Below are 72089 nucleotides of genomic sequence, written 5' to 3' on the forward strand. Positions count from 1 at the left end.
GGGAAAACCCAATTAAATACTTCACTCACCCCAATGTGGAGGGCCACTACAAGGGGCCTCTTAGTAAAGTTCTCCTAGTGGCCCAAAATGGGTTAATCACTGGCAGTACAAATTTAGAAAGTCCTTCATTGGCCAGACAGTGATGGTTTGGTTAGCCGGACCAATGTCATCACTACCGCATACCCCGCAAATGTGCACACAATGGCCTCCCTATGGACAGACCATGGGCGTGTGGGCTTGGGATAACCCAATTAAATACTTTACTGACCCCAATATTGGGGACTGCAATAAGGGGCCTCTTAGTAAAGTTCTTCTAGGACCCCAAAATGACTAGAAGTACAAGTTCAGTAAGCTGCTCACTGGCCCAATGTCAACTTGTTTGCTGGAATTCTTTTCAATACCTTCTTGTCTATCATGGCATGGCTATTTGTTGCATGTTCATGTAGATTTCACGGTTCTCTGTTCACCCGATGACAATCAGAAGCTACTGTGGCTCCACAGGCTCTGCCTTGTTACACAGTGTGATGGCCACTACCTGGCCAGGAAGCCAACAGAGTGGAAGGACAAGGAGAGGGGGCATTGGTGAGGCAATACCTCCCTAGGGACACTAGAGGGTGGCCCTCCTGGGCAGCTGTGGCACCATGGATTCCCGCAGGGCATGTTGGGAGCTGGAGTTTGGTGAACCCTGTTGGGTTCTGTGGGGGCCGCTATACAGGACCTCCAGCTCACCTGTGAATAATTCCAGGTAGTACTGATCGGTCACATGGAACACTCCCAGGACCTGAATAAGAGGAGCCGCCTCACTCCATTGAATGACCAGAGTTGGGAGGAAGAAGACAAAGCCGGAAGAGGAGTGGAGGCAGATGGAATGGCGGTAAGGAAGGTGTTGAAGTGTTGGTGTTATGTGCACACTTTAGTGTTAATAAACTGGGCGTTATGTGGAACTTGTGTCCTACCCATGTGGGCCTGGGTGGCTTCACAACAGACATTGACTAAACATGACCTTTCAGACATATTGGAATTACAGTATATGGCACTAAGTGTGATCTCACTGGCACCATTCCTCCATGGCAGAGCAGTGCACAATACCAAAAGCAGTGACGCTCCAGTTCCCCTTGAACCAATGGTGGGTGTAATTGGGCATTTTTGCACCGCTGTGGAGTCAGTAAATAGAAAATGCATTGGATGATCTACTTTAGCAGGTGAAGAGACAGAATGTGAACCATTACATTCGTTCTTTCACTAGTATTAAAGTAAAGATTTAGAATTCCCTGAAAAAAACATTTCATTTCTTATTTTCAGATGGCATGAGAAACACAGTGCCATTGCAGTCCTAAAGCCTGAGTGAGTGAAAGGAAGCCTAATAAAATCATGTGCTTCGTTTTAATGACTGCTGCCCAAAAACAAAGAGAGCCCACACAACAGCGTGACACACTTAACTGCAGCTAATTCCAACTCATTATGTCAAGCAATTAAGTTCACCAAGCTTCATGCGGCCTTCTTAAAAGCTGCTTTTAATCTCTTAAGCCACAAGTGATTAATGCATTTAGAGTTATTGAGATTTCACGTTTTCATAAAGGATCATCTCACATGAGACCAAAAATAAAAAACACATCTGTTTAATAAAGGGACATTTTGAAAATAAAGCATTGTTCTGAAGTTTAGGACACAACGTCGTCCTCTTCCAGCTTTAGAATGTAAATTTCAGAACATCACAGATTAGGAGTGCCTTCCTTAATAATTAAAAATGAGACATTAGATTAGTGGAAGCACAAAGATTACTGAGGTTCACAGCACGATGAGCCTGGCTTCAAATCTTCTGGTCTGTGTGGAGTTGTCACATTCTGCCCCATGTCTCAATGACCTTTCAGCTGATTCTCCACCTTATTTTATTCTCCCAGTAATGAGAGACATGCAGGTTTCCTTTCGATTGGAGACACCAATTTGTTCCTTATGGGTGAATCTGCCCTTCAATGCTCTGGCATGCCACCCAAGTTGACTACGTGCCTTGCACCCCACATCTCCTGGAATATCTGAAATAAATGGAAACAAATGGATAAGTGGAGAGGTTTACACACAGGAGTGACATCTTTGAATCATTCGTTGAATTGGCCTGTTAGAATGTCACAGTTCCAAAAGCATTCAACTACTTTCAGTATTAGCAGGCGTCACATGTAATATTAGGTTTCCATTAAATGAAAACTGGTAAAGGGTACCTCGGGGTGGAGGTTCATTTTGGTTACTTTTGGAAAAAGCTCTGGAATTGTTTTCAGGGTTAGGGGCAGCAATTCTTTAATTATAATAATACCAGACTGGACTAGTCAGCCTGCAGCGGGAGCCAAGGAAAAGTGTGGATAAATTGAAACACCTAAGTGGTACCCATAGGAATGAAAAATCAAAAATGAGATCTCCTTAATATCTTTTTGGTTTCTCCTAGACAACAACAACAACAATATTTATTTACATTGCACATTTTTTATACAAACTATGTAGCTCAAAGTGCTTTAGACAACAATGAGATCAGAACAAAATGAAACAGAGACATTTTCTTGTGTCTAATTTTGCTCCTGAGACAAAATACCCCGGTATTCTCATAAGTGTTTCAGCAGAGATCTCAGCAAAGTCACAGTGGGCTCAAATTTTCCAAGCAGTGTCCTCACAGTTTTCTTGCACTTTGAAAGTATTTTCATTGTACGCTCAGTAATTTATGGTGAAACGTATGGGCAGTTGATTGTGGTAATAAAACCCTTTACTATGAATATAAACTTGTGGTCCTTAGATCAGAATAATATTATAGTTGCTCTGACTTATATTATTGTGCTCCAGTAAGATCATACTCATTCCAGACGATAAGTCAGGCAGTTTGAAACAGTGGTTAAGGCTTTGGACTGCAAACCCTGAGGTTGTGGGTTCAAATCCCACTGCTGACCCCACTGTGTGACCACAAGAGAGTCGCTTAAGCTGTCTGTGCTCCAAATGGAAATGAAGAAGTGTAACCAATCAAAAGCTCAGTTGTTGGAAGTCACCTCAAATAAAGACACCAATCCAATAATGAGCAACAAATACAGTTATATGGAATAGTTTGGGAACCCCTCTTAATTCTTTGGATTTTTGTTTATCATTGTCTGAGCTTTCAAAGTAGCAACTTCCTTTTAATATATGACATGCCTTATGGAAACAGTAGTATTTCAGCAGTGACATTAAGTTTATTGGATTAACAGAAAATATGCAATATGCATCATAACAAAATTAGACAGGTGCATAAATTTGGGCACCCCAACAGAAATATGACATCAATACTTAGTTGAGTCTCCTTTTGCAAATATAACAGCCTCTAGATGCCTCCTATAGTCTTTGATGAGTTTCTGGATTCTGGATGGAGGTATTTTTGACCATTCTTCCATACAAAATCTCTCCAGTTCAGTTAAATTTAATGGCTGCCGAGCATGGACAGCCTGCTTCAAATCATCCCATAGATTTTCAATGATACTCAAGTCAGGGGACTGTGACAGCCATTCCAGAAGGTTGTACTTCTCCCTTTGCATGAATGCCTTTGTAGATTTCAAACTGTGTTTTGGGTCATTGTCTTGTTGGAATATCCAACCCCTGCGTAACTTTGTGACTGATGCTTGAACATTATCCTGAAGAATTTGTTGATATTGGGTTGAATTCATCCGACCCTCAACTTTAACAAGGACCTCAGTCCCTAAACTGGCCACACAGCCCAACAGCTTGATGGAACCTCCACCACATTTGACAGTAAGTAGCAGGTGCTTTTCTTGAAATGCGGTGTTCTTTTTGTTATGACCAAATAACTCAATGTTGGTCTCATCAGTCCAAAGCACTTTGTTCCAAAATGAATCTGGATTGTCTAAATGAGTATTTGCATACAACAAGCGACTCTGTTTGTGGGGTGAGTGCAGAAAGGGCTTCTTTCTCATCACCCTGCCATACAGATGTTCTTTGTGCAAATTGTGCTGAATTGTAGAATGCAGCAGCAAGATGTTCCTGCAGGTCTTTGGAGGTGATCTGTGGGTTGTCTGTAACCATTCTCATAATCCTGCGCATCTGCCGCTCCTGTATTTTTCTTGGCCTGCCAGACCTGCTGGGTTTAACAGCAACTGTGCCTGTGGCCTTCCATTTCTTGATTCCATTCCTTACAGTTGAAACTGACAGTTTAACCCTCTGAGATAGCTTTTTGTAGCCTTCTCCTAAACCATGAGACTGAACAATCTTTGTTTTCAGATCTTTTGAGAGGATCCTATGCTGTCACTCTTCAGAGGAGATTCAAAGGGAAGCACAACTTGCAATTGACCACCTTAAATACCTTTTCTCATGATTGGACACATCTGTCTATGAAGTTCAAGGCTTAACAAGCTAATCCAACCAATTTGGTGTTGCAAGTAATCAGTATTGAGCAGTGACATGCATTCAGATCAGCAAAATTACAAGGGGACTCAAATTTATGTACAGCCAGTTTTTTACATTTGATTTAATTTCATACAACTAAATACTGCTTCACTAAAAATGTTTGTTCGGAACACACCAGGAAATGTTCCTAGGAAATGAAAGACATACCACTGTTATCTTTTGTTGAAAGGAGAGTAAATTATTATGCAGGCTGAGAGGAGTTCCCAAACTTTTTCATATGACTGTTGTGACAGTAGGGGACAGTAGCGCTCCCTTGAACCCTCAGGTACCACACCAAACACCAGGTAAAAGTGCCACAATAACTCTTTTTATTATAATAATTACGTGCACTAAGCACCCTCCACTCCACACTACTCATAAATAACCACAGTACTCCAATAACAATAATCAATCCTCCACTCCCAGACGCGTTGCCCTCCTACCACTCAGCTCAGCTCTCCGTCTGGGAGCTCCCATAGTCCTTTTATATATCCTGACCCAGAAGTGTTCCCATCCCCAGTCCATGTGACTCTCAATCACTTCTGAGTCAGGTACAAGTCCTTTCTTTTCACTCCGGAAGCCCGTCGTTCCTCCTTTGACAAACTTCCGGGTTAAAGGGCACAAATAGGTCTTCGGTCCTCCCTGCAGCTTTCTCTTGCAGCCCCTGTGGTATCCAGCAGGGTCTTGTATAAAAACTACATGTCCCATGAGTCCCTGCTGGTCTTCCAGGCACCTCCATACTGCAGGGAGGGCTTCATCTAGTGCCCTGGGGTATTGGCCGGGATGACAAGCCGGCCACATCTCACACTGTAGATAGATAGATAGATAGATAGATAGATAGATAGATAGATAGATAGATAGATAGATAGATAGATAGATAGATAGATAGATAGATAGATAGATAGATAGATAGATAGATATTTGGTCACTTTTTAGTGGAGTAGAGTAAATTATTACGCAGGCTGAGAGGGGTTCCCAAACCTTTTCATATGACTGTATGAAGTCTGGAAAGAAATTGAAACAAGACTAGAAAGAGACCTCACATACTTTTCAAACTTAATTCTGACTCCTTTTTCCTTATGTCTCCTTTTTGTCTGAAGCTATTTCTTCAGAGGAATTTTAGGAGAAACAACTGTGACAAAGTTGATTCTTAAATGAAAAATAAATGAGAATGTCTTTAAAGTCTAACAAGCCCTCAAAGATCAACCACTGAGCAGTCACATTTTCCTGCGGGTAGGCCAAGATGGAAAACTGCATGCAGAGATAACCCATAGAGTGTAGTGTGGATGGAACAATTGGGAGATGGTATCGGGAGTGTGGTGTGATCGCAGAAATAAGGTGAAGGGTTTTTAAGACTGTGGTAAGACTTGAAATGATGTATGGAGCTGAGACATAGCCAGTAAAGGGAGCTCAGGAGAAGAAGTTAGATGTGGCAGAAATGAAAATGTTCAGCTGGATGTGTGGATTTACAAAAAAGGACAGAATAAGAAATAAGATAATCAGAGGAACAGCAAAACTGGGTGAGATAGCTAAGAACAGTACAGGAAAGTAGGTTGAAGTGGTGTGGACATGTGATGATGAGGAGAGACAAGGAATATGTGGGCTAAAGAGAGATGGGAATGGAAGTACAGGGGAAGAGAAAGCAAGGGAGGCTAATAATTAAAGTAAAAGAAGATCTGAAGGGTGAGGAGGTGCAGGACTGAACTGTATGGAGAGAAGACTGATCAAGCACTTCGGCCCTACATAGAAGTGGGAAAATAATAAAAATAATAAGATGATGATGATCAGACTAGATTGCTGTAGAGTAGCCCCTGCTGCCCTTTAGTTCTCAGCTCTGCATAGCTTTAAAAAAGCTAACCTCTCACGTTGTCTTCATGCTACTTTTTCTATTAAAAAATACGTTTGTCATTTTTGTGTACATAAACCTTCCTTATGAACATTTTGAAATAACTCCAGTCACTCCACCTGAAGGGAAAAAAAAAACACCAACCACCAGAGCTCTTGTTTGACGGATTGCAGAAGTTGTTGCAAAGACGTAATAAGGGTGTGGACATGTTGAGTAAATAAAACGTGTCAAATCCATAACTTGTTGTTTTCTTTAAAAAGCCAAAAACATTATCAGCTCCCTCTTACAGCATGCAAATTATAGGTAAGAACATTAACTTAAAAAGGTAAAAGAGGATGAGTGTAACGTTAATAATGGAAAGTATTCCAGTTGATGAGACTGAAGGAGGGCAGAGTCCACTTCCTACAGAAGTGTCTGCCTACTTTAAAGACCAGTATAAAGCGCCTTTGTTATATTGGGAATCTCATGGCATCCTTTTGAAGATAAGTTGAATACAGCTTCATCTCTAAGAAAGAACAATGTTAGCTTATTTAGCACAGTTAAAAAAGCCTTATGAGCCTAAGAGTCAAAGATGCTAAAGGGTAATTAAAAGATTTTCTCCCAGCATGATGTCCTAAGATATAAATCACCATTTAATACTACTGTTGTTTTCTTTTTAGAAAAATTTGTTGTAAATCGGGTCTCTGTTGACAGTTACCCGAGTGTGTTGCTCTTTTTAACATCCCTGGTCATGAGACTGACCACTGATGGTGGTGACCTTCATCGTAACACAATTAGGTCATTAGCCTCAGGGTAAGGGAGTAAAGTAGACAGGCCTATTGTAGTGAACTCCAAAAATATAACCCCTCACGGTTTGCTACTTGATTTGCATATTCAGTTGAATCAATTTAATATCAATTCAAGTCGAGTCAAGTCAAGTGGCTTTATTGTCATACCGTCCATACTCCATATTGCAGCATACCGTGGAATCGAATAACATTCACCAGGACTGCGGTGCAACATATTCATAAATGCAGGACAAGTTCAAGACAGATCAAGAACTAGAATATACTATAAATAAAAAATAAATGGTTAGGGAATCGATAGTAATAAATACAAGCTGAAATCCGTTGGACGGTATGAAAAATGAAAATAAAAAATAACCACAGTGATTCTGACATTTACTTTAACTTTTATTTCATTGCAGACAGCATGAACCCAAGATAGTTCATGTTTTGTCTGGTCAGCTTCATGTCATTCATTAATACACTGAACATCCATTCCAACATTTCAGGGCTGCAACACATTCTAAAAAAAGTTAGAACGGGGCGAATTAGGGCCAGTAATGAGGTCAAATAATTCAATAATGAAGTGATTTCAAGCCTAAGCTGAACACCCGTGATCTCCGATCCCTCAGACGGCACTGCATCAAGAAATGTCATTTATCACTAGCTGATATAAGCCCACGGGCAAAGCATTACTATGGCAAACCTTTGTCAAGCACCACACTACAGAGTTACATTCACAAATGCCATTTAACCTTTTCAAAATGTGACCCATGCTGAAGGGTTTCGCAACCATACTGCAGTACGCAACCCTCCAGCCCAAAGGGTTACATAGCTGGGAACCATATGGCAGCCCAGTATATGAGAGAGGTGTATACTAATACTGCTTGATGGTCCCTTGTTATTATTTATTATTCATTTATATTTGGTGATCCTCAACAAATGAGAACTGCGTTTGTTGGTCATGTGGTGTTGGATCCCTCCTTCATTCAGTAGCAAGTGTTGTTGATTGGCAGTCTGACTAAACTGAATGTGGCAACACGATGGCGATCGCAATGTGCTAAGTCGATGTTGTTTTTGTGGATAGCAATATTGAGGTAGAACACACAATGTTTGAAATATGGTGTGACAAAGGCATTATATAGGCATCGACCTGACACAGACTGACAACAGAGGCACGTGTAGAAATACATGAAAAGGTTTATTTTTCTTTCCGTGTCCCTCAGCCTAACACAGTCCCATAACAGCACGTGAAGTAAATGACCCCAAACCACACTCTTCTTCCTCCACTACTCCTCCCAGGAAGCTTCGTCCTCCTCCTCCCGACTCTTGCACTCTGAGTAGTGGCCCAAGGCTTTCTTTTCTCAAACTAAATAGAGAGAAAACAGAAATGTTAGTGATTGGCAATAAAGGATATAATGAGGTTATTAGAAATAAATTTGATGCATTAGGATTAAAAGTCAAGACGGATGTAAAGAATTTAGGGGTAACTATTGACTGACCTGAATTTTAACTCACATGTTAATCAGATTACCAGGACAGCATTTTCTCACTTAAGAAATATAGCAAAAGTTAGATCCCTTATAACTTTGCAAGATGCTGAAAAATTAGTTCACGCTTTTGTTTTTAACCGACTAGATTACTGTAACGCACTCCACTCAGGACCACCCAAACAACATGTGCAGAAAGCAGCTGCCAGAATCTTAACTAGGAAAAGAAACTCCGAGCACATCTCTCCAGTTTTGATGTCACTACACTGGTTATCCGTGTCATTTAGAATTGACTTTAAAGTACTGCTTATGGTTTACAAAGCCTTAAATAATCTCACTCCATCTTATATATCGGCATGTCTGACACCTTATATTCCAAATCGTAACCTTAGATCTTCAAATGAGGGTCTGCTTAGAATTCCAAGAGCTAAACTTAAAAGAAGTGGTGAGGCGGCCTTCTGCTGTTATGTACCTAAAATCTGGAATAGCCTGCCAATAGGAATTTACCAGGCTGATATGGTGGAGCTCTTTAAAAAACACTGCTGAGAACACATTACTTTAACATGGCTTTCTCATAACTTCATGTTAGTTAAATCCTGATGCTCTGTATATTCAATTAACCATCATTATTATTCATGGTGGCTCCAAAATCTGTACTGACCCCGACTTCCTCTTCTGTTCTTTTTCCGGTTTTCTGCGCCATCACCACCTGATCAAAGCACCATGATGTCCCCACATTGATGGATTAAAGGCCAGAAGTCCACATGACCGTCATCATCAAATTCTTCCATGTGAACCCTGAATACAATGAGGACTGATTGAGGTCATTTATGTTAGGTAGAATGCCTAGAGGGGGCTGGGTGGTTTCGTGGCCTTGGAACCCCTGCAGATTTTATTTTTTTCTCCAGCCGTCTGGAGTTGTTTTTGTTTTTTGTGCCCGCCGTGGCCTTTGGACCTTACTTTTATTCTATGTTAATTAGTGTTCCCTAATTGTAATTCTTATTTGTCTTTTTTCTCTTTCTTCATCATGTAAAGCTCTCTGAGCTAAATGTTGTTGTTGTTTACAGTTCACCCGGAAGTGCTCCAACCTAGATTAGGCTGCACTTCCGGGTGTGGTTGCGTTGCCTTGCAGCTCCCCCTGGTGGTGGCCATGGAGCCCAACAGGGATGAGCTCCGGTGTTCCAAGGTATTGGCCCAGATGCAACCCAGGGGGGCTGCCACCAAATGTTCCGGGGGATGTAGTGTGCATCCTATGGCTGCTCCCCCGGATCCAGTATCAAAGGGGCATCCCGGCCGGGTCTCAGCCATCCGCCACAATGGCTAAAAGGAGTACACGTATGACTGGAGCGGAGGTATTAGAACATATTTTTCAAGACTCTGAGAGCGATGATTCTGACATTGTAATGATGTGTAATTTGTTATAATGATAAGGACACTGTTCAAGTTTCTCAGCATGGTTGACCATTACATCAAGTAGTTTCTTATTTCGTTCACATTTGGGTATAAAACTTTCTAATATTGACTACATACTAATTATTCAGGCAAATAAAAGATTCAGGCCACTGATGACAATGAACTCTCATCAGAAACCGTAAGGACATATATATACTTGGCAGAAATGGCATATTGGAAAATTTCGTGTTGCCACCCACCTTCATACAAGCGGTGGGGGGTACTGGAGTAACGAAAGGGATTAAAACTTTACTGTGCAAAAATAAGCCTTATGTTAACCTTGTTCAGACGCGGCGTTGACTTCTCTGGGCTTGGAGGCATCTCAGGTGGACCTTCAGAAAGTAGAAACACGTATTGTGGTCAGACAAATCAGTATTCCAGATCTTTCTTGGAAGAAATAGACACTGTGTGCTCCGGACCAGAGACGAAGAGGACGATCCAGACTGTTATTAGCAATAAGTCTAAAAATCAGGGTCTGTAATGGTGTGGGGTTGTGTCAGTGCCCTTGGCAAAGATCACTTATATTTCTGCGATGGCAGCATTAATGCACAAAAGTACTTGGATATTTTAGAGCAACATATGCTGCCTTCAAGATGACATCTTTTCCAGGGACATCTATGCATTTTTCAACAATACAATGCAACAGCACATTACAAAGGCATGGCTGCAGATGAAGAAGAGGAGGGTATGGCTACTGGACTGGCCTGACTGCAGTCCTAATCTGTCCCCAGTAGAGAATGTGTGGAGAATTTTGAAATGAAAAATGTGACATACTATTGCACACATTAAGATGTGTTTGCAGGAAGAATGTGACTAAACACTTGAAACTCTTCATCGCTTGGCATCCTCAGTGCCAAAACATCTTAAGTGTTGTGTGAAGAAATGGCAACATTACAAAGTGGTGAATGCTTTACTGTACCAACTTTTTTTGGAATGTGTTGCAGGCCCGGAATGCGGGAATCCATGTATATCAGCAAATGAAATGACGTTGACCAGAAAGAACATGAAATATCTTGGATTCATACTGTGTGCAATGAAGTAAAAGTCAAAATAAATTTAAGAATCACTGTTTTTTTTTTTTTTAATTTAGATTTGCCAAATATCTGATTTGGGGTTGTAAATAAATAAATAATAATAACAACTAATAAATTAAACGCAACAGTAGTAACAAGTGTAATACAGTATATGCACTGTGTATAAATAAACAAGTTTAATAAATGTACCACATATGAATAAACTACGAGGTGTAGATCTGATGGCAGGAGGGCACCCCAGAGTTCAGCATCTTGTCAGCCAAGTTAGCAGTACTAGTTTGGACGTGACTGAACCATGGTAGAGGTAGTGTGATCCTTCACAAACTAAAATGTGTGCGACCATAAGGCTGGCATAAATTATGCTACTAACCCTTCTTCTCCTTCCCACGAGTATAATGCACCATTGTACACAAACACAATTTCCAAAACTAAAGAGTCGAGCACACGCCAGATGTACTGTGTATTCAGGTAGCCATTTCAAATGTCCATCTCTAGCTGGGTAGTGAAAGAGATCAGCTTTCTGAAGGTAATTAACAACACCGTTCTACCAGAACTGGAGTCAGAAATGATGGACAAACTTTGGATTGCCATTCCAGGAAGACATACATTCTGGCTTGGACACTCCTGTAGGTATCGGATGTGGTAGTGACTGTATAATCCATCCATCAATTGTCCTAACCTACTTATTCCTGGCAGTACAAACTCTTCTGTTAAATAGCTTTATGTAAAAAGACATCCTGGTACTCTGAACTCATAGCGTTACCCCCCCACCACCCCCCATCATCCATTTAAAGGTGCAGAGTTCTATTTTTCAAAACATATTAACTGCACAAACACAATGATGACATGCAATAAATAGAAAATAAAGACACGGAAACAACATTATGTTCCACTGTTATGTTAAATTTCTGTCACTATCCCTGGGGTCTACCATACAGGTTAACTAGGCAGTCGTCTGGGGCGATAAAGGTTTTGAGAGGGTGTCATTTCCTCAACTCTCATAGACGTGGCCAGTGGTATAAATCTGAAATACACCTACAATTCCTGAAAAAGTACAAGGGGACCCCCCCGCTCTTCAATGTGACATCTATGTACGACTCATGCAACACTCGTCTCCCAGCTTTACAATGTGACTGTCAGTGGTTTTGGAGCATCAGAGTTACTTTTGACTTAGTAAAAAGCACTGACTCTTCCTAACTCCTCCCTGTGTTCCATTTAAGCCAGTGTTTCTCAGCCAATAGGTGAGTTGCTGTCAGTGGGATGCCACTGCAGCAGCTAAACGCCTTATGCGACCCAACCTTGCTGTGTCTGTATGCTTGAAAACCAATGAGGATAAGCCCTTGTTCTTCGATAATAAATACATTTATCATTGCACTCGTTACACCCACCTTCAACAGAGCATGAGTTGGATATTGTCATCTCAGTTGCCAAAGACCATTGACTTTGTGGTGGAGTGGCTACAAAATGTATGGTGGGATGTGCCACACAATACTGCTCAGCTGTTGGCTAACATTCTGCAGTGGCAGAAACCTTCTTGCATCGCTAGCTTCAGGTGAATTTATCTAGTAGGAATGACTTCCTCCAATGCTCTCAATCTAGATCAGTGAATCATTCATTTTTTCTGGTTTTAGAATCATTTCTTCCTATGTCTCATCTGTTCTGCATGACAGTTTCAATGCCAGATTATCTATACTGAACCAGTTCTTGCTCTACAAAGTCGAACAGATGACATGTGAATGTTCTACTTAGGCACAGAGCCTTCCGGAACATACTGTAGATGGATGCATAGTTTCCATTGGATAAGTATATAACTCTTGGTCCAGGCTTTGGTCTTATCACATGATTCTGGACTACCGCATCTCACTGCTGGCAAGAGTACCAGCATGTGTCACCAAATCACTGCAGTGCAGAAGCCATTTGGTGTTCAACCAGCTGAGATGAGCACATGTCATTCCTCTTTTCAAATCATTACATTGGCTTCTTGTAGAAGCTTGAATTAGGTTCATATCCTTGATTTTTGCCTACAGAGTAGTCAAAGGGTCAACACTTATATGTATGGAGACACTTGCAAGGCCCTATGCACCTTTATGGCCACTCAGGCTTGCTAATGAATGGCGCCAGGAGATGCCACTTCTGGTGGGCATCAAATCTCAATCCATACTCCCCTTGTTTGTAGCTTCTAGCTGGTAGAATGAGTTGCCCATTGTAATAAATAAATCAGACTCAGGAAACATAAAGAATTGGGGAAATTACCCCATACAATGTCCGTTGGACGTGATGAAAATTGAATGAAATGCGATCAAAAACCAAAGCATTTCACAGAATACAGTGCTGAAATGAGGATTTATATACATAAAGATGGCAACAAGATGTGATTTGGCAGGAAGTGACATCAATACAGAAAGGCCAAAGTGATGTCATCATGGCAAAACCAGAAGTGATGTCATCAAGAGGTAGCAGGAGGTGGCGTCATCATGACGGGACCGGAAGTGACATCATCCATGAGAGCTGGAAGTGGCATCATCATGGTGGGGCCGGAAGTGACGTCATCATTAGTAGCCGGAAATGATGTCAACACAGTTGGACTGGAAAGTGATGTCGTCCATGAGAGACGAAAACAGGATTGGTGTGGAGTGGCCATTTTGAGAAACTGGAAGTACTGAAGGTAAGTGTGTAGGATTGTTATTTTTCTTCTTTGTGTCTGGTAAGAGAGAGAGAGAGAGGCATTAGTACTCAAAATCAACCCTTCATCTCATGGAAGATCATTCACCTTAAGGCTTATTGGCTGCCTCCTAAGCGCACGTGTGTGACACCATCTACATTTTAACTTCTTACTCCCTCAATGTGTTTAAGAAGCATTTGAAGACTCTCTCGTTTGGTGAATTTCTGTCTCACTCATATCGGCTGTTGGGTTTTGTAATCAAGGAATTTTGATTTTTTCCATTTTATTAAACTGTTGAAGAGTTTTCAGTTTGTTTTCTTTTTGTTACCCATTAGTAAAATGTTTTATAGATCAACTAGAAAAAACCTTACTTGAATATAAATGTAGAATTTGAGACATTAAGCTCAAAAAATTGTTTTATACTCTTTATACTTTCCCAAGGCATTGTAATTTATAGAAATGGCAAGAAAACAAATGTTCAGTTGCCAATTTGTATTCCACCTGTCCACAATTTTAAGTAAGTTATCTTCAGAGACTTTGTGTTTTACTGTTGTCACACACACATATGATGTGGGAGTGCGTTGGGAGGACTCCATGTACAGTAGGAGAACACAACGGGGATGGGTTATGCTGAAGTGTATGTGCTAATCTCTCTTTCTCTTCCAGTTTGAGAAAGGAGGAGGTGCTCTTGGAAGAATATCGACCTCACGCTGGAAGTCCGGTCCCTTCTGGTTCCATCTGTATAGAAACACCATGACGGCCAGAAGTTGTTATTCACTCTTCCACCTGCGACTGCTGGAGCAGCACTAGACTGCAGAAGCATCGCTTAGTAAAAGAGCAAAGACTGATGACTGAGTTTCACAATTGTTGGATTATTTTAATAGCAAGATAGGTGGATTATATCATTGTCAGGAGATGTATTTAAGTTAGAAAGTGGACTTTGAAGGTGCAGAGACATCAATCTGTGGACCAAATCAAGAGTCTATAATGCACAAGTAGTGTCGGTAGCCTTCTATGGAGTTGAAAGCCAAGCAATTAAGGGAAGATTGGATGTGTTTGATCGAAGATGCTTGAAACAGATTATAGGAACAAGATGGCCAAGAAGTATTAGTAACTAGGATGTGAGAGAAAAGATGGCATGTAAATGGAGTTGAGTGAAATAGGCGTATCGAGAATGAAAAGATGGGCAGGACACGTATGGTACATGGATGACTCAAGGACAGGTAGAAGAGTTGAAAGATGGTTTCAAGAGCAGGAAGGCCAAGAAAGAGTTTAAAAGATATGGTGACAGAGGAGCAAGGGGGAAAAAACCTGGAAGAACTGGCACAGGACAAAGAGAAATTTTATGACAGGTCCTGACAAAGATGACAGAAGTGAGCCTAACTAACTGTTTTACTAACAACAGGATGCAGAGCTAGCCATTGCACAACACCCCCTGGAGCAATTTTCAGGTTGAGGACCCAATGGAGTAGAATCCCTTCAGGCAGTAATGGGATTTGAACCAGCAACCTTCTAGATATCAGCACATAGCCTTAACTACTGGGCCACCACTCCTACAAGCTTTGAAGGAAGGAGATCTCACACTATTCCTTTGTCCACAAGAATAATCTGCTAAATACAAATACTTTAAATTAAATAATAATTATCAATTTCTAATTTTCTTCCTTTTCAGTCATTCTGGTGTGAGTTCAGATCATAATCTATCTATCTATCTATCTATCTATCTATCTATCTATCTATCTATCTATCTATCTATCTATCTATCATAACCAAGTATATTTATGCCACTTTAAAAATTGGCTTGCTAAAAATTGATACAAAATATTCAGATATATATATAGAAACCATTAGAAATTCATGAGACCCATTGTCATAGAATTTTAAGTTCAATCCTACCTTTTAATTTATGAGCATTGCAGGCATAGCTCCACCAGATGGCAGTGTTGCAACAAGGTTAATGCCCCTCTCTGAGGTATGTCTCCCACTTGCCTTCATTTTCAACACGTTTATGGTGTACTTGTAACTGGAGGAGGGTGACATGTAGGTGTAGAGGGGGCATAAACACATGTAAGTTATGTTAACTGGTTATTTTTAATTGTTCTAGTAGCATGCTTGAGTGGACCTTGTGATAGAAATGCATCTTATCTAGACCAGGATGGGTCCAAGCCCCTTAAACATTTGGCTGCAGCACAGTTTACAACTAAAATTAAAACAATGCAAAGCTGTAAAATAAATGTTATCAAAGCATACCATACCCAATGTTCTGTGTCAGTCCAGGTGCTCCTACTCAAGTGTGCACTCTTATCAATACAAATCCCATTGCTGAAGCAGTGCTAAAACTCTCCATTAAGCAGCTCTGCCACCAAGTCGAAAAAAAATAGACTGCAAAGCAAGGCACATCCCAACCCTTTGAAGTCAAAACTAACTCAGCAGTGGGACAGTTCGGTCTCTGTGACATTTTGAGAGAGTGAGACTGGTTTAAAGCCAGTTCAAAGGCAACGTTCAGAGCACAGCTGGGTTTCACTGCAGGGGAAAATGGTTTGCCAGCTGAGGATCTTTTAGATGATTCAGTTTGTACATAAGGTTACATTTTTTCTGTTCACCTTTTATTTTACTTTTAATTTATTGTGTGTGGGTTTTATGGAGACCAAAAAAGCAGTATTGCTGGGTTTATTTCAGTAGACCCTTGAATTTACAATCATGGATGAGCTGTGACTCATTAGCTAAGCCAACTTGGCTTGTGTTGTAAGTAAGGCACTGCTGGTCAGGTCTAGGGTGGTCACTAAAATAAAGGGCATGATTAGGAACAATGGTGGGGTCAAGTCAAGTCAAGTCAAATTGGGGAGCATGCACTGGTACAATGCGTTGCCGCACCCACTACACAACGAAACAACTCGGGAATCCGGTTGGCAACCTCCCAGGCAGACAAGTGGTCCAGTACCACCCTCCGGAAATGACCTTCCATCTGCCGCAGCCAGGTGTTACATGGGCGACCCCTTGGCCTGGTCCAGCCACTCGGGTCTCCAACAATGAGGATATTACAAGCTGGATCACCATTTGGGAAACGTGCCACATAGCCATATTGTCATAACCGACGCTCCCTCGCAATGCAGGTAATGTGCCTCATTCAGGACTCCATGAGCAACCGCTCATTCGACATAAAGTCAAACCAATGGAACCCAAGGATTTTCTGGAGAGACACAGTAACAAAGGAGTCCAGTCTTCATCTCAGGTCACTGAATAGCGTCCATGTCTTGCAACCATATAGCAAGACAGGAAGCACCAGAACTCTAAAGACTTGGACCTTCGTCCTTTTGCATAGATATCGGGAGCACCACACACCCCTTTCCAGCGACCTCATGACCCCCAATGCTCTCCCAATCCATTAATTGACTTCACAGGAAGAGTCACCAGAGACATGAATTTCACTGCCAAGGTAAGTAAAACTTTTGACAAGGTTGACACCCTCTCCGCAGACAGACACACTGCTGATGGCTGTGCCCAAGAGGTCATTAAAGTTCTGGATCTTGGTTTTTATTGAGGACATTCGCAAGCCCAGATACTCAGACTACTCACTCAGTCTCTTGAGCACCCTGATCAGAGCCACCATTGACTTCGTGAAGATGACAGCATCGTCAGCAAACTCAAGATCCGTGAATATTTCTTCACCTACAGATGCCCCACAGCCGCTGGACCCCATGACTTTGCCCAACACCCAGTCCATACAAGCATTGAACAGAATAGGAGCAAGAACACACCCCTGACGAACCCCAGAATCAACTGAGAAAACTGCAGAGGTTCTGCCTCCACTCTGCACAGCACTCACAGTAACAGTGTACAGGCCGGCCATGATATCCAGCAACCTCGGGGGGATCCCGCAAACCCTCAGGATGTCCCACAGGGCAGCTTGATCAACTTATTCAAATGCTTTACGAAAATTGACAAAGGCAGCAAAGAAACTCTGCCGATATTCACGTTTGCGCTCCACAAGAACCAACAGTGCCAGGATGCGTTTGATGGTAGACTGCTTAGGCGTAAAGCCAGAATGTTCTGGTTGCTGGTAGGTGAGCAAGTGATCACGGATCCTATTGAGGACAACCCTAGTAAGGACCTTCCCCGGCACCGTGAGCAGTGTTATCCCCCTGTAGTTGCTGCAATCCAGGCAATCACCTTTCCCTTTCCAGATTGGGACAAGTCCTGTTTTCCAGTCAGTTGGGATGATGCCAGTCTCCCAAATGGAAGCAAAGATTGCTTGCAATGCCAGGAGGACAGCCTTACCAGCAGCCTGGAGAAGTTCACCCCAGATACCACAAATCTCTGCAGGCTTTCTTCCCCTCAGCTGGTGAATCACCTGTGTAATTTCAATGAGATTGGGTGGTTCACAGCTAATTGGAGGATAAGCCTCATGAACCTTGGACCCAGAGATATCCAACGTGCTAACCGGAGGATCAGCTTTGAACAACTTGCTCAAAGTAGCCAGCTCAGCGGGTCATAACTGCAGTGTCATCCCAAAGGACCGTTCCATCAGCTGCCCTGAATGCGACTCTCCGAGGAACAGATTCAGATGTGCGTAATGCTTTGATTCCTCTGTAAGCAAGGCGTGGGTCACTAGACCGCTGATGGTGTGTCACTTGCTCACCGATTCCTCTAACAAATGCCTCTTTATCTGCCCTCAGAGCCCTCACAGCCGTCCTTCTCAGTTCCCGGTAGAGACCAGAGTTGCTATTGAGCTGTGCTCTGTGACTTCTCTCGATGATATCCAGGGTGCCCTGCGAGATGAAACACCTCCTTCTGGGAACACCGGTAACGCCAACACAACACCCAGCAACCTTCAGGGTCTTGTCATGGAAGGTCTCCAACATCACTTTAGGATCAGCAGTTGTACCCAAATCTGAAAGTTCCTCACACAAACTGCGTGCAAACTCTTTAGAAACAGCCTGGTCTTGAAGTCTGGCCAAGTCCAGGCTCATTTTCCTAGAAAGTGGTAACCTACTGGACCTAAAATGGATACTAAGAGTAGCAACAAGAAGTCTGTGGTCAAAATTCACAAACTGGGCACTTCTGTAGACCCTGCAGTTTTGCAAAAGCCTCCAGTGTCTGCCCACGAGGATGTGATCGATCTCCTTCACCACACCACCACCAATATTGGAGTGCCAAGTCAAATGATGCGATTCTGGGCGCTGGAACCAGAATCGAGCGATTCACAGCCCCTGACCTTTTGCAAAGTCAAGGAACATGGAGCCACTTTCACCATGGCCACCAGACCCAATGGGACTAAGACAATCTTCATAGCAAGCCCTGTCGGTGCCAGTGGCTTCATTGAAATCACCCATGATCAGAGGAGTGTCACCTCATGGGCACCCATCAACTACCGAGTGAAGCTGCGAATAAAATTTCTCCCTCGGAATCCAACTGCGGTACATTTATTGATTATCGATTAATGATTGATTAATAATTAATCAGCTGTAGTATTTGTCCTGTGAGTCTGTCTTCTTCTTCTTCAATCCCAAAAAACCTGTAAACAATCTCAAAACTCTTTTTAGTGAGTTTTGCATTTCACAATTGTGAAATTGCCTTTAAAAAAATTTTAGTGAATGTTTTGCGAAACTGCGTGCAATCTGAAACTTGTCAGTTTCGCTAATCATTACTAATTACAATAAGCATGAAACAGGAACCTTCCTTGGATGGGATGCTAGTACATCTTAGGGCATTCTCACATGCAAGGCGTTAATTTAGGGTCACTAGTTAAACTATCATCACATCTGTATTCTGTCAGAGGAATTCTGGGAGAAACGTTACAAAAAAGCAACCCCAGCTGAAAGAACCTTTAAGGAGACTCCAGAGAGAAAGAGAGAGAGAGAGAGATAGATAGATAGATAGCTAGATAGATAGATAGATAGATAGATAGATAGATAGATAGTGTGGTACCCGGATGGGGGTGGTACCCAGCTGGGATGCCCAGGAGGACCGGAGGAGGGCTTGTGCCTTCCCCAGACCATGTGGGGGCGACCACCTTGGTACCTTTGGAGGCCACGGGTACAGAGCTTTGAAGCTCCACCCTGTAGGGGCCCGTGGTCACCGCCAAGGGGCAGCCCTATGCCTTTGGAGCCTTGGACCTCAGCACTTCCACCACACATGGAAGTGCTGGGGGGAAGAAGAGAGGGGACACCCGGAGTGCTTCCGGAGATGTAGCCGGCACTTCCGCCACACTGGGGCGTGTCGGTGGAAGATTGCCAGAACCTACCTGGAGCACACCGGGTGCTATGAAAGGGGCCACCTCCCCTCATTGAATGGCTGGAGTTGAGAGTGTAGTGGATGAGGTCTCTGGAGGAGGCAGGAGAAGGCCTGAAGAGAGTGAGGCATTGGGAAAAGGCCAGGACTTTGGGGACTTGCGGGGTTTGTGAGCACTTGAACTGTGTATATAATGTATAATAAACGTGTGTTGGGTGACATTGGCGTGACTGCCTGTCTGTGTCCGGGCCAGCTGCCACAATAGATAGATAGATAGATAGATAGATAGTGAAAGGCTGTCTGTCATCCATTCCTCTTGCAGCATCAACCTGGATGATGTGACAGCAGCCATTTTTGCAACAGTACACATTAGCTGTTAGATGGTGAAATGGTGAGAGAGACAGCCAATTAGAGACGGGATAATTAGAGGGCCAGAATGGTTAGGCCATGGTGGGCAATTTAGCCTGGACATCGGGATGCACCCTACTGTTTACAAAGTATGTCCAGGTATTTTTTATGACCACAGAGTGTCAGGACCTGTTTTATGTCTCATCTGAAGGATGGCTCCATTTGTACAGCACAGTGTCCACGCCACTGCACTGGGTATTGGAATCCATTAACAGACCAGAGGGTAAGCAGCCCCTGCTGGACTCATCAACACCTCTTCCAGCAGAGACCCAAGCCTTTCCTGGTTGGTCTCCCATCCAAGTACTGGCTGGTCCCAAACATGCCTTAGCTTCAGGCTGATGACCTCTTCTGAAGTGCAGGTGGTATGCAGTTGCTGTTCCTACTCCACTACCTTTGCTGCAATAATTATTTTCATTGAATGATGCTCTTTCGCTGACACCATTATTTTGTTTTTTGTAACCTCATTAGTTGTCACTAGTTTGATTTACTCATCTACTAGTTTTTATTCATTAGATTCTAAGGAAGCAATCAGCTTAATGTTATTCACATATCTCAAATTATTAATGATTCATCCTCCAGTTTTGAGTTCTTCCTCGTATTCTTTTGACACCTCTCTCATTACCATTTCTGTATATAGATGAAGAAGTTAAGAGGAGACAATACACCTGGTATCACACCACCAATCACTTTGTCTAGCTAATATTCTGATCATTCATTTCCTCATGTATTTGTTATAACTGAGAAACCAGTTTAATAATATTTGCAAGGACACCCATCTCTAATATTGTAATCCAAAGTTGATTTTGTGGCACTGTATCAAAGGCCTTCTTACGGTCAACTAGAAAACATGCAGACCTTCGGTCCTCCCAAGATCGATGTCCCAGCTCAGCAGTTTTCAAGTACTACCAGGCTGCCCCATTGCATGTGCTTGACATGCAGAGGATACCTTGGCTGTCATTCTTCTTCTTCTTATCCTGTAACCATCTATGGGAATTTGGTTCATTCTCAGCAGATGTTGCAGCTCTTGTTATTCTTTCTTCCATGTAACCTTCTCGATCATTTTGCCTGTGCAGTTTGTTGTAAGAAAGACAAGAATCTTTATAATTTCATGGAGGTTGTCGGTGGCCACTTTGTTTGGGTCACTTGCACGTATCACATAATAAGCTTTCGATTAAGACTAAGATCAAGGGTTTAGCTCCAGTAGCCAGCAAGTAATTGTGTGACAACAGACACAACCCTTAGCATTTTCATATACACCCACTGGCCACTTTATTAGGTACACCTTGCTAGTACCGGGTTGGGCCCCCTGTTGCCTTCAGAATTGTTGTAATTCTTTGTAGCACAGATTCAACAAGGTGCTGGAAACATTCCTCAGGGATTTTGGATCATATTGACATGATAGCATCATGCAGTTGTTGCACATTTGTCAGCTGCACATCCATGATGTGAATCTCCTGTTCCATTACATCCCAAAGATGCTCTATTGGTTGAGATCTGGTGACTGTGGAGGCCACTTGAGTATGGTGAACTCATTGTCATATTCAAGAAGCCAGATTGAGATGATTTGAGCTTTGTGACTTGAAGCATTATCCTGATGAAAGCAACAATCAAAAGACAGGTACACTACTGTTATAAAAGAATGGACAAGGTCAGCAACAAAATGCAGATAGGTTGTGACCTTTAAATGATGCTTACGTGGTCCAAAGTGTGACAAGAAAATACCCCCCACACCAATACACCACCACCACCAACCTTAACCAATTATACAAGGCAGGATCAATCCATGCTTCCATGTTGTTGACACCAAATTCTGACCCTACCATCCGAACGTTGTAGCAGAAATCGAGACTAATCTGACCAGGCAACATTTTTCCAGTGTCAAATTTTGGTGAGTGTGTGTGAAAAGTAGGCTCAGATGCCTGTTCTTATCTGACAAGAGTGGCACCTGGTGTGGTCTCCTGCTGCTGTAGCCCATCTACTTTAAGATTCTATGTGTTGTGTGCTCAGAGCTGCTCTTCTGCATACCTCAGTTGTAACATTAGAACATTAGAACACTCTAGACGAGAATAGGCCATTCTGCCCTACAAAGCTTGCCAGTCCTTTCCACTTATTTCTTCCTAAAAAACATCAAGTCGAGTTTTGAAAGTTCCTAAAGTCTTACTGTCTACCACACTGCTTGGTGGCTTATTCCAAGTGTCTATCGATCTTCGTGTAAAGAAAAGCTTCCTAATGTTTGTGTGAAATTTACCCTTAACAAGTTCTAGCTGTGTCCCTGTGTTCTGGATGAACTCATTTTAAAATAACAGTCTCAATCTACTGAACTAATTCCCTTCATACTTTTAAACATTTCAATCAGGTCTCCTCTTAATCTTCTTTTCCTTAAACTGTAAAGGCTCAACTCTTTTAACCTTTCCTCATAACCCATCCCGTGTAGACCTGGAATCAGCCTAGTTTCTCTTCTCTGGACCTTTTCTAGTGCTGCTATGTCCTTTTTGTAGCCTGGAGACCAAAACTGCACACAGTACTCAAGATGAGGCCTCACCAGTGCATTATAAAGGTTGAGCATAACCTCCTTGGACTTGTACTCCACACACCGTGCTATATAACCTAACATTCTGTTTGCCTTCTTAATGACTTCTGAACACTGTCTGGAAGTTGATAGCTTAGAGTCCACAATGACTCCTAAATCCTTCTCATAAGGTGTACTCTCGATTTTCCGACCGCTCATTGTGTATTCAAACCTAATATTTTTACTTCCTATGTGTAATACTTTACATTTACTGACATTAAATTTCATTTGCCACAAATCTGCCCAAGCCTGTATGCTATCCAAGTCCTTCTGTAATGATATATCGGATTCCAAATTATCTGCTAATCCACCTATCTTGGTATCATCTGCAAACTTAACCAGCTTGTTACTTATATTCCTATCCAAATCATTTATATATTAAAAACAGCAGCGGCCCTAGCACTGACCCCTGTGGAACACCACTCTTAACATCGGCCAGTTCTGATGAGGTTCCTCGCACCATCACCCTCTGCTTCCTGTGTTTGAGCCAATTCTGCACCCATCTAAAAACATCACCCTGAACTCCCACTTCTTTTAGTTTGATGCCCAATCTCTCATGTGGCACCTTATCAAACGATTGGTTATTGGAGTTACTGTTGTGTTTCTATCACCTCAAACCAGTCTGGCCATTCTTCTCTGACCTCTGGCATCAACAAGGCATTTTTGCCCAGAGAACTGCCAATCACTGGATATTTTCCCTTTTTTGGACCATTCTCTGTAAACCCTAGAGATGGTTGCGTATGAAAATCCCAGTAGATCAGCAGTTTCTGAAATACTCAGACCAGCCCATCTGGTACCAACAGCCATGCCGCGTTCAAAGTCACTTAAATCCTCTTTCTTCCCCATTCTGATGCTCGGTATAAACTTCAGCAGGTCTTGACAATGTCTACATGCCATGTGATCGGCTGATTAGATATTTGCGTTAACAAGCAGTTGAACAGGTGAACCTAATAAAGTGGCCGGTGAAGTTCGACAGAAGTTCAATGGACTACAATGATACAAAATAGATAGATAAATAAAACCAATTAGAGAACCCAAGGTAATTAAGAAAAGAATATCAATTTCAGAGTTAACCTCTAGCACATGCATTGCTCCATTATGTTCTTTCTTTGACTACATCAGTGTCTTGAGTTTGCTGGATGTCATTCCCTGATCCTTGGAATTTTGTACATCTATAAAGAATTGTGGTGTTCATCACACTGGAGCTAACATGACTAAAACTACAAATGGAAATGGTTCAGGCCTGATAGTATAGCGGTGACATGATACAAGACACCGGAAAATGAAATGCTAGGCTTAAATACATGAAACGCTCTTGGCAGCTCTATTTCTTGACTGTGTCTAATTCAGTTTATGACTCTGACAAATTAAAGTTATTTTTGGTGACACTTGGGGCCATAGAAGCTCTTTTTCCATTCACGTTTACGCTTGATTAGTGTCTTTCATTATTTTCAGCTGCTGTGTCATTCAGTTAAAGAATGTAAAATAACGGTTTACAGAGTTTGTTTAGCAGTAAAGGCTGATGTGATGGAGCCCACAAAGCCAAAGAGCAGAATGTGTGGGGTTGGCTTTGCTGGTGACACATGATGATGCTGTTTACAGAAAAAAAAAAAATCTTCCAACAAATGTCTCCACTGACGCCATTTAATGAAACCCCGGAAAAGCCACAAATTTACAAACTTTCTGGAAGGCCACTCGATGCCAAAGTAGCTTCTGCATAACTTATAATCACTAATTGTCTGCAGGCTAGACACTTAAAAAAGGAGAATTGCATGACTTTTTTTCATGAGTTGGATGTAATGAAGCCCTCCAGACCATTCGTGATTAAAACTAAATGCTTGCATGTAGAATGCAGGAATCCTTTCCTAAGTTTATGTTCCTAGTATTCAAGAAGGAAATTATTTAATTTCCCCACCCATTTGACATACATATGATACTTGTAGCTATCAACCAGGCATTTAATAGTGATAATAATGTGAAAGACGAGAATGAAGTTGACTTTCCTCTCAGGAACATAGTGGCCCCTCAAAGACATGAATGCTGGTTTAAGTGGTAATTCTAAATTGGCCCACATGCATGTGAGTGTCCCCCTGCAATGGACTAGCTCTCTGTCCAGGGCTGCTACATTTCTTTTGCCCAGTTACAGTGCCTTCAGAAACTATTCAGATCCAGAGCTGCCCAAGGCATAAGCAAACTAATCCGGCTACAAAGGGCCCCATGGCCACCAAGGGGCTCCCAACTGCTTAACCTGTCATGAAAAATACAAAAAATTGCATTCAACACTCCAAAGGGCACCCTCCACCTGCTCTTTGATTGCACCATTCCCCCTAAGGGTGAGCCCCTCATATTCAACACTCTAAAGGGGACCCCCACGACTGTTCAAACGTGCTGATTCCTCCTTTCCTAGTAATGCACTTGTCTTACTGAGACCTTCTAAAAAATGGTAAATGGCCTGTATTTGATATAGCGCCTAACTAGAGTTCAAGAACCCCCCTAGGCGCTTTACAACACAACAGTCATTCACACGCTGGTGATGATAAGCTACTATGTAGCCACAGCTGCCCTGGGGCACACTGACAGAAGTGAGGCTGCTGAACACTGGCGCCACCAATCCTTCCAAGCACCACCAGCAGGCAAGGTAGGTTAAGTGTCTTGCCCAAGGACACAACAGCTGCATTCTCATGCCGGGAGCCAGGATCGAACCTGCGACCCTCCGATTGCTGGACAACCCGTTCTACCAACTGAGCTACTGCTGCCCATGTGTAACCTTTTAATGAAGGGTTTTCAAGCTTTATTTAGTTTAGGGTCTGACCAAGTATACATCTGACACTGTTCAGCCTGGTCCTAGGGTGCCGCTAAAGGGTGCTGATGGGGTCAGGCTCCCCTATCTTGGAGAGGTTCTCCCTGACCTGGAAATGCTCCCAGGTCTAGGTTGAAAAGAAGCTGATCCACTTTCCCCAGGGGTCAAATTCGGGATAGGAGGAGTACAAAGCTCACTAGTCAAGGAGTTAAGGAATGACAAGTAAAGGAAAGGAATTGTACTTGTGGTTTGTGATGATCCCCTGAGAAGGTACTCTTATCAAATAAAAAATAAGTACTTTTAAATCCACGACCTGTGTGGTGCAATTGGTGTAGTCAGCAGGATTTTACCTGGCTGTTGGTAGAACCTGCACTTTAATCTTCATTATTGTGGCACCTCTTAAGACACAACTACCTGCAGTATTGTAAAATATGACTGTTATCATGGAAAATGGGAAAGAAATGTGGCAAAAATAGTGAAACCCCTCAGGGAGCAGAAACTCTTTTGGTGTTACATGCCTATTTTTCTGCCATGAGGATTATGGGGAAGAGGTTTCTCTGAGGATCACCTCCTTAAGATTTCTAAAGATGACGCTGAAGAAGACTACCTGTGAGTACTTGTCACAATGGATCAAATAGCGAGGTATGTGCTGTCATCAGGCTGAACAAGTTGGGGGACTCCTGGGTCTGGGATAAAAAGGAGCTGCTCTACCACCCCAGGGGTTGGAGTTGGAGAGGAAAAGGAGGAGACAGCTTTCCTGAAGTGGAATAAGTGGAAGAGTGACAAGAAAAGAAAAACAATTGTACTTATGGTTTGTGAAGAACCTGTGAGGAGTTACTCTTATTGAGTAAAGAATAAGTACTTTTAAATCCAGAAATGGTGGGGTGTTACGGGTTTGAAGCTGTGTGATGCCCCCTAGTGGCCACACCCATTTTGTTAAAGAGGACATATTGATAAGCTTTAATATGCACACATTGGATATAATCCATCCAGTTTCTTTTAAACTGGCTTAATCCAGTCCAAGGTTGCAGGGAGGCAGCAATAATGCTGAATTTAATTGAATTATTTAGAGCATTTGAGATCGGCAAAGCAGTTTTATAATCTGAGCAACAGGCTAGAGAGGATTTATAATCCTGTCAAAGGGGGGCAGTGTAATCCTCTGTTAGCAATAGTTGATTTAACCCGTTTCATTAATGCTTATGTTCTACTGCAATTAATAAAGAACAAGTTAAGCAATCTGTGGAGCAGATGGCCCTTCTGTGCTGCCGTTGATGACCTTGGGATCATTGTGAGGTGAAGCACTACTTATCTTTATTAGGTACTGAAATTGTCTTTGGAGGCCAAATATGATGCCCTATCATTTACATTGTGCATATGCTTAACCTTTTGTTCTTTTTTAACATCATGATACATACACAAAGTCTCCATTCAGAGGAAATTTTTAACATGAGGTCACCCAAGCCAGGCAATAGATATAATTTCTTGTAGGGGGGCAAATGTTGAGGCAGGGCAAAAGCCAAATATTTACAGTGCCAACCAGGCAAAACCCCATTTTATTCCAACTAAAGATAAAGAAAAAACAAAGAAAAAGGATGTGCTTGTATGCGCTTCTTGAGAGAGACAATTCCCTTTAGCTGTCATTTGACACAACATTTTAGTCTTAGTCTCAATGTGATCATAGTAAACTCTGAAATGAAAAGCCACCTTTTGGGAGTGGCTTAATTTAATAATGGGTGGACTGGAATAGGCATGGCTTCCTTGGCTTTGTTGCACTTAAGGGGTGGTTTCTCAAGGCTGTGAGGGAAAAAGTAGACTAGTCTTGTGGTGGTACTCCTTACCCAAGGTGAGTCAGGATGGTGACCCTCTGGCACACATGCATGACACCCTCTAGCATGTCTTAGGTCTGCCACAGGCTCTCTGTCCTGTGGGACATGCCCAAAACAGCTTCCAGGGGAGCCACCTAGGGGGGCATTCTTACAGCATGCCCAAACCACTTTAATGGGCTCTTCTTGACCTGGTGGAGCATCAACTGTATTCTGAGGCTCTCCAGGATCATTGAGCTTTTCACCCTATCATGGAGTGTCAGTCCAGTGACCCTGTGAAGAAACCTTATCTCTGCTACTTGTACTTGTGGTTGTTACCCAGAATTCATGACCATAGGTGAGGACTGACATGTAGATTGAATGGCAAACCTGAGAGTTTTCTCTTTAGACTCAGCTCAACTGGTGTGGGGACATCTAGCTATTCTCTGGGAAGAACAGGAAACTACATAGAGGCCTGCTTGATATCTGGAAGGAGCTGGGTGAGACGTCCATCAGGATTGGTGGAAGGGATCCCAAGGACATATGAAAAGGGGAAGATGAGAGTCAGAGGTTGTCTTCATTTTGCAGTAGAGTGTGGAAGGTGCACCGCTGTTCTCCTCATCAGCCTGAGGGTGTTCATGTACTCTTTATTATTACCTAGAACACTTCCAAGTGGGGATAATGTGGCATCTTTTGGTAAATCTTTTTTATTTTTTTTGAAAGAAGTCTTTTTTCCCTGGAGCAGATTGAAAGAAGGTGAAGGGGAAAAGTACTGGGACTGTTCTTGTGTTACTGATTCCGAAAGTCCTTGGTGCTCCCTTCGAGCAGTCTGGATGAGGAACAAGGGAACACATTGAGTCGTGCACACAAGTTGTTGAGTTTTTGAATGTTGTCCTTTTAATTTTGTCACATTTACTCAAATATATGAATTGTGATTTTTGATAGACTTGCTAGTGTGTTCCCTTGACTTCAGCTTTTAATATTTGATGTTTTCATATTTGACCTGGTTTTTAATAATAAAGCATCTTGTCTATGTCTCTGTCTCTCACTTATCCTGGATTATTTTCAGCATGATCAGTCAATGCCCCATTGTGGAACCATTGCAAGATATGTATGGGGGGGTACATAGCATCACAGAATCACAGACATCCAGACTGCAGGAGATACTAGGGCAGGCGAGTTCCAGAGAGAGGCTAAATGCAACTTCACAGCAATGGTTGCAGTCATTAAAACCCACTGGTGATAGAGTGAAAAGGAAAGTAAGGAAAATGAAGAAAGGTCCAAGAGGAGAAGAGCGTGAGGGAAAATGGAAAGGGGTGAGAAAGAGTAGTGGAGATGGACTCAACCACATAAAGCCAGACAGCTGCAACTGTAAGAGTTTCATAGAATATGTGGAGGAAAGTGCCAAGGACTTTAAGAGGGCAAAGATGACATAGGGAATTCTAGCTCTAGTCCCATTAGATGATATCTCCAGGTGGTAGAGCACCGTCTTAAATTGTGTGTGCCAGTGATTAGCATTATTAGAGCAATTTTTGATACATAGAAAGATGGCATGCCAGCACAATGCAGAGGAAGAGGAGGAAAGGTCCGTTAGCCAATTAAGAGCATTGGGAGAGTTTTGAGAGAAGCTTTGTGGAGGAGGCAGTAGAGAGCAGACACAGGTTTGGACTTAAAGGAAATGTTAAAGCAAATGAGCACTTGGTATGACCACCAGGCAACACTACAGAACCTCAAACACCCAACACAATAGCACAGACACAAGCTTTAGTGTGTTTCAAAGGTCTTAATTCTTTCTCAAACTTTTACACAGGCTTCCAAACACAGTTCAACCATGCAGCAATCCTTTTGTCTCTGCTCTGCTCCTCTAGGAAAGCTTTATCATCATCCTCCTGATTTTGGCTCCCCGTACTGAAGCAGGCTGCTCCTCTTATATAAAACCTGTGAGCACTTCTTGTGTCCCGAGACTGTGGCTTGGGGGTATGCCTGAAGCCCGACAAAGTAAGGCTCTCTAATCCCTTCAGTGCCCCCTGGCAGTACCCACAGAACCCAACAGGGCTGGCCCAAAGAACTACAGTACCCATTATGTCTGGTGGGTATCCGTAACAGTACCGCAACCCAGGGTGGCTGCCATCTAGCATGTGAGAACAGACAATGACCCAAATACATTGTTTCCCCCTGTCCTTCTGTCACTCTAGCCTCCGGGCTGGGATGCCAGTCTCAGAGTGACGTCACTCACACTGAGGTGAATTGGAAGAGGGAAACAGAAGGATGAGGGCTGAAAATGTATTAAAAATCAAAAACTGAAACTTTCATTCATAGAAGTAATTACAGCTTTCAGTCTCCTTGGAAATAACTTCTTGACCACCATCAGACCTTGCTAGGGATACTGGAAACAGTAGGTAAATAGAAATTTAAGCTACATATGTTGGGGTGAAAATAAAGCCTAGTGACAAGGACATTGAACTGTTACCCATCATTTGTACCTAAGCAGGTCACTCAACTTACCAGGTTTCTGCTACCCAAAATGTAAGCAAATATGCCATTGTGATTTGCATATCACGCTAGATAAAATTAAATTAATAACTTAATTCTTAATGCATGAATCATATTGACATTAGCATTAATGATTAAACAGTTAATTAAAAATAAGTTATGTTCACTACTTGTGATATCTGCATAGTAACAGTCCTTCACAATGTAATATCCAATACTGTGGCAGCATTAGTGAGTACCCGGCAATTTATCTACTAGATTTGTACTTTGCACCCAAGTCTGATTCACTATGGCCCTGGTAGGCACATTCTCAGAAGACTACAAAGAGATCATTGTAGACATAATAAAAATTTCGTTCATTCTGTTTGTCTAAAAGTTGAATGAGCTTATGGGCAAACGTCAGGCGGAAGTTTTAGAGAAGGTATGTGTTGTGTTTTATCTTTCTTATTTCTCTTTAACTATCCATTCATTCATTTTCTAATTCACACTCCTGTAAAGGACCAGTTATGAGCTCAAATTAGCGCACACTTAAGATAACAGTGTTGCTGTCTGCATACCTTTGGAGTTCTGGGTTCAAATCCCAGCACAGCCATTGAGTGCGTTTACATAAACACACAAAATGTGACAAACCTGATTTCTTTTAAAACTCCATTGGTGTGCACAAGTACACTTCTGGAGTTCTCCTTTGGTAAAACGCTCTGATGTCATTAAATTGTGCAAAAACAAAAAAAGTTAAAGGTCATCATTGGTCATCATGAATCTGAAAACAAGCGTGGAGCCTCTGATCATTTACTTGTGTTTTATAAATAATAATAATAATTAATAAAAAACTCCTTACATTTATGTAGCACTTTTTTCAGTGAGTGGGGAGCTACTTAAACCATCAATAATGTGTTGCGTCTACCTGGACGATGTGACAGCCTCCATTTTTGCACCAGCATACTCACCACACATTAGCTGTTAGGTGGTGAAGTGGTGAGAGAGACAGCCAATTCGAGATGAGAATGACTGGGGGAGTCAAGAATTGACAAGGCCACGGTGGGCAATTTAGCCTGGGCATTGGGATACACCCTACTCTTTACAAAGATGCCACAAGCAGTCAGGACCTTGATTTTCTCATTCAAAGGAAAGCACCATTTTTGCAGCATAGCGTCCCTGTCACTGTAGTGATGCATTGAGATCCACATTTTGCACACAAGAAAAGTGCCCCCTGCTGTCTCACCAACATCTCTTCCAGCAGCAACCTAAGCTTTTCCTGGTTGGTCTCCCATCCAAGTACCGGCCAGGCCCAAACATGCTTAGCTTCAGGTGTATGACAAATTCTGAAGTGCAGGATGTATGGCAGTTGACAAGAACATTTAGTCCTTCATGTGCTGTGAAGTAAGTAACATCCAACCTCTTTTTAAATCATCAGCCTGAGTAAATGATTATTCCCAGTATGAATATTGGCCACTGTGCCACCTCAGCACACTTTTTCGACATATCTATAGCAAATTGGTGGATTAGAACTAAACTGACAATCTATTAATACATTTTTGCTACCAGATTGTACACAGCACACTCATCTACTGAGCCCTGCAAAGGACCGGCATACTGGTACGTGTGCTTCTTGGCTTACATGCAGAGCTGCTGGTAGTATATAACACAGGTAGTTTTACTTCAATAAAATAAGTATTCTGTTACTTTAAAAACAAATGTAATCTCTGATCCTCTGAGACTAGTCACCATCCAGGGAAGGATGTGAAAGATCCATATAAACAACAAACTGGACTGGTCTGACAACACAGTGGTGCTGTACAAGAAGGGCCAGAGCAGACTGGACTTGCTAAGGAGACTTGGGTCTTTTGACATGTGCAGCAAAGTTTGTCTGTATATTGTAGTATACATACTAATGCATTTCATCTTAAAAATGATATCAAGAGCTCCATGAAGATAGCATCTGGAAATCCAAAATGACTTCGAAGCCAGTCGTCATTACCTGTTAATATGATACAATGAGATTTGATATGCAAATCTTCCATTTTCCTATAAAATGAAAAAATAATAATAAAAATAATATGATAAAAACAATGAAAAATATACAATATGAAAGTATAAGTACAATATACATGTACATATAGTGCAGATAGTGCAAATGGTTCATAAAATGGCTCAGGTTGTACAATATTACAACTGTACTGCAAGTCTGCAGGGAGGTAATTGTACTCAGAAGTTCAAACAGTTCTACAAGGAACACTTGATGGACTGATTGGAGTGCATTTATAGATTTTGAGAACTGCTTTTGAACCTTGAGGTCCCTACAGGAAAGGCTCTGTAGCGTTTGCTGAATGGAAGAAATTCAAATAGACTGTGCACATGACTGATGCAGCATGTGCTAGAAGCTGTACCCCAATAATCCTCTGTGCTCTTGACTCAAACTGCCGTAGAGCTTTCCAATCAGCTGCTGGACAGCTGTTCACACACTCAGATACAATGGGTTAAAATACTCTGAGTGATGCACTGAGAGTAACAATGTTAAAGCAGCTATGGTATTTGAAATAGTTTGGCCATTCCATGGACCGTTATGTTGTTACAGGTTGATTACAATAAGATGCCTTAAATTTATAAATGATATGAGGTTAATTTCAGTGTATTTGATAAAGCCACATCAGGGATGTGAATCTAAAAAAGAAAGGGATGCCACACAGAAACAGGGTGGCGCCAGTTTGCATAACCGAGCAGAAAACGTTCATATGTAATGTGTTGTACTGCCGTGAGAATGTGTGTGGCTTTACGCCAAGTTTAGTTTTTATACATTGTGATTTGACCATGGAAACGGTCATTCACAACATTTTTATGTGTACTCACCGATTATACATGAGGCCTCTGGTCTGTAGAGAGAGGAAGAGATAAGATCTCAGCGCCCTCTTGTGTTCTGGTGGGAAATTACCACTATCTGAGCCTTTAAGCTGCCCCCAATGCGTACACTTAAGACACCGAGTTAAAATAATAATTGTCACAAACAATGATTGAATCAGGATCAAAACCCAGGATTCACTGTGCCAAATCCTGACTCAGTTACTGACAAGTGGATGGACCAAGAGATGAATGGGGATCAAAAACAAAGCCAAAGCTGAAGCTGGAAGACAATAAATCAAAGGAACGAAAGCCAGTACATAATGCTAACTTGCAGTTAAATATTCTGAAAGTGAAAAAGAGATTCAGAGAACCAGAAATCTACAAACAAAGTTGGATTTGAATTTCTTTCAGTGAGGTATCCGCAAACAATTAAGTGATTCCAGGAAATGAACTTTATACCCTGTGACCCCTGATGTTATTGCATTCATAATCTCTGAAGAAGCCTCTAGCAACCACCTAGCAACCAGTAAACAAAGACCATGCAAAGTGGTGATTCACCAGCAAAATAATATGGAAGAATGTGAACAAATGTATAAACACGTGAACCACAGAAACCATCTACAGTAGAGGGGCTTGGTGGGGGGATATTTGAGGTGGTGTCTGGGCACTGATGTACATGTTAAGCTGATTTGAACTACCTAAAAATACATTGTCACAGCCCCGCATACCCCTCTTCATTACAACAATATTCCCTGGTGGTATCTTTCAGCAGGATAATGAACATGGCCACACTGTACAAATTGTTCAGGAGTGCTCTGAGAAGCATGATGAAGAGTTCAAGGTGTTGTCCTGGCCTTCAGCTTCTTTAAATCTCAATCCAATCGGGTGTCGATGGGATGTGTTGAAACAACCTGTTCAATCTGCAACAACTCCATCTTGCAACTTACAGGAGCACTGGTAGCAGTGGAAGAAAACCACTGCCAGCAATATGTTATGAAAGCTACTTAAACGATTGTGTGTACTTGGTTATTAAATTCTGTAGACGTGAATGAATTTAAAAATTGAAGTTGGGAATGTATATTAGAATTAGAATGTGGGAGGGAACTTTGTGAGAAGTGCAGGTACAGTAAGTTCCCTACAAGCAAACTTGCAGGTTAAAATTTTCAAAGATGTGAACCTGTATGTCCAATAAATTAAAAATTGTTTAAATAAGTGAAAAATTAAAGATTGTACTGTAACTTCAAATTGTGAGACAGCGCTTAAGTTAGTTTACGTGTCTACCGCTAGGCAGAATGCAAAACCCACACTATTATTGCTTACATTCTCAGTCACATGCGTGCATCCTTTACAAGTGTTGTGTTTTTGGTTGTATCTCTGTTTATGTTGAGTTAACTTGCTTTATTACAATCCCAAGATGTCTGGAATTAAGCGTAAAAGCAGCAGTGATGTATTGCTAAGAAGTGTCAGGTGATAACGATGTAAACAAAAGTGAAAATAATGCGCATTATGTACACATTATGTGCTAGGTTATAACTGTTATAACTGCTGATGGCATGCGGCGAACAAAGAACTCAGTCGAGGGTTGGCGTAACACGTCGTATACAAAGCGGAATTACCGGCAGTCAGGCAGCCAGCAAGTCTAAATACGCTCAACTATCAAGACGTCTTGTTGCAATTCTTCCTACATATGCATGGCGTGATCTTAAGGACTATCTGCGTGCCGTGCTGATGGCATGCCGTGTCTCATAATATTGACTTCTAAAATAAATATTATTACATATGCTTTAAACTAGTAATTCATATTTAATGAAACTTTCGCAATTTTGTCTGCACGATTTTGTCGACGCGTTTTTGTGGGCGCTATTTTGTCGGCGCTCATATGTCTATCGCGCAAATGTCGGGTTACACAAAATCAATACAAAAACAGAGTGCATAAATAATATGCGGCTCACAGACTTGCACAATAGAGAAGGTGAATCCAGATTTCTTAAAAAAAGATCAGTTTTATTGTCATCTCAAAGTTACCAAAAAGGGAGCTGCCTCTTCAGCTCTCTCAGAAATCATGCAATCATGCTGTTGTCATCTTGCAGTTGCTCCCTTCTCAGAAGAATTGACTAGACTTCAGGCATAAGTGAGAAAACAGCAGGTGAACACACGGTCAAGTCAGCGGCCAGTTTTAAATGTTTACCTGCATCAACCAGAAGAATTTCAAAAACAAATTACATCACTTTCCACATAGTCACCTGAGTTTGCGATGCAATTTTTCCAACCTCTTACTAACTTTTTAATGCCCAATTATTACTCCTCTCGCCTTCAACGTTTCAAACAAAAATATAAAAGTGCGGAAACTTTTTGAATGTCCTTCATATATATTTATATATGGATGATTTTGTGATAGAAGGACCTGTAAAGAGAGCTACTACAGCGCAGTACCTTTCCTTGAATGGCAGAGGGCAGCCCCACCAGCTTGGTACAGTGCCATGGGCTTGAAGCTTGGAAGCTAAGCCCTGTCGGGGCCTTTGGTCACCACCAGGGGGTGCAAGTAGAACTGCTGAGACCTTTATTGGGTATTCTGGAAGTGCTGCCAGAAGAAGATCATGGGACACCTGGAGCACTTCCAGGTCTTCTATAAAAGGAGCCGCCTCACTCTATTCAAAGAGCCAGAGTTGGGAGGGAACGGACAACGTTTGTTTGTAGGAATGGAGGAAAAGAAGGTAAGAAGATAAAGTGCCATGTGCGTTATAATGTGTTTTATACTGTGCATTGGAGGGGATCAAAGGAAAAGCATTTCCCCCTTAAAAGTAAAGCCTGTGTGTTGCTGGACTTCTGCCTGTGTCTGTTTTGGTGGGTGTTTGGGGAACTGGAACACCCCCATATATATATATATATATATATATATATATATATATATATATATATATATATATATATATATATATATATATATATATATATATATGTATATATATACTGGAACAAGCCCCAGACACAGACAGGCAGACATGTTAAATTCACCACCACACGTTTATTCACAGTTCTATTTACAAAGCCAATAAAGTGCCGCACAACCCACTTTACCCCAAAGTCCAGGCCTCTCACACCCTTTGCCTCATTCTACAGACCGCCTCCACTCTCTTCTACAAGTTTAGTCCTCTCCTCACCCGACTCCAGCCTTGAATGAAGGGAGGCAGCCCCTTTTAAGCACTTTGAGCTACTGTTTGTATGAAAATGTGCTATATAAATAAATGTTGTTGTTGTTTTATAGTTACCCGGATGTGCTCCAGGTGCTTCCTGGCAATCTTCCAATGGCACTCCCCAGTGTGGCGGAAGTGCCGGCTGCACACCTGGAAGTACTCCGGGTGTCCCCGATCTTCTTTCCCCCCTGCAGTTCCGGGTGTGGCGGAAGTGCTGAGGTCCAGGGCTCTGTAGGCATTGGGGCACCCCCTGGCGGTGACCATGGGCCCCTACAGGGTTGAGCTTCCAAGCTCCCAACCCGTGGTTCCCAAAGCAACCAGGGCGGCACAAGCCCTCCTCTGGTCCTCTTGGGTGTCCTGGCTGGGTACCACCCCCAGGCACTCACCACAACATATATATACTGTATATATATAGAGAGAGATGTGTAAGTCTATTAAACCATGTCATACGGACAAAGGGAGAATGCACAAACTCCACACAGGGACCCAAAGTGTCATGTGAAATCAGAACTGTGAGGCTGCTGCACTAACCACCGTCCCACCGCTTAAGTAAATTCTCTAAACTGATTTAATTCTTGCCAGGCTAGTCATATAATACTACTTAACAAGCAACTAATTTCTGTAATGGTCTTTACTTTTAAAGACTTTTGATCACAGTGGTGTTCAAGATGAGGTAAAACTCTGATTTGAAAACCACAGAAGAAAGGACAAAACATTGATAGAAAGAGCATCATTTGTTTTGCCAAATACTATGTTAGAAATTACAACATGCACAACACATTAATTGGTTTACTGACCTGATCTGATGAAGTATGAGGTATTAAATCCTTTCTTAATATACTGTAAATGAGCAGGAATTGCAGATTTGCGTTGATGCTGCAGTCACTTTTTGAAATGCATGCAAGTTAAAAAAAGCAAGTGGACCACATCCTGTACTTTGGCATTTTCCCCTTAGATATGCTTACGTGTTTTCTATGAAAACAACACCCTCTCCTTGGCTGCTGTCGACAAACTTCATATCAGCCAAAAAAAAATCGATTTTGGCAAATGATTGTAATCACTTCTGGTAACTGGGTTCTTTTCTTTAAAAGCAGACAATGTTTGTTTCTGCCCAAGTATGCTCAGTTATTTCATAATTAAACATTTAAAAGCAAAGGACAAAACAGTAATTTTAGATGGTACATTCTATACAAAAAACTGCTGGAAACCTTCAATGTGCTGTTCATATTCAGTGCCATCTACTATGAACCATTTCCTTAGGCGGGTGGCACAGTGGCCCACTGATTTGTTTTCCTAGCTCTCAGGTGCAGTGACTTGGCTTTCATGCCCATCCTCTTACAGTGACTATACAAAATATTCAGTGTCTTGGATGTTTAACAGAAAATGTTAGAGAAAACAATATGGAACAAATGCCGAGCCTCTGGAAGGTATTCACCCCTTGCAAGTTCTCCCACTTTATTGTTACATAACATTGAATCATGTTGGATTTTATTTGGGTTTTTTGACACTGATGAATAAAAAAGACTCTTTAAGGTCAAAGTGAAAGCAGAGCTGTCTAAATTAATTATGAATACAAACCACAAAATAATCAATCAAGTATTCACCTCTTTAATAAGGCACCCCTAAATCCTCACTGGTGCAGCCAATTGGTTTTAGAATACACAGTTAGTTCAGTGGAGACCACCTATCTGGGGTTTCAGTATAAATGCACCTCATCAAAAGGGTCCATCTTGTGGTGAGGTAGTATGGTGGCTGTCACAAAAATGGCACAAAGTCATCAAATGGTTTGGGGCAGCCAGCTGTATAATGTGCTTTGGCTGCAAAAGGTTTAAATAATTGTGAGATGTTCACAAGTACGAGACCACAACAAAACTGACTTTGGTTGCTAAAGATGATGGCTTTATATGCCGAGACTGGAAGTGATGTCAGCATTGGTGCCAGAACTGGAAGTGATGTCATCAGTGGTGTCGGAGACCGGAAGTGACATCATCAATGGCACCGGAACCATGCAGATTTTCCGTGGATGGTCTGCAAGGGATTGAGAAAGAAAGTCAGTGTACCTCGCCACCCCCTGGTCTGGCATGGAATTACTATCATTCAGGCCCTTTAGCTGTTTCCCAATCACACGTGTGTGACATGGCCTAACCTACACAATGAAGACAAAAGCACGCTCAGAGCCACTCAGTGAGATGGTGATGGAGGTAAGAAAATATCCCAGTCATTGGATATCCAGGTTAAATCAATCATTAAGAAATGGAAAGAGCGTGGGCCAGCTGTAAAGCAGGCCATCCACAAAACGTGAGTGACTATGCAAGAAGACGATGACTGAGAGAAGTCACCGAGAGAGACCTTTGAGAATCCTAAAGGAGTTATAAGCTAAAGTGAGTGAAATTAAAGACACTGTGCAGACAACAACGGTTGCAGCTTGCAAAAGAGTGGCAAAGAGAAAAAATACACATGACATCTTGGCTAGACTTTGCCAGAAGGCACATGGTAGACTCTGAAGTCACCTGGAAGAAGGTTTAATATTCAGATGGGACCAAAATTGAGCTTTTTACCCATCAGACTAAACACCATGCTACTTTATCGAAAACACACCATTCCGCTGTAAAGCATGTCGGTGACAGCACTGTGTGTTTGGATGCTTCTCTGCAGCGAGTCCTTGAAGGTTTGTGAGGGCAAAATGAATGCAGCAACATGCATGGGAATCCTGGAGGAAAAACCTGATGTGGTCTGCAAGAAATCTGCAACTTGGGAGAAGATTTGTTTTCCCGCAAGACAATGACACCAGCATGAAGCCAAAGCTACCCAGGAATAGCTTAAAAACAATAATGTGAATGTCCTGGACTGAGTCTTTTAATTGAGACTCTTTGACTGGACTTGAAATTGGCTGTTCACTCACCATCTCCTAGCAACTTGACAGAGCCTGAGCAGTTTTGCAAAGAAGAATAGAGACAAATGGCAGTGTGGAGATGTTCAAAGCTGACAGAGGAAGAAACCTGTGCAAACAAACTCATGGCTGTCATGGCTGCCAAAGGGGCATCTACTCAAAATTGGTTCTATAATCTGATAATACTAAGAATGGAGCTTTTTGGCTATCAGACTAAACACCATGTTTGAACACCGTGCATTATAATAACAACACCATCCCCTATAGTGGTGTCAGAATCAGGCTGTGTGGATGCTTCTCTGCAGCAGGACCTGGAATGTTTCTGAGGGCAAAACAAATGCACAAAGATAAGGAACATCTTGGAGGAAAACCTGATTTATCTTTGTATCTGTATTATCTGTAGTAAACCTGAACCTTGAGAGAAGATTTGTTTTCCAGCAAGACAATAAACCCAAGCATAAAGCCAGAACTACACAGGAATGGCTTCCAAGCAACAATGTGAACTTCCTGGAGTGGCCGAGACAGAGTCCAGATCTCAGTCCAACTGAGAATTTGTGGCTGGTCTTGAAAAAGGCTGTTTATTCACAACCACCATGACACCTGAATGGGGAGAAAGTGTAGAGATGTGCAAAGCTAATAGACACAGATACCTGTGCATACACAGACTCATGGCTGTCATGATTTGCCAAGGTGCATCTACTAAAAACTGACATGAAGGGATGAATACTGCATATGACCTGTCGCTGTGAATGAACTTCTGCTGATGTCTCAGTCTGGATATTTCATCAGTGATGTTCCTGGGATCATCAAGTGTTTCAGATCTTTCAACATCATACACTCTCCACCAGGTGACCCCAACAGGGTTGATCAGACCCTAGCATATGTCCAGGCAGCTAGCTACTCTGACCCGATGTCTCCCTTATCCAGGTGCTTCAGATGGCTCTCTTATTCCTTTCTCCTTCAATGCCCAAACTGCTAAAAGCTTTAACCAAAGAATGGGCCGCAAATCCCCTGCACCCGACCTCCACTGGGAGACACCTAGCTCTCCATCCTGACTGCTGATAGATGCTGACCAGTTCTGCGTACTTGAAAAGCTTCCTTTTGTAGGTTTCATCCAAATGATCTTCCCACAGGACTGTAGCTCCAGACGTATGACTTGCTTGATGGATTCTATGGAACTATGTCTGGTCGCAGGGTGGTGGCTGCAATGTGGCTGGGGAAGTTCAGCTACTGTCTGAGGTCCACCAGTAACTACAGGTGATGATCTCTTTGTGGGATTTGGCTGCCGTCCAGCTCTGACAAATGTGATTGTCATCTTGGAGGGTCGGCAACGGTTCACCCACTCAAGTCCTGTGCTGATTGCATCAGTGATGGTCTTCAGGACCTGAGTGTTGCTTCAATGATACTTTCCCTCTCCAAATGCCCTTGTATAGCTGCTGAGGATGTGTTCTAAGGTTCCACGCTTGGAACATAATGGACATGCTGTCCAAGTCACTTTCCTCTCAACTTCATTTTCCATTCTAGTCCAAGCTCCCTGCTGCTTCATTCCAAAGCCTAGCAGGATATCATCTCCTCCACTGAAATTATTTTGTGTTTTATATTTGCAATTAATTTAGACCCCTTTACGGAGACCTGTTTTCACTTTCACATTAAATAGTCTCTATCTGTTGATCAGTGTCAAAACATTAACCTAAACCCACTGTTATTTAATGCTATATAACAATAAAATGTGAAAAGGTCAGGTCAGGTTTGGGAGCAGGCACTCGTACAGTGTGTTGCCGGGCCCACCACATGATGAAACAGCTAGGGATCATGATTTGCAACTACCCAGGCAGACACACGGTCCAGTCCCACCCTCCGGAAATGACCATTTATTTGCCACAGCCAGGTGTTACATCAGTGTCCCTTTGCCTTGGTCTAGCCGCTTTTGTCCTCAACAATGAGGATCCTGTGAGCCGGGCCACCCTCGGGGAATCCCGCCACATGGGTATAATGGCATAACTGAGAGTACAAAAACGGCTCAACCAATATTCATGAAAGTTTCCACGTAGAGTGCCGTTGGTCCAACTCAAAGTACAGGCTTTCTGGTATTTCAGAAATTTCATTGGAGAGGGGGATTGTAATGGGGGAAATCCAAAAACTGTGTATTATTCCAAAATAGCTGAGCTGATCTTAATGCTTGCCTACAATGCAGTCAATGGGTCAGCACCTTCTGTATATATACAGTATCACCTATATATTCAGTGTGCTCCATGATGTTTGGGACAAAAGCACATTTTTCTTGATTTACCCTTTTTGCTCCAAAGATTAAAATTACAAAGTAAACGCTTAAAACATGATTAAAGTACACATTGCAGACTTCCATTCAAGGGTACTTTGTTGCATATCCCCGGCATGCAATGACTGCTTGAAGTCTGTGATTCACAAACATCACCAGGTGCTGAGGGGCTTCAATAAATCCAACACATCTGATGTGATTCAAGGGCACATTGCAGACTTCAGTTTAAGGGGATCTTCATACATTTCAGGAACACCATGTACAAATGGTAACACTTTTTCTGCAGGGTTCATGTACCATTTCACAGCACCATAATGTATGGGACAATGGGCATCAAAGCTGTGTTTCATTAGTGCCAGCATAAGATACCTTGGCTTGCTTCTACCCTTTAGAGTCTATAGTAAGCATTATTCAACATGAGGACAAGAGCTGTGCCAAAGAAGGTCAAAGAAGCCATTATGAGGCTGAAAAACAAGAATCAAACCATTAGAGACATCGGTAAAATCTTAGGATGACGTCAATCAACTGTCTGGAATATCATGAAGAAGAGAGAACACACTGGTGGGCTCAGTAATCATAAAGGGCAGGCAGGCCAAGAAAGACCTCCACTGCTGATAACAGCAGAATCCTCACAATGGTAAAGAAAAAGCCCCAAACACCTGTCTGACAGACCAGAAACAGTCTTCAGGATGCAGGTGTGTGTGTGTGTCAGAGATGACTATCAGCAGAAGACTTCATTAACAGAAATACAGAGGCTACACTGTAAGATGACAACCTCTAGTTAGCCACGCAAACAGGTTGGCCAGATTACAATTTGTGAAAAACAGCCTGCAAAATTCTGGGAAAAGGCCTTGTGGACAAACAAGGCAAAGATGAACCTGATCAGAGTGACGGTAAGAGCAAAGTGTGGCGATGACAAGGAACTGCCTAAGACCCATGGGCATGTATGGCTGCCACAGGTCCTGACACACTTCTCTCCATTGATGATGGCTGAGGCACACTAATTCTTGAATGGCCAAGCCATTCATCCAGACCCAGACATTTTGAAATGGGGGGCCCTTGTAAAAAACTGTCATTTCTAAATGCTGTGACTAAAATATGTGCAAATCCTCTTACACCAGGGGTCTCCAACCTTTTTTCCCCAGAGAGCTACTTTTACAAAATGAAAATGGACGAGAGCTACTCATGTTTTCTAATGTTTATTCTCATAGCTTATATCAAGCCAAACAAACTGAATGAGCTTGTTTTGCCTGAACATTTACAAAATGTTGGTGTCCACAACTCACAATTTGCATTAAAACATCACAAAAAATATTTAGTTCACCTGCAAGTGCATTTTGTATGCATTTTCTAGTGTATTTCACACTATTGAATTAAAACATGAATGCTGTCAAAACATCCATCCATCCATCCATTTTCTAACCCGCTGAATCCGAATACAGGGTCACAGGGGTCTGCTGGAGCCAATCCCAGCCAACACAGGGCACAAGGCAGGAACCAATCCTGGGCAGGGTGCCAACCCACCGCAGGACACACACAAACACACACCAAGCACACACTAGGGCCAATTTAGAACCACCAATCCACCTAACCTGCACGTCTTTGGATTGTGGGAGGAAACCGGAGTGCCCGGAGGAAACCCACGCAGACACGGGGAGAACATGCAAACTCCACGCAGGGAGGACCTGGGAAGCGAACCCGGGTCTCCTAACTGCGAGGCAGCAGCGCTACCACTGCGCCACCATGCCGCCCGCTGTCAAAACAAAACAATGCAATTCCAAATACACAGATATGACTTATTCATTTGTCATTTTGTTCCATGTCACTGTTTCACTTTATTCACAGGTTCAGTTGCATGTGTGATGTGTTTTTTAGTTAGTGAGATGACTGGCACTGCATGGAGTCAACAAGAGAGGCAGGTGTTTGGTGGAGTGGAGCCACTTAGGTTCACTCTTATAGAGTCAATTAAATGTTCGTCTGTCAGTCTTGTTCTGAACTTTGATTTCATGACATTCATGTCAGAAAAGACAGACTCACAGAGGTCTGTAGATCCAAACAAAGCAGACATTTTCAGAGCTGCTTGGTGAAGATTCTTATAGCTACCTGGCTCTACTAAGCTCCAGAAATGCTGAGAATGCTGTTGAGACTTTAACTGCACATTATTTTGAAGGTTTACTAATATATAATATATAAAATTAAATGTCGCTCTGTCTGTATGTCTGTCTATTTGCTTTTCACGAGAGAACGACTTAACGGATTTAGATTGGGTTTTTTTCTATAATTTGCATGAACATTCCGGTTGATTTTGCGACTTCTCGCAGTTCGCTTGCAGTACTGATTTATTTGCGCCACGCAGATCCACGCAGAGGGCCTTCCTCACTCACTCTCCAGCTTCGAGGTGTGTTCCTTAACTCCGCTTAGCAAGTGAACCAGAGAACAATTGAATTCAACTTTGTTTGATGTTTAAAATAAAGTGTTAGTTAGGTCTTGATGAGTTTGAGTCCAGATATTCTCTTAAGTGTATGCCACATTGAAATGACAGATTGCAATTCAGATTGTGGATTGTGATTTTGTGTTAAAAGGATCATGATATGATTTTTTGGAAAGATCGCCCACTCCTAATTTAAGTAATTAAGTTTTTCTAGGATTCATTAACCCTTCGGCGAGCTACTTGGAAAGGGGTTGCGAGCTACTGGTAGCGAGGGAGCGACATGTTGGAAACCCCTGCCTGAAATTAAAGTCTGCAATGTGCACTTTTATTGCAATGTCTGAAGTGTTTGATTTGTAATTTTCAACTCTGGAGCAACTGTGGAGGAAAATTGTGTCATTGTCCCAGACATTATGGAATGCAGCATATATGGAGACACTTCTTTTTTTTTTTTATATATATATTTTTATTAATTTTATTGCAATCCATGCAAAGCAATCAAGTTTTTACAAAAAGAAAAATTGAGTTAAGAACAGATCGATCCCCACCCAAAAGAGAGAGAGCAAGGCAAACGGTGTGAAATTTCAGGCTTGTAAACATACCTAAATTAATAAATTCTCTGTGCTTTATGAGCTTATTTTAAAATATTACTGATTAGATCCTGCCATGCTTTGAAAAAAGTCTGTATGGATCCTCTAACTGAGTATTTGATTTTTTCCAATTTCAAATAATATAACACATCAGTTTCTCACTGACTTAAAAGAGGAGAGTTTGGGTTCTTCCAGTTTATCAGAATAAGTCTGCGTGCCAAAAGTGTAGTGAATGCAATCACAATTTGTTTGTCCTTCTCCACTTTAAGCCCCTCTGGAAGAACCCCAAACACAGCTGTTAATGGGTTAGGAGGGATTGTGAGTCCAAGGCTGTCTGAGAGGTAATTAAAAATTTTTATCCAGAATAATGTTAATTTGGTGCAGGCCCAGAATAAATGACCCAGTGAGGCTGGGACTTGATTGCAGCGTTCGCAGGTTGGATCATGCCCTGGAAACATTTTGGAGAGTTTAAGTCGAGACAGATGTGCTCGATATATCATTTTAAGTTGTATAATTGTATGCTTTGCACATATGGAGCTCGAGGATATGGAGACACTTCTGAGGTCCTGTGTTCCTTATCAACCATTCAGGTCTGCTAATTAAGGGCATCTGGTGATGCCATGTCTGCCTGGATTCACACTTCATTCCACTTCATGCGTAGCTCCAACCTGGTGGAACATGCTGCCCACCTCCACTCAAAATTCTGACTCTCTCAATGTGCTCTTGCTCTGTGAGTTTCTCTCTACCGATATTAGCTGTTAGGTTTTTCTAAACTAGGAATTGTAACTTGCTTGCATTTTGTTCTGAGCTCTTTACTTGTGATGATCAATTTTGTCACCTTGTCCTGTAACACTTATTCCCAAACAGACCCCAGACTGCTCTTTACTTCACTGTGTTGACCTCTTTTGCAAGCTGAGTGTGTTCTTGACAAAGTAAATTCATCATTAGATATGGGGGTCTTCCCAGAATGTCTTAAGACTGCTGTTGTTAAACCCCTGCTCAAGAAAAATAATCTTGACTCCTCTGTTCTTGAAAATTTTAGACCTATTTCTAACCTGCCTTTCTTAAGTAAAATTCTAGAGAAGGCAGTCATTATGTAGCTAAATGATCACCTGAATAAACATGCTATTCTTGACAAGTTTCAGTCAGGTTTTAGAACAAATCACAGCACAGAAACTGCGCCAGTTAAAGTAGTAAATGACTTACGGGTAAATGCAGACTGAGGCCGTTCATCTGTTCTCATCCTCTTAGATCTGAGGGCCGCTTTTGATACCATTGATCACAATATTCTTAGAAATCACCTTAGTCAATGGGTGGGTCTCTCTGGCAGTGTCGTAAATTTGTTCTTTTTAATATGTAGAAAAATCTTTGTTAGTTATGGTAACTATACTTCGAAGACATATGATATTTCATATGGTGGTCCACAAGGCTCTATCCTGGGTCCACTGCTTTTTTCTATCTCCATGCTTCCTTTAGGTTAGATTATCTCAAGGCATAATGTGAGCTACCACAAGCTATGCTGACGACACACAACTGAATTTATCAATAGTGCCTGACAACCCTAACTCTCTTGTCTCACTGACACAATGTCTTACTTGTATTTCTGAATGGATGATAGTAATTTTCTCAAACTAAATAAGGAGAAATCGGAAATCTTAGCGAATAGCAAAAATGGATATAATGAGGGCATTAGAAAAAAACTTGATCCATTAGGATTAAAAGTCAAGGCGGAGGTAAACAATTTAGGAGTAATTATTGACTAAAATTTGAAATCACAAATTAATCAGATTATTAAGACAGCATTTTTTCACTTATGAAATATAGCAAAAATTAGATCCCTTATAACTTTGCAAGATGCTGAAAAATTAGTTCATGCTTTTGTTTTTAGTCGACTAGATTACTGTAATGCACTTCTCTCAGGACCACCCAAAAAAGACATCAATTGGTTACAGTTAGTGCAGAATGCAGCTGCCAGAATCTTAACTAGGAAAAGAAAATCCGAGCACATCTCTCCAGTACTGATGTCACTACATTGGTTCCACTTAGAATTGACTTTAAAATACTGCTTATGGTTTACAAAGCCTTAAATAATCTCGGTCCATCCTATATCTCTTAATGTCTTTCACCTTACATTCCAAATCGGAACCTTAGATCTTCAAATGAATGTCTGCTTTTAATTCCAAGAGCTAAACTTAGAAGAACTGGTTAGACGGCCTTCTGCTGTTATGTACCTAAAATCTGGAAAAGCTTACCGTTAGAAATTCGCCAGGCTAATATGGTGGAACACTTTAAAAAACTGCTAAAAACACATTACTTTAACATGGCTTTCTCACAGCTTCATTTTAATGTAACCCTGGTATTCTGTATATGCATTGAATTGTCAATTTTTTCATGGCTCCGAAATCCATATTAACCCCTACTTTCTCTGCTGTTCTTTTTCCGGTTTTCTGTTGTGGTGATCTGCGTCACCACCACCTGAAAAAGCACAGTGCAGTCCCTACATTAGTGGATTGAAGGCCAGAGGTCCACATGACCATCATCGTCTAATTATTACACGTGAAGCCTGAGAACCTTGAGGACTGATTGAGATCATTTATGTTAGGTAGCATGCTTAAGGGGGGTGGGCGGCCGGATGCTCATGGACTTGGAACCCCTGCAGATTTTATTTTTTTCTCCAACCCTCTGGAGTTTTTTTGGTTCTCCCTGGCCTTACTTTAGTCTTTGTTAATTAGTATTGCCTAATTTTATTTTTAGATTTTTCACTTTTTCTTTCTTCATCATGTAAAGCACTTTGAGCTACATCATTTGAATGAAAACATGCTATATAAATAAATGTTGTTGGTGTTGTAAGCAAATAAAGGTAAATGTAGTGCTGCCCAAAAGCCCTCAGATAGCTGGGTTCAAAACCTTCTTGTATTGTTGCCCGCGTGTGGTTTGCACATCCTCTCTATGCCAAAGATTTGTAGATGAAGTTAACTAGTAATATTGTCTACACTATATCTTTATTTATTGGTTTATTGGATCATTGTTGTCACGTGTACCGAGTTTAGTGAAATTCTTATTAGTGCTAATCAGCACACAGCAAGCTGGAGCTCTCTGCTGCCATAATGATGGAGTTTAACAACCTTACCTCAAAATATCTGCCATTTTTACCTGAAAAATCCCTGCTTGCTTTACTGTGGACAAGCTCGAAAAGGAATCCTGTGGACACACAGTGTGGTTGAGTGATATATCGTATATATGTTGATAAATATTTTGTATGTCTTTATTTCTAAGTCAACAAAGCAAATGTGACATTAGTGTTTCAGGTGGAATGTTTCATTGATGAGAACAGCAGTGCTTTGATGTCTAACTAACTAACCTCTCCAAGTCTTCAGGACTAACTCAAAATGTGAAATTTATTGCTGGTTTGGTGGAGGGGGGCAGGGGGTCCCTCAAACTGGTTTGTCAAAGGGAGATTCTGTGCAGGGCATTCTATGAGACTTCACCTGCAGGAGGCTAGCAAGCTACAACTACACAAACAGTATCCACAACTTGAGGGCAGGAGTGAAAAGGCAGTGTGTGCATCCATTGGTCTACAGTATGGCTGCTTGGGATTGGTTTTGAATCAGAGGCCATTTTGTACCAACGATGCCCTATTGGTCTAAGGATTTGGACAGGAATGTACAAAGTTGGGTGCAACCCGTCCATGCTCTCTCACACCATGGCCACAAAGAGAACAAAATGAGCAGAGGTGGGTAGTAACAAGTTACATTTACTCCATTACATTTACTTGAGTAACTTTTTTAAAAGATTGTACTTCTAAGAGTAGTTTTACTGCACCATACTTTTTACTTTTACTGTGAAGAAAAGATGCTAATCTTATTCCGCTACTTTGGGCAACACTCGACTCGTTACTTTTTTCCATTTACACCTTAAACTATATTTTTGTCAGAGAGAAGTCGCCAGTGGATCTACTGCATGACTGTTTCACCAATCAGATGTAGCAACAATAATCAAATGACTCCATTTCACCAATCAGATGTGGCTGTGCAGTCACATGACCACACACAAACTTCCTGCGTCTGCAGCCTGTGAGAGACTTTTTAGTCATGCGGGGTTCCTGTTCACTGCTAAACGGTCACAGCTTCACTGCAAGAACCTTGAGAGCCAACTCCTGCTGAAGCTTAACCATCACTTCACTGAGTGAAGAACAAGCACGTTTTAACCAAACGTGCACAGACAGTCATGGTAAAGTAAGACTTCTTGTACGTGTGCAAGCTGCCTGTGTTGTAATGTTATTTTCTATCAGCTGGGCTTTTTGGAGAGCAAGTGTGTAATGATGCCGGTCCCTTACAGTCTCCCTCTTGCCACATGGGAATCTGCTGAACCCGCACCGTCTATAGTTACAGTTAGGTCCATAAATATTTGGACATAGACAACTTTTTTCTAATTTTGGTTCTGTACATTACCACAATGAATTTTAAATGAAACAACTCAGATGCAGTTGAAGTGCAGACTTTCAGCTTTAAATTCAGTGGGTTGAACAAACAATTGAATAAAAATGTGAGGCAACTAAAGCATTTTTTTAACACAATCCCTTAATTTCAGGGGCTCAAAAATAATTGGACAATTGACTCAAAGGCTATTTCATACGCAGGTGTGTTCAAGTCCGTCGTTATGTCTTATCAGTTAAGCAGATAAAAGGCCTGGAGTTGATTTGAGGTGTGGTGCTTCATATGGAAGATTTTGCTGTGAACAGACAACATGTGGTCAAAGGAGCTCTCCATGCAGGTGAAAGAAGCCATCCTTAAGCTGCGAAAACAAAAAAAACCCATCGAGAAATTGCTACAATATTACGAGTGGCAAAATCTACAGTTTGGTACATCCTGAGAAAGAAAGCAAGCACTGGTGAACTCAGCAACGCAAAAAGACCTGAACGTCCACGGAAGACAACAGTGGTGGATGATCGCAGAATCATTTCCATGGTGAAGAGAAACCCCTTCACAACAGCCAACCAAGTGAACAACACTCTCCAGGGGGCAGGCGTATCGATATCCAAGTCTGCCATAAAGAGAAGACTGCATCAAAGTAAATACAGAAGGTGCACTGCAAGGTGCAAGCCACTCATAAGCCTCAAGAATAGAAAGGCTAGATTGGACTTTGCTAAAGAACATCTAAAAAAGCCAGCACAGTTCTGGAAGAACATTCTTTGGACAGATGAAACCAAGATCAACCTCTACCAGAATGATGGCAAGAAAAAAGTATGGAGAAGGCGTGGAACAGCTCATTATCCAAAGCATACCACATCATCTGTAAAACACGGTGGAGGCAGTGTGATGGCTGCCAGTGGCACTGGGACACTAGTGTTTATTGATGATGTGACACAGGACAGGAGCAGCTGAATGAATTCTGAGGTGTTCAGAGACATACTGTCTGCTAAAATCCAGCTAAATGCAGTTAAATTGATTGGGCGCGTTTCATAATACAGATGGAAAATGACCTAAAACATACAGCCAAAGCAGCCCAGGAGTTTATTAAAGCAAAGAAGTGGAAAATTCTTGAATGTCCAAGTCAGTCACCTGATCTTAACCCAATTGAGCATGTATTTCACTTGTTGAAGACTGAACTTCGGACAGAAAGGCCCACAAACAAACAGCAACTGAAAGCCGCTGCAGTAAAGGCCTGGCAGAGCATTAAAAAGGAGGAAACCCAGCATCTGGTGATGTCCATGAGTTCAAGACTTCAGGCTGTCATTGCCAGCAAAGGGTTTTCAACCAAGTATTAGAAATGAACATTTTATTTCCAGTTATTTAATTTGTCCAATTACTTTTGAGCCCCTGAAATGAAGGGATTGTGTTAAAAAATGCTTTAGTTCCCTCACATTTTTATGCAATCTTTTTGTTCAACCCACTGAATTAAAGCTGAATGTCTGCACTTCAACTTCATCCGAGTTGTTTCATTTAAAATTCATTGTGGTAATGTACAGAACCAAAATTAGAAAAAAGTTGTCTATGTCGAAATATTTATGGACCTAACTGTATGACCGAGATGAGCTGAAATATGAGGATAATTCACTGATGAGGCCAGAGGATGGTGGAAAAAGTGCTCAAATGCTTTTATTAAAAACCAGTCAAAACAAAAGTAAAATAAACAAAAGTGTCAATGGTGCAGTGTTCTAAAAAACAGTACATATATAAATCCATAAAAATCATTGTGAAAAGAAAGGATAAAAAATCAATAAATAAAATAAAAATCCGAGGTTAAAATGCAGACTAACTCCTCCTTATCTCAGCCCACCACCTACTCATTCTCCTGGCTCACCCATTGCTCGCGTAGCTGGTGGAGACTCAGCAACCACGAGCTCCTTTCGGCCGACCTCCATCTTGGCTGCCTCCAGGCATCACGGCCAGACTGTCTGAGGTTGGCTCTCCTCCCTTCTTCCTTCGCGCTCATGTTGTGGCACCTCGGAAGCCTAGGGAGGGCACCTGCCTTGCTCCACCCGAATGTTCAGTGGGGTAAACTAGCCCCTAGAGCACCACAGCTAACGCTCTTTCATGGGGCCTTAGTTCGCACTGCTTCCTCTCTCCAGGTGGCCAGATCATCATTCCCAAGCCTGCCTTTCATGTATTTTAACCTCATGTCTCTCCTCCTTTTCTTTGATTCCCCCTACCTTTTTTTGTGCTGACCCATATATATACACTCTCGTCTCCATGGGCCTTAATCACACGCCACAGGAAGCCAATGTAGCAATTGAGAACGATCGCACCCGCACGTACAGGTGCGACTCGCTCCAACTACCTCATTAACTCCCCGTGGTCCTGTAATTGTGCCCACAGAGAGTGACACGGCTGTATGGATTTGAAACTGGCCTTTTTTTTTTTTTTTTTTTTTGAAGCCACGGACGTGGCGCAGTGGTAGCGCTGCTGCCTCGCAGTTAGGAGACCTGGGTTCACTTCCCGGGTCCTCCCTGCATGGAGTTTGCATGTTCTCCCCGTGTCTGCGTGGGTTTCCTCCGGGCGCTCCGGTTTCCTCCCACAATCCAAAGACATGCAGGTTAGGTGGATTAGCGATTCTACATTGGCCCTAGTGTGTGTTTGGTGTGTGGGTGTGTTTGTGTGTGTCCTGCGGTGCGTTGGCACCCTGCCCAGGATTGGTTCCTGCATTGTGCCCTGTGTTGGCTGGGATTGGCTCCAGCAGACCCCCGTGACCCTATTCGGATTCAGCGGGTTAGAAAATGGATGGATGGACCCGCTACACCACAAAGTGAATATACAGTATCATACTGTCATTGTACAGTATATCTCGTCACTGTAAGTAGTTTGCACTGTTCAAACATACATGTTACCTACTGTAGGTATTGGCTTCAAAAGCTTTGTTGTGAAAAACTGAAATTTGGAACTTTGTGTTATTTGTGCATCTTTATTTTGTAAAGATGTTATTTATTTTTACTCATCTTTATTTTATTATTTGGAAATAGCAGAATTTGCACATTATTTTATATTTTTGTCTGTCTTATTACAACATTTCTAAAAAATAAATAATTTATTATGTTCAAACAGTTACTCAGTACTTGTGCAGTCTTTTCACCAAATACTTTTTTACTCTGACTTGAGTAATTTTTTGGATGACTACTTTTTAATTCTACTTGAGTAATATTATTTTGAAGTAATGCTACATTTACTTGAGTACAATTTTTGGCTACTCTACCCACCTCTGATAATGAGGAACATAGCTCGGCAGCCATATGGAGAAAGGCATGTGGCCTGTCCTGAAGAAAGCTGACTAGAAGTGATGATTTGTCCGGAGACATTTGAGTAACTGCATGTTTGTGTGTGTTGCTTAAAAATATACATCAAGCATTTATCAGGTTGTATGGTTGCCAAAATCCACATATACTTTCCTTCATTATTAATTAGGAATATTATCAATAATATATTATTAAAAGTTGTAACTTAACTCCTGCTGGTCTGGTCCTTTTACTCTGTGTAATTTCCTGAGTTTATAGATGTAGAAGGGAAGGTGGGGAGAAGTGCTAAAGTACAATACCTTAAAACAGTGGTAAGTCTATGGGATTTCAGGCATTCTGATGAAGTTTTCACAATAAAGAGTACAAAAGGGGAATATGGAGTCAAATAGGACTCTACCAAGACAAAACACTTGGCAATGAAACAGCAAACAAATCGGTGTTAATGGGCCTTGTGATGGTCTAGTACTAACTGCCTTGCACCCAGTGCTGTTGGGATAAGCTGCAGTTCTCTATAACCCTGCAATAGAAAAAAAAAAGTGGTCAGATTACAAATTTGAATAAAATAAGCAAACTAAAAAGAAAAAAAAAATATTCTCAGGAGAAGCAAATTTCAAAAACAATAGTTTGTCTCTGTTGATTTCGGTATCCTTGACTACACAATAACAATACTGAGGATGTGACACAATATGCAACTGCAATGCTGATTCACCAGATGGCATTGCTTGCAAGTAAGAGAAGAACAGGCATTGCTCTGCAGGAAGAAAAATCAAACAGATAAAATTTTAGTGTATACATTTAATGAAGAAACAAAAGTATTTTCTTAGTAAACTTTCTCTTGCATGCTCCCATATATAAAATTTTGTATGATTCATGTATTATCTTCCTACAAAACTAGAAACTGATGTGACATTCAAAGCTGATCTGTTATGAATTAGTAAAAGAAATGTTCCTGATTACAAAGCTGTCACCTACGGCTCGTAAGTGTCTCTTCCTTTCTGAGCATTAGCAGATATCAAGCGGTAAATTCTTGTTTTTTTTAAATGCATGACTTGCCAGTGTAGCTAACTCACTGCATCCCCACCCACTTGCTGGTTTAGCACACGGCTCTGTAAATTCTCACTTCCCCACCCTGGCTTTTCCCTTAATAAAAATAAAAAGACCTTGTCTGAGAGGCAACACATTTTAAAATGTATAATTAAAAATACAAGAAGATCCTAAAGGTTTGGGGCACCGGATGGTGATCCCTGTATAATTGGTGAAAAAATGCAAAAGAAATGGTTTGACAGTTCATCAATGTGACATCTTTCCAGATACGAGTCCAAACAGAGATGGCGGTGGAGCCGGTTATAAGGAAGAAGAGGCGGAAGGGGTGGGTTCAGGAGAACGGAAACTCAGATCTTTCACGCAGTCGGATCTGCAGGTAGAAGAAAAGAGGAGACGCATTAGGTGAGAGAGCCAACACTCAACTCGGGGTGGGATTTCCATTTGATGAGCCAACCCAAACGCATGTGTGTGACAGGAATGACCTTATGGAATAATTCTGGATATGAAAAACAAAACATTTAAACTGAACTGATTAGTAATATAGAATTCTACAAAGCATACAAAGTAACCACTAATGCAATGTCTATAAAATGCTGGGAAGTGTTCACATTTTACTGCTATACCACATTGAATTACAGTGGGATCAATTTGGCTTTTTTGACACTGATCAACAGAAAAAGACGCTTTCAGCTCAAAGTGAAAGCCTATCTTTGTGAAATGGTCCAAATTGATTATAAATATAAAGCACAGGATAATTGGTCTTATAAGTATTCACCTTTTCACGTCAATTTTGAGTAGATGCCCCTGTGGCAGCCATGACAGCCTTGAGTCTGTGTGCCCAGGTTTCTCCCAATGTCAGCTTTGAACATCTCCACCCAGCCAATTTTCCTCCATTCTTCTTTGCAAATCTGCTCAGGCTCTGTCATGTTGCATACAGAAGGTCACTGAATGGCCTATTTCAAATCCAGCCAAAGATTCTCAATTAGAAGCCTCAGTCCTGGACATTCACATTGATGATTTTAAGCCATTCATTCCAGTGGAACTTTGGCTTTATGCTTGGGGTTGTTCTCTTGCGGGAAAACAAGGAACATGTTTCTTGCAGACTCCATCCAGGGTTTAGTCAGGACTGTCTTAACATATGGGCACAATGGCCACTGTCTGGGGGCCTCAGGAGCATAAGGGCCCATGATGTTTCTGATACCTACATATGTTTCTGTTTTTCTATCCTAACAGCGGCCCTTTGCCTGGGGGCCTATGATGCTGCTAAGATGTCCCTGGATTTATAGTAATAATGATACATATTATTTATTTCATATCCTCAAGGCGCTTTCCCTGTATTTTGTTTATATTCTACCTTCACAAGCCTCCCAGGACCTGCTAAAGTGTAGCATCTCCACATCATTATGCTGCTGCCACCATGGTTGACAGTGCAGGGATGGTGTGTTTTTAATAATGTGCATGCCTGGCTTATACCTAACACACTACTTTCTTCCAGTTGATTTTAAAGTTTCCTACGTTCCTTCTGGTAAACTCCAGCCGAGGTGTCAAGTGAGTTTTTTCTCTTAGCTATTTTCCCATAAAAGCTGTGATGATTGAAGAACCCTGCCAACAGTTGTTGCCTACACAGTCTCTCCAATCTCAGCTGCCATAGCTTGTAACTCCTTCTGAGTTCATGGTGGCTTCTTTCACTCATCTTCTTCTTGCATGATCACTCGGTTTTTGTGGATGGCCTGCTAGATTTTCAGTGGTGCCACACTCTTTTTTTTCTTCACGTTCAATGGTTTGGACATTTTCTTACCTCCATTGCCTGACTTGTGCTTTTCAATGTCTTTTTCACAGAGTTGCTCAGAGGGTTCTTTACCCTTCACTGTGTTGGTTAGGCCACCATACTGACTCACTGCAGGTTGGACCTTCCAGATAAGAGGCATTTACACGTTGAGCATGGGAATGGTGCTATATAAATAAAATGTATTATTATTATTATTATTATTATTATTATTATTAGATTACATTCAACTGAAATCTCAGACAGGTGATCTACATTGAAATCATTCTGAGACTTCTACAATCAGTTGGTTATACCCAGTGATGATTTAGGTGTATTGTATTAAAAGAGTTAAATATTTATGCAACCAATTATTTTGTGTTTCATATTTGTAAACAATTCAGACCACTCTGCAGAGATCTGTTTCCACTTTAACATTAAAGAGTCATTTTCTATTGATCAGTGTTGAAAGAGCCAAATTAAATACATCTTAACAAGTCTCCACTTCAGTCACTCTTTCAGTGACTGTGGCCTTTGGTCCAGAGCTGAAGTTTTCAGATGGTGCTCAGCTTTCCCCGGGTGTTTTGACCCCTAACTTTGACACTCTCTGGTTGGTGAGTCAGCAGTGAACAGTGGTGGCAAAATTACCATCTGTAAGCTCCTGACCTTCAGCCCGTCTCCTCCCTTTTGAGCCAAAACCAGCACTAGGCTTTCTTTCTTTCTTTCTTTCTTTCTTTCTTTCTTTCTTTCTTTCTTTCTCTCTCTCTCTCTTTCTTTCTCTCTTTCTTTCTTTCTTTCTTTGTCAGTAGTGACCACATAGACAACTTAGCCAAATGAAATCCACTGTGCTTCAATGTTGTAACAAGGTTTAGCTGAGCCTCACCAGAGAAGACCCTCAGCACCTGGTGATGTCTACGAATCACAGACTTCAAGCAGTCATTGAATGTAAGGGATATGCGACAAAGTCCTAAATATGACGGCTTTAATAGACCTGCCATTGCTGTGCCCAAAACATTATGGAGCCCAAAAATGTACAAAAAAGTGTTCTCATTTCTACACAGTGAGACAGAAATGTATGCAAATCTCAGTAAATGAAAGTCTACAATGTGAAATTGAATCCCATCTGAATTGTTGGATTTGTAATTTGAAACTGTGGAGCGGAGTTTGAAATCAATGAAAAATGGGTCTTTGTCTCAAAAATTATGGAGGGCACTGTAAAACCTGTTGTTCTGTACCTGTAAATTGGCTGGGCACAGTGTATTGAGCTGGGGATAAACAGCACATCAGGTGAGCTGATTTTTGTTTTTTATTAACTAAATTGAAGTTGTCTATTTTAATATATCCTTGTTTATCATGGTGCCAGAGAATGGCAACATGTTGCATGTTGTTCAGAATCAAAGTTTCATTGTACGCTGTAACTGTGAAAGGAGTACTACTGCTACTTATTTACAGTAACTACAGTAAAATATTAATGGCTTATGCAAATGAAAGATTTTCAGTTGAATGCGCAGAGTTTCTGTTGATTAAAGGAGCAGGTGGGCACCACTGAACTGTTATTGTGTTTTTTTAAGAATGTGTGCATTTAAAAATAAACTTGTAAGTGAAGGTAATTTAAGTTAAATAGATACATATGACATTGTTGCCCATCAATCTACACTCAATAGTGTTAAAATGATAGCAGGTTTTCAGAAAGGTTTGCAAATGTATTAAAAATGCAAAACTGAAATCTCTCATTTTAGTACTCAGAACCCTTTGCTGTGGCACTCCATATTGTGCTCAGGTGCATCCTGTTTGCTTTGCCCTTGACATGTGTCTAGGACTTGACTGGAGTCCACATCATTTAAAAAGGCACACACCTCTGTATAGAAGGTCCCACAATTTGTACTGCATGTTAGGACAAAATCGAAGCCATGAAGTCCAAGGAAGTCGATTCCATTAAAGCATAAAATATGTTAGCTTCACTACATATAAAAACATGTCATTACATTTTTTTCTTGAACATCATTACAAAGCACATGAGGTAAGTAACATGAGTAAGTACCAGGTGGCACCACTGAACCCCAAACCTCAGTCTAGGGCTCAAATAAAGGATTTTATTATACTGTAATATCTCACCAAGTGTGCACAATCAACAAAACCACAATTACTTTCTCTATTTCTACTCCTCCAGGTAAGTGTCATCTGCTGCCTCCTGACTCTCACTCCCTGAGGTGAGGCTGTGGGCTTCTTTTAAATCGAACCAGGGGCTGCTTCTGGCGTCACTATTGCGGATGCCCGGAGTGCTTTTGGGTCATGCAGAAAACAGGACATTCCTTTGCCAGCAGCAGCCTCTGCTGGCACCCAGGGTCCCCAACAGGGTTGCACCTTCTGAACTCCAATTCCTATGCCACCCTATGGGTGTCCTAAAGAGGATGACCCTGAGGAACACTGCCACCTGATGTGTGGGGGAATGAATTGCTCCTGGCATTTACCATCCCCCAGTCCATCCAATATTCCTTGTACCCATCCAGGACAGAGACTGCTGGGCCGGTTTGTGTCTTCACTCCCATTGTCTTTCTATTATGGTATCCTGCCCAGGTAAACTAATCACTCTACATCCAAGTTGGGAAGCACATCCATCCTCTTTGGCACTTACACATGTAATAAATATAACTTTTGTGTGGAGTGTTCCTTTATGCTGAGAATCTGCTGGACAGACTAATGAAGATTCTGGCCAGCTTCACAAGGTCTTTTGTAGGCCTCACACACCTCTAAGCCATGTTTAGAACTTCAGATTATAGCATTATAAAAATGGGCCTAACCTCAAACTCAAAAAAGGAAGCTTCTGGCCTGCACAGACCCAAAAAATTAAGTAGGCTTATCAAATTCCAGAAAAAAAAATGAAAAAGGAAGGAAGGATTCGTAAAACCCCCACCTCAAATAAAACAATGTTCCTCTATATAGAGTATATGGATTTATTTATAAAAGAAATTCAAAAGCAATAATAAAAATACAATGGGCGACAAGAACCTAAGTGAAACAAACCAGTCTGTAATTCAATAAAAATGCTATAGTACTAGGGTGTTGTACCGTGTTAGCCATTATGAATGTAGAGAAGAGCCAAGCAAAATGACACCTTTTATTGGCTGACTAAAAAGATTACAATATGAAAGCTTTCGAGGCAACTCAGGCCCCTTCTTCAGGCAATAAAAGGTGTCATTTTTGCTTGGCTCTTCTCTACAATAAAAATGCTAATAACAAAAGCAAGGAGTAAAAATCCAGAAAAGTCAAAAAAGAAAGAACAATAGTCTAAAAACACAATCCGGAGGGGAGCCAAAGGACAGAAGTAGAGCTAAAGTCAAAACAGCCACCTTTTGGAACACTGGGCTTTTAAATTGAATTGGGGTGATCCCTTAGCTGCAGCATCAGGTGGACCCACCCCTCAGTTCATTCATGAGGCACAAAACTTAAAGAATGATTAAAGTAATTTAAACAAAATATATTAATTGAGAAACATATAATAATGAAGACAAACACATAATCAGTAACAAAATTAACAAAATCATGTTTTAAGAACCATAAAAATAAAAGATAATTAGGCCAGGGGTGAAACCCTTTCTGCACCACAACAGGCAGAACCCTGTCCAGCTGCTATTCGACAAAAAGGGCAAAAATGTTTAAAGAGTATTTGAAAAAAAAGGCCAAGATTTTCAGAGAAAAAGCAGTTAAAAGCCAAACAAAATGACACCTTTTATTGGCTAACTAAAATAAATAGTGTCATTTTGCTTGACTTTGCACTACATTCATAATGGCTAACACGGTACAACACTCTAGTACAACACAGAAAAAGCATAAATAGGAGCCCCATGCAGATGTTGTGTCACAAAAAGTGGCTTTTCTGCTCAATGCTGATCAGAAGTACAAGGTGGCATGGTTTGGTAGCAATCTGCATAACTGTCTAGGATGTGGTTCATCTACTTAACTTTTTATATCCTAAGTAAATGCTTTCTTTATAGATAAATGGTTGTATATTTCATAGCACCAGTAAGATTTCAGCTTTCAACCAACACTGTAGAAGTAAAAGAACCCTCTGATTACCACACTGTATTTTATAACCTGGGACCCACTATGGGTTATTGCCCACTGAATACCTGAACCTAACTGAAAATGAATGGATGGATATTATATTATTTGACGGAAATAAAATATTTTACCAAATAAATTTTGGAATTTCCAGAGTCTTGGGTTCAAATCCCTATTCAATTCCTATTGGTATGGAGTTTGCACATTCTCCACCCTGTCTGTGTAGATGTTTTCGCATGTATATTGGTTCCTACCACATCCCAGAGACATGCATCTTAGATTTACTAGCAAATATAAATTGAATTAGGGTAGAATGGATACAATGGATTGACCTAATGTCCAGAGATGGTTCATGCTGTTGGAATAAACTGTTTGCTAAAGACGTATGAAAAGATGAAATAAGTAGATCTAAACTAATTAATAATGCAATGTTATATGCAGGGCTTGCTGTTTGTGCCCACTGCTGCCAGGACAGACTCAGGTGTCCTGCAACACTAAACTGGGTGATGCTGGCTAAGAATGTTATGTTATTTTAATACACTATACTGTACATGGAAAATTTCTCCCTGGGGACAAAGTAAGTTTGTTCTATCTATCTATCTATCTATCTATCTATCTATCTATCTATCTATCTATCTATCTAATTATATAGTATCTTACACATCTATCTATCTATCTATCTATCTATCTATCTATCTATCTATCTATCTATCTATCTATCTATCTCACAAAGTGCTTACTTAAAGACAACATATAAATCAAAATATGAATGTAAAAATATAAATGAACTACAGGAGTGGACAAAATAATGAAAATATGTAATAAAATATTAACATAAAGGAAATAATTCAACATAGATAGATAGATAGATAGATAGATAGTTAGATAGATAGATAGATAGATAGATAGATAGATAGATAGATAGATAGATACTTTATTAATCCCAAGGGGAAATTCACATAATCCAGCAGCAGTATACTGATAAAAGAAAGTGGTAGAAGTGATCAGTGAAATAGAGAAAAATAGAGAAAAAAAGGTAAAAAGATGAAGTCAATAGGACATACATATTGAATTCAGAACAAGTTTAGTACTTCTTGGAATGCCATCATTCAAATCCTGAAGTGTGTCTGGCAGGATACTGCACCATTCTTTAAGATAGAGAGTTCTTTAAGGAATAAAGAAGGTGGAAATTCACTTTTCACTTTTCACTCTGCACTCCAGAACTTCCAATAAAGGTGAAATAATGTTCAGATCTGGTAATCGGGGAGGTCAATCAGAGTTTCAATTCATGCAAGTGTTCATGAAACTACCCTTAAATTAGATTAACAGTGCATAAGAAGACATTACCATCTTAGAAAATGGGAGCATCAGGAAAGTGTAGTATTTGCACCATAGGGTGCGACTAGTCTTTTAAAACACTCCTGTATTCCTTTCCCATCATTCAACCATTCAGAGCAATTACTGGACCTAATGACTCCAACAAGATGGCATTTCATTATGAATCCCCCACTACGTTTAAGAGCTGGCAACACACTTTGTGAATTTAAGCATCCTTTGGCTTTCTCCAAATAAAAACCAAGGAAATAGAAAGTAAGGTGACTAATCACACCATATGACTTTCTTCCATTTCTCAGGGAGTGAGGTGTTGCTCCTCATCCATGTGCATTGTCCTTAGATACAAGGAGTTTTTGAATGGCAACTCTACTATAAATCACAGACGAAGCTCACAACGTACATTTTTTGTCAAGACTGTGTCACAAAGAAGCTGATTCAATCCCATGGTAAATTTTGAGTCTTCATTTAGGAGGCATCTAGCAACTAATCCGTTTTGATTGCAGTACAGTTTGCCATATGCTGTCATTATTTTTATATACATGAAATAACTTTGTATTTTTTTGAGATTGACTCTCCGCTTTAGAGCTTTTTAGTTTGCTTTGAAAACCCACATATCAAAGTCCTAATTATCGGAAATGTACTGTTAGTTGGCAATCAACCTAATATGACTCACCTTGGAAGCTGCATTTGTAATTGTGACTTAGTTAGTTAAATTAAACTCCTTTTTCATGTGGTGTTTCTGTTATTTTGTATGCCCTCCATAAATATATACTGTGCTTTTGACTTTGTGGCAGGCTGTAAAAGCAGAGCTCAAGATTTTTCTCTTTTCTAGTCATGTGAATAACATGAGCAAAACCAACTGGAGATAGATATAGAGTGAATCATTCAAGCAGAAGATCATACTCGATAATTTACAGATAGGTATGGTGCAATATTCTTCTAAATGCATACAATTGATTTAGCATTGAAACACTGAGCCAGGGTGAAAGGTGACTGCTGGTGATAAGGGCACAGCCAGGGTGGCAAAGGATAAGAAAAAGCCCAAACTGGGATACACCCAAGAGAATTCATACTTAGATAAACAGGATGGAGATTTTATTCCTTATAACTCTCATGGTACAGAGACCATGGAATCTTTAGAAAAGGTGCCTATGTCACATTGTGAAGATGCTACAGGCACTCTGTGCCATGTTATTTTCAGCATTTTGTTTTGTGCTTTTATAGTATGTAATATTCTAATTTTATTTTTTACTACTCCGCATTTGTAATAGTATATTGCATGCTGCACATCTATAATAAGTGGAAACATACTATATATGAATAAATCTGACTGAGTTGTGAGATGGCATGTTTGCATCGTGCTTTGTGTTTAGAAATATATATTGATATATACTGAGAATTACTGCTAAGACAGTCTCCCATCTCAGCAAAGGACTTCTGAAGCTCTGTTAGAGTGACCATTGGGTTCTCTGTCATCTCTCTGTCCCAGGTCAGTACTGTCGAGTTACTCAGTTTGGCCATACAGCAAACTCTAGGAAGAGTCCTGGTGGTTCCAAACTTCTCCTCTTTCCCAATTATTGAGGCCATTCTGCCCCTGGGGGCACTCAAAGGTTTAGAAATGGTGTGATACCGTTGCCTTGATCTATGTCTCACTACAATTTGATTGTGGTGGTCTACAGAGAGTTCCTTGAACTTCATGGCTTGGTTTTTGTTCTGACATGCATTGGGTATTGTGGATCATTCTATACTCAGGTGTGTGCCTTTCTAAATGATGTCAAATCAAGTTTTAGGCACATCTGAAGGAGAATTAAAGAAAATAGGAAGCACCTGACCACAATTTGGTAAGCCACAGCAAAGGGTCTGAATATTTGCATGAATGAGAGAGTTTAGCTTTTGATTTTTACTATTGTCGGAGGCAGCTAAAAGGCCTGAATAATAGTAGCACCAAACCAGACCAGTGGGTGGCGAGCTGTACTGACTTTCTCTCTCAATTCCCTGCAGACCATCCATGTGAAATTCCACTAGGTCCCGGCGCCATAGATGACATCACTTCCAGTACCAGCACCATTGATGACGTCACTTCCTGCACCAGCGCAGATGATGACGTCACCTCTGGTTCTGGCACTGTTGATGACGTCACTGACAATGACAACATGTCCGGTTCTGGGGCTGATGACTTCACTTCCTGCACTGGCCTTTAAAGCTGCCATATTTTCACCATCAAATCAGTTCTGTTTTGGACTGAAACCTGTGAATATCTCAGCAAATTGCAGCCAGGGCATATTATACAGATGGCTGCCCCAAACCTTTTGATGTCTGCTGATTGCTTTTGTGACACTATATATGCAAACTTTCCTAAAAACAGATTTTCACTTTGTCATTATGGGCTATGGAGTGTAGAATGATGGGCAAACATAGGAAATTTCTCCATTTAAAATTAAATCTACAACAGGATAAAATGTGCAGAAAGTGAAGGAGTCTGAATACTTTCTGAATCCACCATATCTTCAAAAGCTTCACTGCCATATTGCTTCTTCTACATTTTCCTCTTTTTTTTAAGTCACACATCATAGCTTCTTACAATCTTTACCTTACACACAAAAAATAATCTTGTCAAAGTCCAATAATTAAAATTTCATTCCAGATTCCCAAGAGTTTACTGTTTAAATTTGCTTGGAATCAATCTATTTATCTTTGCTCTGGGAAGCTGCCTCTTTACTGCCAAAATCATCTTCTAAATTTTAGGTGAAAATGTTCTACCATTTTATTGCAGTTGTGGTTTGAAAATGGTGGAAAGACATAATGGAAGGAAAAAAAGAAAGACAAATCACAAGAGAAGCACAGATTACCTACTTTCTGTGCAAAGCCCCTTAATGACAAAATGCATTTAACAACCAGCTTAAAAATTGTGTCAAGGCAACATTACTGCAATAGTCAGTATTGGAGGATTTGAGTCAATAAAAATGAAGTAAAGTCTGAATATATTGTAGTTCTTTTTGAAAACTGGTGATGAATTTGGCATTTCTAATGTAGATATAGAAGCTACATTATCACTGCGGAAAAATGGCTGAGGTGCTTTAAGTAATAGATTTGATTGTGATAGTGACTGTGGTAGTGTTTACACAGGTACACTTCTTAAGGCAACCCAGGATTCTAAATCTGATGCAGTCCATAACAAGTAGCCTACAAAGGAAGATCAAGAACATGATGAAATGATGTAAACCAAGCAGGCTGCTGCATTGTGAATGAGCTGAAATGTTTTGATGACAATGTGTGATGTGTGCCAGGAGAGCAAAGTTATGGTCTAATTAAGAGATATCTGGCATTTTGAGGGTGTGGACAAGTGTGAGTTTGTCCTCTTGATGCTGAAAAGAAAGAGACTGCTAAAGTGAGTGATTGATGTGACATCCTAAGTGAAGGTAGCACATAACTGGTACACTATCTGGGAGATTTTCACTTAAGATAATCCCAAGGTAATGGTGAGTTTACACGACAAGTAAAAGGTTGTCTGGTAACCTTTAATATAACGGATGTGCCTCAGTCGGATGGAATTTGAGCATCAAAAAAAGGTTGAGTGTTTTGAGCAACCACCCATCTATACAGTAACTGTTAGCTAGTAAGATCAATATGCATCACAGGTTAATTAATGGAAGCAATTATGAAGACAACGATCAAGTATCTTAAGTCAAAAAAAGTTCAGTTAGGAAATGGTTAAGATGGGTTAGTACGAGGGAAATCATATTTCACTAATACTGTATGCTGGAATTCTATGAGCAAGCACCAAAATAATATGATCAGAGAGGTGCCTATGATATTATTTACCTTAATTTTCAAAAGGCTTTTGATAATGTACCACATTAAAGGCTTACAAGTATGATGACACTAATTAAAAATGTGAGTTAAAATTGGAGTCTGTAGATTGATGCAAAAATGGCTTAAACATCAGGAACAAAGAGTTATAGTGAAAGGAACCCTTTCTGAATTAGGTGATGTTAAAAGCAGTGACCCTCAGGGATCAGTGCTGGGACCGCTGAGCTTTTTAATATACATAAATGATTCTGATAAGAATATAAATAACAAGCCAGTCAACTTTGCAGATGATACTAAACATGAGGGAAGGGCAGACAATGTAAAATCAGCTGAATCGCCCCAGAGGGACCAGTTCAACAAGCTTGGGCAGAGTTGTGGCAGATTAAATTTAATTTAAGGAAAGGTAAGGTATTACAATTAGCAAACAAAAATGTTAGATTTAAATATACAATGGAAGGACTGAAACTTTCAAATGTACCTTATTAGAAGGACCTAGGTGTCAAAGTGGACTAATCACTATCTACTGTACATCAAGACAGTGTACAGAAGTGATCATTAAGGCTGAGACGATGTCAGGTAATGCAAATGATATGAAAAGTACAAGCTGACACCTTGTCTGAAGTACTGTATACAGTTGTAGTCTCCAAATTATAAAGAAGACAGGGCAGCACTAGAAACATCCAGAGAAGAGCAACAAGACTGATACCAGGACTTAGAGGTTTCAGCTATGAGGACAAGACTGAAGGAGTTGAACCTTTTCAGTTTAAGCAAATGGAGGTTACGAGGTGACACAATGAAAGTTTTCAATAGTATAAAGAAAAATAGTGCATTGGATCCTTGCTTTTTAAAAAATAAATTCTTCAACAAGATCATGGCAATGTGGTTGGAAATTTGTTAAGTGTAAATTTCACACACATTTTTAGAAAGTTTTTTTGTTTTACACAAAGAACTATAGGCACATGGAACAAATATCTCCACTCAATTATATTCTGGATAATCCAGGTGAATACGGTTACCAAGCTGGTTAGGCTGAAAGGAGAGGTAATAGAGTAAATTGCAAAATAGTGTTCCTCCTGCCTCTCTACTCAGTAGCTTCACATGCCTCAACCTCTCTTGCCTTATGTGTACCTGCAGAATTCCTCCTGCTCATTGGGCCTTATGTATAACACCATGTGTAAAATTCACACTAAACATGGCATATGGTGAAGGGGTTGCCCACGTAACACCTGGCTCTGGCAGATGGAGGGTCATTTCCAGAGGGTAGGACTGGACTGCGGGTCTGCCTGGGAGTTTGCCAAACAGGATTCCGAGTTGTTTTGCCGTGTAGTGGGTGCGGCAACGTGCTGTACCAGTGCATGCTCCCCAACTTGACTTGACTTGACAAAAAAATTCAGATGCATAAAACTGTGTGTAAGCAGAGTTCCACACTCTTCCACTTCCAATCGATGTGAATTTTAATGCAGTCTCAAGCACGAACAGCCGCACCCCGACTCCTCCCTGAATTTTGCATATTTGAATATGGAAATCAATATAAATAGCCCCTTATGTTCAGTGTTTTGTTAAAAGACAATAGCAAAAGCATGTGGATGAAAGAAGAATTTCAACGAATGCGAAGTTGAGGCAAGGAAAAAGTACTATTTGTTGGCTTAAGCAGTGGTATACACAACAAAAGGAAATTGATGGAGTACTACAGCCTGTAGGAGACACTCAAAAATTCAAGTTTAGAAAGTTGCACAGTGCCCGAAATAAAAAAGAAGTGGTCAAATATCAAAGTCAACAGGAAAAGGCGAGTCTCATCCCACCCTCTGTTTATTCTGTTTCAGATAATATTACAAAAGCTGACCCACATGGCGAGGATGAGTCTCCATGTGGTGATGGTGCTGCTGTGCCCAGCACATCTTTAGGCGCTGGCTGCGTACACACCTCTGCCTCAGAAACCTCTGAGTGACCATCTGGCTGTGTGTTAGCAGATGCTGTTCTGGAGGTGGTGTAAGAGATGTCTGCAATGAACTAAGGAATAAAGGCTGTACTATGTGATATTAACCACAAATTAAATTAATTGGTTAAAAAATAAATGCTGCATCAGATTACTTGCTTTTACATTCTGTTAATTGCATTCACACGAAGCTGTAATGCTAATTTGGTTGATCATTTGTTGGGTCAGGGTCAGGTTCATCATACCACATCTATTCAGGTACAGTAAAGCCAAAATTGAGAGCCACATTATGCAGCATGTTACATGGTTGCACAATGTGACACACTTTCTGTGGACTGCACGGCATCACATTAATAGATTGGAAATGCTTTCTATTTGCACAAGCAAATTCATTCTCGGAAGGCACCTTTATAGTGTAGCGTCAGCGCCAAACACAGTCGAATCTCTGATCTTTATGTGGCTTTTTGAAGTAACTGGCTATCCTTAAAAGGGCTGCTTGCTTTTTGCTGCACTAGTTGTAAAAAGCACCTGCGACTGTGCGGAGGTTCTCCTGCTATTGATGATACAGTTCCAGCTCATTCTTTTGGAGATTCAGCCCTGGCTGATGTAATTTATCCAGTGCCTCTGCAAAAGCACTGTGTGTGCAGTTGACCGCTTCAATTACATTTGAAAAGCCGGACATTTCTATGAATTACACATTTATGTTTGCCAGTTCAACCACAGTGTAAGGAAATCTTATACATCTGGATGACAAGCAGACAAAACCATTTCATACAGCTGGCATGGTACGATGATTGTGAAATACTCGATCAGTCAGCAAGTTCATGTTGAAAAACTCCTGTGACTAAAAACCTGAGGGTGTACAGAACTTGCAAAGGAGCAGGTTGAGCACAATTCCTCAAAGTCTGCCTTTGTAAAGCCAGCACCATTCAGCACACAGCTCCAAGAGGATAGGTCTTGCAAATCGAAATCGACTTACAGGCCAGTCATCATCATCATCTATAAATGTGCGCTCTCTTCTAATTCTTCCATCTGCGATGTCTTCTAACAATGCTAAAGCAGCTATGGTAGTTGGAATAGTCTGTCCATTCTGTGTGCCCTTATATTGCTACAAAATGATTGCAATCAAGTGAATTAAATTTATAAACAATATGCATTTAATTTCGGTATATCTGATAAATCCCATGTCATGGATGCAAATCTAAAAAAGAAAGGGACACCACAGCGAAACAGTACTGCTTTGATGTTGGGTGCCACCCGTTTGTAAAACCGAGCAAAAACGTGCATACAATGGTGTTAGGCTGCCATGAAAATGTGTGTGACTTTATGCAAAGTTTAGTTTTTATAAATCTCAAAGTGTGCGTGGAAACAGGCATAAGAAACATTTTTCTGTGTATGCACTTGTATTGATATCCTGGTGTGTCTTAACCTTGTTTACCTCATATGCACCCTCAACATTCCTCCTACACCTTTCCTCCGTATCCTTGTACGTCTCAACCTCTGTTGTCCGGCACTTCCTTTTTTGTTGGGTTCCCACAAAGTCAGCTTTTCAGACTCAATCTGAGGCCACTAACTCACCTCCTGTCTGCTTTCTGGCCATCATTAATTGTAATGAGCCTCCATTGCCTGCTATAAACACATCATTTGTATTTTTGTGCATACTTCCCATTTTGAAGTTAACCTCATTAGTATATAGTGAGCAAACGTTGCTTGGTAAATCCCAAGCACTGAAAAAGCACAGCTTCACTGACCCATCAGACCAAAACCAAACTGACCAATCAGATTGTTTGGAGGACCCAGACACAGACACACACACGCACACTCACGCACTCACACACACACACACACACACACACACACATACAGACAGAGACAATAGTGTGTTATTACATAGCACAGATTATGCTGCATACTTTAATTTGATAACTTCCAAACATGATATCATATTGAAATTATTCAAAAAAAACATCCTGTTCTCATCAAGTAGTGAGTCAATTTTTATATGGCCTTGAGCAGATGCTTGCTAGTAGACACAAACCTGAATACAGCCAAAGAAGCCAAAAGCAAAAAAGAAAGTTTTTTTCTTCATTGTAATAAAAATGTATAATACAACATAAAGGTACAAGGTTACAGAGTTGGGATTGAAAAAATAAGGAAAAATAATAAGGCTGTAGCTCTCAATATCACAAGTTTAGACAGATAAAGTTTACTGACTATATCAGAGTTTGTGTCACTAACAATGTAATGTTCTCAGATTTTCTCAATCTGATCCCTGAACAAGATGCCAGCTTGTCACAGGGCCCAATAACAGACACACTTCGGCTGAGACAATTTAGAATAGCCAATTAGCCCAACAGGCAGGTTTAACTATAAATAGGAAAGAGCAGCAGTCCAGGCACACATCCCTGGGGACTCCGCTGATGACCTCACCCCAGCAGAAGCATTTTCTTTTCATCTGTACATACACTTCATATCCAACTGATTAAACAACTTGATATTTAGTTTCCAGTTACTGTTCCAAAACAGTTTATAAAATAAGGAATTAGCAGTAGAATACATGCAGAGTTCAAAGAAAAACAGAAGAGCAAAACAGAACACATCCTCAGGTTACACTACATTATCACCATACACGTTGCATTTACTGTATATTTTACATATATTTATTACTTAAAGCTTTGGGTTTATGTAAATCATATTTACAAATACAGTAGCCCAAGGCACTCCTGTTTAAAAATATTGTCTCTTGCAATAAATATCAGTTTGTGACAAAGCGAAGAACTAAATGGATGAAATTGCTTCTTTTTCTCTTGTGTTTTTATTAACCAAGCACTATTCCCATAAGTGTGAGTCTTCCTAGTTAGAAGACAAGTGACTTGGGAATCTGTGTCCCCAAGGAAGCTTAACAAACAGCAAAATTACATGTTCCTAAACGATGAAGCCATCACGTCATTAGAAGTGCTGGTGTGTTCTATTCTTGACTGGGTGGAGTATCTGATAAAGACAATTCTGACTTGATGTTGCTTTACAGTAAAGTTCTTTTGCTCAAGGAGTTGAATCTTTGGTAATGATTTAAGGGCAAACATAGTTAGGGAAGAGCCTGACATCTGGAATAAACAACAACAAGACAATAATAAACGTATGGTGTTGCTGTTGCAATAGATGTGCAAATCTGGTTACTTGGATATTTTAAACTGGCCACGTTCAGGGTTAAGGGAAAGGTATCCCAGTGCGGGAACCAGTTCTCAAACCTAGCCTCAAAGACGCAGCAGTAACATGCATGATATTATTTACACTACATATCTTCTATGAACTATGTGTCACTTTGGATGTTTCAATGATTTACTAATTTATAAAGTTAAAGATATGATACTGAATAACATTAAGAAAAATCTGGATGAGATACTGGGACAGCTTAGCTACTAGCTGAACAAATGGGCTTAATGGACAGAATGGTCTCCTCTCGTTTGTCAAATTTCTTATGTTCATATTAGTTTTGTCAAATATACAGAGTACTGTTAAACACTTATTTGCATGTCCAACCAACATGTAACACGTCTCCACTCTCTTGTGCCGTAATAAACAAGAAAGTATGCAAATACATACTGTAATGTTTGTAATAGGGGAAAATAAAACAACTTACCAAATGTTTGCCTAACCCCGCTTTCCATAACACTTGTTTAGTTATGTGTCCAGCTCCTGAAATCACTGAGTACATATAAGACCTCTGTGTGTTACATTTAGATGGCTCAACACAAAAATGTCAAAACAGTTGAAGCTGTACTGTAATGGATACAATGAGGCTATTAGAAATAAACTGGATACATTAGAATTAAAAGTCATGACAAAGGTAAAAAGCTAAGGGGTAATTGTTGACTGTAATCTGAATTTTAAATCACATATTCATCAGATCACTAGGACAGCATTTTTTCACTTAAGAAACATAAGTAAAGTTGGACCTCTTATATCATTGAAAGATGCTGAGAAATTAGTTCACGCGTTTGTTTTCCGTAGACTAGATTGCTGTAACGCACTCCTCTCAGGACTACCCAAGAAAGACATAAATCGTTTGCAACGAGTGCAGAATGCAGCTGCTAGAATCCTAACTAGGAAAAGAAAATCCGAACACATTTCTCCAGTTTTGATGTCACTACACTGGCTACCTGTGTCATTCAGGACTGACTTTAAAATTCTGCTTATGGTTTATAAAGCCTTAAATAATCTCGCTCCATCGTATATATCAGAATGTCTGACACCTTATATTCCAAATCGTAACCTTAGATCCTCAAATGAGTGTCTCCTTAGAATTCCAAGAACAAAACTTAAAAGAAGTGGTGAGGCGGCCTTCTGCTGTTATGCACCTAAAATCTGGAATAGCCTGCCAATAGGAATTCACCAGGCTGATATGGTGGAGCACTTTAAAACACTGCTGAAAACACATTACTTTAACATGGCCTTTTTATAACTTCACTTTAACTTAATGCTGATACTCTATATGTTCAATTCATCATAATAACTATTCAAGGTGGCTCTAAACTCCGTACTGACCCCTACTCTCTCTTCTGTTTCTTTTTCCGGTTTCTTTGTGGTGGTGGCGACTCAAAGCTTCATGATGCTCCAACAATGATGGATGGATTAAAAGCCAGAAGTCTACGTGACCATCATCATCAAGTCCTTCCGTGAGAACCCTAAATCCAAAGAGGACTGTTTCATTTATGTTAGGTAGATTGCCCAGAGGGGACTGGGTGGTCTCATGGTCTGGAATCCCTACAGATTTTTTTTCTCCAGCCGTCTGGAGTTTTTTTGTTTTTTCTGTCCACCCTGGCCATCGGACCTTACTCTTATTCTATGTTAATTAATGTTGACTTATTTTATTTTCTTACTGTGTCTTTTATTTTTCTATTCTTCATTATGTAAAGCACTTTGAGCTACTTTTTGTATGAAAATGTGCTATATAAATAAATGTTGTTGCTGTTGTTGTTACACTGTTTCTTGAAGAATTATTATTGCATCCACCTATTTTCTAACCCAGTGGACCAGTTCTAAGGTCTTTTACCGACACTTGGTGCAACAATTAACCAAGAACTTCCTTCAGTTTTTAAACAGTATGCACATAATTTTGTAACCCATGCAAAGAATGGATACTTAGCTATTATTAATTTTCATCTCATGCTGAATGACTTAAATATAGTTGCATCACATTTGAAGTTTTCATGACATCAGTTTTCTAAAGAATGTAAGAAAAAGTCATCTGCAAACAGTTTTAACAGAACAGAAATCTATTAATACCACAGGTACAAGATGAAAAGATAATTTATTCTTCTATAACTTATTTCAAGTCAGGGGCACAGTAAAATTAAATTGAAAAACGCAGTGTGTTATTGTGATGCTATTTTCTAACTTGCTTAATCCAGTTGTGTAGGGTGGAGCCTATCCCAGTTAGCATAGGGCACAAGGCAGGAACAAACCCTGGTCAGGGTGTCAGTCCACTGCAGGACAAACACCCACATACACATCCACACACCAAACACACACTATGGCCAACTCAGACTCGCCAGTTCGCCTAACCTGCATGTCTTTGGACAGTGGGAGGAAACAAAGCACCTGGAGGAAACCCACACAGATACGAGGAGAATATGCAAACCCTCCATAGGAAAGACCCAGGATGTGTACCGACTGCACCACCCAGTGTGTAACTGATTTTTCCAAAATGTAAATGTCTGATTGATTTGTAATAGCATAAGATTAATAACCAAATAAAAAAATATTTTTTTGTTATTGATGTGATTGTAGTAAGTAGAAAAGCTGCTGGAAAAAACATTTTAGTCATTAAAAAGCCACTGTACTAACAGACTCTCCACACAGGTGTAAATGGCAACAGTTTCCTGTTAAACTGAATTTTGCAATAAGCGTAAATTACTGTTGGCATAAAAAAAATGTGACTATTGTAGAAATAGACTTGAGAAGTCTTTAAGAATTGCTTTAAGAATGTATTTAAATATGGATTACTCCACAGTAGGAAATTAAAATAATTTACATATTTCATAAAACATTTTTTTTTTGTAGTTTTGCCTGATAAAAAGATTTTCTGTACAAAATTTAATTTTATATTTCTCTATCCAAAGTACTTTAAGACTAGAAAATGCATACTTTTATAATTTGATAAAAAGTTATTAAAAAAAAATTCAAAACATTTTTTATGCATATGTCTCCTTCTCAAAGCAGTGTAATT

The 72089-nt window shown here is 40.7% G+C and overlaps 1 long non-coding RNA gene across 1 annotated transcript; it reads right to left on the reverse strand.

Moving 5' to 3' along the window:
• Positions 1-8202: 8202 nt before the first annotated feature.
• LOC120541695 lies at positions 8203-36911 on the reverse strand. The gene is made up of 3 exons (XR_005636062.1): positions 36791-36911; positions 12385-13697; positions 8203-8389 (listed from the first exon to the last, which is right to left on the reverse strand). It is a non-coding gene; the product is annotated as an uncharacterized LOC120541695 (long non-coding RNA).
• Positions 36912-72089: the final 35178 nt, after the last annotated feature.

Source organism: Polypterus senegalus, chromosome 12 (assembly GCF_016835505.1).
Source record: "Polypterus senegalus isolate Bchr_013 chromosome 12, ASM1683550v1, whole genome shotgun sequence".
Lineage (NCBI taxonomy): Eukaryota > Metazoa > Chordata > Cladistia > Polypteriformes > Polypteridae > Polypterus > Polypterus senegalus.